Here is a 72,089-nt window from a genome sequence, read left to right as displayed (position 1 = left end):
CAGGATCAGCAGTTGTATCGCTGTGTGGTGTGGTGGCTGCACTGAATACAACATGAAGGCTCTGCAGCGCATAGTGAACACTGCTAGTAAGATCATTGGGGCTCCGCTCCCCTCCCTGAAGGACATTTACACCTCCCGTCTCACCCGCAAGGCGACCGCAATTGTGTGTGATGTGAGTCACCCCGCTCACTCTTTGTTTGATCTTCTGCCCTGTGGGAAGAGGTACAGACATACTGGGAAGATTGACACCACGCCCAACGGGTGAGCGAGGCACAGTTGCATGATACCCTCCAAGACCAGCGTGACTTCCTTCACCTACGAGACTGGCCACCACTCTGGTCTCGTCCGAAGGAGGCCGCCACCACAATGCCCAACCTGCGCAGCTCTGCACACAAGCAAGGCACGTCGGAGTCTCCCTTGAGCGAGAGCACGTTCCAAGCGGCCATCCGGATTGGAGGCCTTACGTTTAAACGAGGGCTTTGCGATCTGGAGTGCAACACCTCTGCACTGCCGCAACGCGACGCCGCACCCACACCAGCCTTGCTGCTCCAAGGTATGCCCCCCAATTGGGCAGCGGGGGTCCCAAAAGGTTTGCCCCGCTGCCTTCATGCGGCGCCGGGTTTTGGCGTCGGGGGTGCTCCCTCAGAGCGGGTTTGACAATGGCTTTTGTCGTGTTGTCGTGGGAAATTTAGGGTATAGGTGGGGGTGCATGCCCCACCCCCTGATGGTGGTATGGTAAAAGGTGCAACTCTCTTTCTGGTCCCGAGGAATCGCCCCTAACCTATAATCTTTTCAGCTTCATGAAAATACGCATGCAGTGTCCGGAAGTTTTGAATATCACTTTTTATAGTAAGATACACTGTAAAGAATTCCACTGTAAAATAATTGTAAATCTCTGGTGGGAACACAGCCTGATGCATAAAAATCTGCATTCGACAAATTTGTTGGCCCTCGATGTCACTAAAAGACTAGCGTTTTGCTAGTCCCGCAAATCTGTCATTGATAACGGCATATATAATTGGGTGTCATCCCGTAACATTGAAAACTAATGTTATATTTACGCATTATGTCCCCAAGCGAAGTCATATAAATATTAAAGAGAATTGGTCCTAGTACCGATCCCTGTGGGACACCAGGCGTAACTTTATAGAGCTCAGAGGACGTATATGGACGTGTATGTATAATAAGTGGATATGAAACCATCAGAATCAGCTTTATTGATCAAGTATGTGCATGCTAAACAGGGAATTTGACTCCGGTTGATCTCGGCCTCTTTACAATATTTAAGTTATTGACATTCAGGTAACTAACAACATTTAAGTAACGAGAACTGGATGTTATTGCACAGTGATGACTCTGAGTATGAGTGGTGAGAGTTCGTTCATCAGTGACAGCCTGGGGAAGAAGCTGTGTCTGTGTCTGCTGGTTTTGGCGTACAGCGCTCTGTAACGTCGTCCGGAGGGGAGTAGATCGAACAGACTGCAACCTGAGTGAGAAGGGTCTGTAGAGATGTTACTTGCACGTTTCCTGGCGAGGGATCACTGTAATAAAGAAAACGTAATCCTTTCCTTAATCCCACCCCCTTACAAAATTTTCTTCAAATTGAAAAAAACAGTTAGGAGGGTGCGGGTTCGATTCCACCTCCGGCCCTCCCTGTGTGGAGTTTGCATGTTCTCCCCGTCTCCGCGTGGGTTTTCTTCGGGCACTCCGGTTTCCTCCCACATCCCAAAAACATGCTTGAGAGGCCGATTAAGCACTCCAAATTGTCCCTAGGTGTGAGTGCAAGTGCGAATGGTTGTTCGTCTCTGTGTGCCCTGCGATTGGTTGGCAACCAGTTCTGTCCCCCGCCTACTGCCCGATGACGGCTGGGATAGGCTCCAGCACGCCCGCGACCCCCGTGGGGACTAAGCGGTTCAGAAAATGAATGAATGAATGAAAAAAATATCCAATTAAATTTGCCTCGCTGCCATAATTACTCTATAGGTGCTACACAAGACATACTATCAATAGTGAGACTCCTTGCAGTTGCAACCATATCAGCCATTAACAAAGTGTTAAAGTGTTTTAAACATACGACGTTCCCACTCTCTGCTGATAAAATGCATCGTCACACACAACAGATTCTCACTTTAATCAGAAGCAGCAACACACTTATTTTTTAAAACCTTTATAGCATTTCGTTTCTCAAATCTGTGACAGATTTCTCCTTGAAGGCGGCTCGTCGGACAGGTTATCTGAAGTCATAGGACTATGATTTAAAGTATCTTAGTCTCACAGTTGATGGCAACCCATTTGGGAGTAACAGTTATGACTGCATTAGCATCTTAGTATTTATTGTTTTATGTTAAAAAAAGGAAAAAATGACCCAACAATCTGCTTTATGCGGCAACATATTTAGCTAAAAGATTTCATTATATCTTCTATGATAAGTTATTTTATGGTCGTTTCTAATTGTATTTTGGGGGCTTTTTTTTGTAATGACATAAAATAACATAAAAACAGCAATGCCAATGTTTTTAGTGCTTCTTGTTGCTGACATTAGCATAATTCAAGATTTACATGTCTCATTCGCAAATTGATGACCTCCTTTAATGGAGTATTCCCTGAGAAATTTTAAGTTCATACTTTGAAACTAGATTTTTCAAGAAGTACCAAAGAAGTGTGTGATGAGAAAGGAGATGAGATTCAATACATTCTTTCTTTTCAGTCCATATTGGAATTTATCATTTCTTTCTTTTTTCAGGATGTGAACAGTTCTTTGTTAAAATAATTAGATATTGCTGTCTGGACATTTTTCATTTTGAAATGCCATTGCCTGAAATAAATGGAAAATTGAACCAAAATATACGTACTGTATTTTTAGATCAGCAAGATGAATAAAAGTTTGTGATGAGAAAATCATTTGTTAATCTGTTTTTATTGATTGTTGTCATTTTATGCAACACTGTTTTAGGTGCAGATGTTTCTCCATTGAGTCTCTTATCGAAGTCTGACATGCGCAGCAGCTCTTATTGACTGAGGCTGAGGGTATTGGGATCCAGAAGAAGACACAGATGTGAAAGTAGCAAATCAACTTTAATAAACAAGGGAACAAAGTAACGAACAAACGAGAGAATTGGGGGTGGCAGCAGCTGAGCTCCCAAATCATTGATGCTGAAAATAGAACAGGTATTTTTGTCATCGTTTTACGATAGTTTTGACCCACATGCAGAAACCAACTCAGAAATCCAAGATGAATGTGGAGTATTTATTGGGGTTGAATGCTGAGCGATGGAGCAGGAGGGTCCGAGCCAGGAGTACGAGGGGGAGCTGCAATGGTGGAGCGTGTGGAGTCCGGCCAGAACGGGGTGGATCCGTCGAAGGTCCGTGGAGGGAAACCAAGAGCTAAAAAGGCAACAAGAGGTGGTCAGAGAATTCGGCGAAACTGTGGCGGAGATCGAACGGCAGACCGGAGGATCAGAAGACGCGGCGTTGACAAGCAGAGTGGAACAAGATGCAAGAGGTACAGCTGTGGAGGTGATCGACATAGGGTCTAGAGCAAACTGGCCTATAATTACTGAGACAGTCCGGGTCGAGATTTGGTCGCTTAAGTAGCGGTTTAATGATAGCAGTTTTAAAGGCTCTTGGCACTATACTAGAGGAGACAGACAGATTAATTATATTTAAGACGGACGGTCCTTCTTTAAATAATTCTTTAAATAGTTTTGCTGGAAGCGGGTCGAGTAAAAACATGTTTAGCCGCACTAACCAATTGTGTAAGCCTTTCAAGAGACACGCTTTTAAAATTTGAGAGGGTAATTGCATGATCGTCAGCACCGGTAATTGGCAGTCTCGACTGAGCGATTGGAATGGTCATCTTGATCTCGTCCCTAATGGATTAAATCTTTCAAGCGAAAAATTTCATGAACTCGTCAGCTGAGTGGAAGGAGCTATTGGAGGTCGGCTGGCGTAGTGTTAGCTTTGCCACTGTATCAAATAAGTATTTAGGATTGTTTTTATTGAGATTAATAACTTGCGAGAAATAATTAGTTTTTGCTAAAATAAGTGCATCTTTATATTTCAGGAGGCTGTCACGCCATGCCAGATGGAAAACCTCAAGTTTGGTTGAACGCGCTCATGCTTTCTACATAATTGCTTAAGCGTACGTGTTTCATCTATGAACCACGGAGTAGGCTTTCTACGGCGAGTTTTCAGACGTAGTGGCGCTACAGAGTCGATGGCATTTAACAATGTCGCATTGAATTCATTTGTGAGATTATCAATAGAGCCGATATTAGAGATGCTCCGATCCAATATCTGAATCGGATATCGTCCCCGATATCAACAAAATAGATGGATCGGGTATCGGAAAATGCAGCCGATCTGTGGGCCGATTTTTTTCTTAATCTATTGGGACGCAGGCTACGTCATACGTCAGCAGCACGCGTGCCGCATGCCACGAGAGTTTTCTAAACAAACGCAAACATGGAGCGAACGAAAGAGTCAGCTGTGTGGAGGTACTTTAAACTGAACACGCCAACTACCTCGACGGCAGTTTGTAATGTCTGCAAAGCTAATGTTGCCAGGGGTGGTGGTAGTACTGCCAGTTATAGTACTACCAATTTAATTAAGCATCTCCAGAAACACCACGCAACGAAGCACCAGGAGGAGTTCCAGCAGTTGAGCAGATCAAAGAGAGCGGGAGGTGGACCTACACAGCAGTTAACGCACCTAATGTTTACATGTTTACTATTTCTTTTAATATTTGGTTACTGTGTGCTTGATCACCCTTTCTATATTTGCCCAGTGCAGTTTCAGCTGCAACATTTGTATTTTTTTTTAAGAAGTTTGTATCCTAATTTACTTGAATTTAAATGCTGATACACTTTATTGCTGCTGTTGCACAACTTTTGTTACAAATAAATAGTTCATTGCATTAATCTGCTTTATCTTGTTACATTTTGTTTTAGGAAATAACTGTGTAGTCATGCCTGATGCCATTGCCTTTAGTCTTTTCTGTTCCACATGTAGAGGTATGTAGCTTGTTAAGTCAACCATAATATCGGATCGGTATCGGGTATCGACCGATACGCAAAGCCACGGTATCGAAACTGAAAAAGTCGGATCGGTGCATCTCTAGCCGATATATGCGGGAAATATGGCAGTTGCCGGCGGCAGTAGCTCAGAAAGCGCAGTCACAGTTACAGAGTTAATATTACGGCTGCTGAAATTCTGATTGCGCTCTTGTCTTTGACAAAGAACTGAAATTTCAATTTTTATTAAGTAATGATCAGACCTAACAGTGGTGTATGGCAGTACTGTTATATATGGGGTTGCCAGTCCTCGGGATAATACCAGAACTAAGGTTTTTCCATTCTTATGCGTTGCTGCCTGAACGGCTTGCGTAAAACCAAACGTATCAATTAAAGTCTGAAACGCCGAAGTAAGTGGCTCTGACGTAAAGGAACGTAAGAGTTTGATCTTAAAGTAGTTCATTAGACATCCTGTGCATGAGAGTATGAAACTGTAAAGTGCTGAGTGTGTGACGGTGGGAACAAAACAAGATATGTGTGCAAGGATGTGCACGAATGAAATGATCCAGAACAAACGATAACCCAGGAGCAGCAAGGAGGACAAGATGACCCAGGGGCAGCTGGTGGATAACAACTGGTGACCCTGTAAGGAAAACTACAACCAGGAGGAGCGAGCAAGTGATTCTGCAGGAAAAGAAAGACCAATGAGAGCAAGCTAAAGTTAAATGCAGTATACACATAGCCAATAGAATAATGACAGAATGCCTTTGTTGATGTGCCATTTGCATATTGTGTAGTATAACTCATGGCTGGGCAACTCGGATGTAGAGTACGTCTGCTGGTGGCAACAGAGGCATACAGAGGTGTATTGAGAGGGACCCGAGACCCAGGTGATGTATTAGATTTGTGTGTTAGGAATAAATCCACTCGTGTGTGAAAATGCCGGCTTCCTGATACCTTTCTATTGCAGAACGAGCGCGCATATTGTTGGATGAGTGGCAGTTGGGTAAGGTCACAAATTGGAGTCAGATTAGTAACTTGAGTTTATGTTAAATTAGAAATAAATTCCAACAGACGGTAAATTAATGTGGATATTGAAATCGCCCATGATTATTATATTATCCGCAATTGTCACTAGATCAGCCACGAATTCTGAAAATTCATCCAGGAAGCCAGAGTAAGCCCCTGGTGGACGGTAAATAACAGCAAGATAAAATGACGGGAAAGCTGTGGATCGGACTTTAGAACTTCAAATGTCTTAAATACGTTAATCGAATCTAAATCTAAGATCGGAATTAGAGATGAGGGCGACATCCCCGCCCTTTTTTCGAGGACACGCCACATGCAAGCTCACAAAATTTGGAGGCGAGGCCTCATTAAGTGGCAGCAGTTCATTAGGTTTTAACCAGGTCTCGCAAAGACCACAAATGTTTAGATTAGGTTCTGTGATGAGGTTGGGACATGACCACTCTACCTTTTGAAAATGTTTTTTTGTAAATGAACATTGAAAATAAATAATTGACACACTTTCCCTTTAAAATGAGTGATATGACCTTTCCCAACACTGTCAATTGCATTCAATATCATGTCTCTTTGTATCTAATATATTGAATTAGAATTTTATTTGTATACATTGCCTTATATTGATATAGTATCAAGTAATTGCATCTCGCAATAATATGAAACAAATCATATAATATGTGATTGCTTTCCATGCTATCCAAAAATTACTTGACTGAACTGTGGGCTGAGTCAAAAAGTTCAGTTCCTCTGTTAGCATATAATAAAATCCCTTTTGAATATTTTATGTGTATCAGATGGCTGATAGTTGAAAGGGGTCGTGCATGAAGAGGGGCGGGGAACGAGCAATGATTTTGGTCAGGCTCATGTCACATTACACCATTTATCACAAAAACATCAAAGTCCTGTTATGTGTTACCTAAATGGAAAAAGAAAAGTTCATAGGGAGGTCAGACACTTTTAGTAAATGCAGAGTGTTTGGACAAGCTACTATTGTGTGTGTGTGTGTGTGTGTGTGTGTGTGTGTGTGTGTGTGTGTGTGTGTGTGTGTTTTTTTGTGCGTGCGTGCATCTGTGAAATGCTTGCTTTTGTAGGTCATGATGACACAAACTGAGTGAGTAGGTAAAGAATTTAACAGCAATTCCTGTCTGACTGTTTTAAGAACAACTGTAAGCCTGTCCTGTAGGCTCTACTAACAAAAGCTACTTTTCCACATGGAGAGATGACAGACAAAGAAAGGGGTGAGGGGTATGCCCTTGTAAAATAACAAATTCCGGCGCTATTAACATGACTGAAACAACTTTTGTAAACACTCGTGCACAATGTGGAATTGATGACAATCAGAACTATCCCTTGCGCCTCTAAAACTCAATGCAATTTGTATCATATAGTACAGGGGTGCCAAACTCATTTTTGTCATGGGCCGCATCATAATCATAATTTTCTTTGGCGGGCCATTATGACTGTCAACCCCATACACCAAATAACTACACAACGAACTGATGAATAACAAGTTTGAAATCAGAAACGAGTAAACTGTTCAAATGTTTTAAAAAGATGCATGGTAATAAAAATTGTGCATTATCTCTATTTTTCAAAAGTGAAAACAATTTGCAATTTTAGTATTGACATATGAAATTGATGCACAATTTGTCTCCGCGGGCCACATAAAATGATGTGGCAGGCCTTATCTGGTCCACAGGCTTTGAGTTTGACACCTATGATATAGTACTTGACCTCAAGGCACCATTCGAAGCAAGTAGGTTCAGTCTGTAAGGACCTGAATTTGAGACAGGAGCATTGAAGGTTATGCAGTAACCAAATTGCGTATGTTTGCAGAGATGACAGGAAGCTCGGATGGATGGATGGATGGATGGATGGATGGATGGATGGATGGATGGATGGATGGATGGATGGATGGATGGAGGGAGGGAGGGAGGGACAGAGACACAGAGAGAGACAGAGAGACAGAGATAGACACAGACAGAAAACCTGATCCACACCCCCATTCCAAAATCTTTGCAGACTGGTCATTACAATCTTTGTACTAGCTGTTTGGCCATTGAGGTGGCAATTGGGCTCTATCTAATCATTAATCATTCGTTATGGCCAACAGTTAAGCCGTAAACATGTGTTTTTCTTTTCTGGCTCAAACTGTAATCTTTTACTAGCTGCTTTTGTATTTGTTGTGTAAGTCTTTTTATGTTGATGGTTGCTCTTTCATTACTGTAGTGTCACGACTCGTCCATGGTTATTTTATTATATGTATGTTGTCATGGTTTCTGTTAGTGTCTCTGTGTACTCGCCCCTCCCCTCCTGTGTCTGCCCATGAGCAGTGTGATCAGCCTCACCTGCCTCTCATTACCTGTCTTGTATTTAAGTCCTGTTTGGCAGGAATTGTTAACAACACTTCTCTGTCAAGATGAGCATTTTGAGCACATAAGCTCATTTGAATGTTATTCTAATTAGCATTCAACAAAGCTATTGATTTTTTTAAATAATTAAAAATATACATTGACCTTTGAGCTCATCGTTTTGTCCTGTATCCTGCTCTTTTTCATTGCATTGTTCTATATTTATGGGTTATAATTGGGTTTTAATGCCAATATTTTACTATGACTTTACATTAGTGTAGGTCACCATTAGACCTATAATGCATTCTAACTTACAAACATGCAAATTCAGTTGCACCATAGAAGACCTTCAAGGAAGTAAAACATTTTTCTACAAAAATGTTTGTATTTATCAGATGAAAGCTTGACAGTCACAAAGGTTCATGAGTTACTTGCTTCAGTGTGGACATCTATAGAAACATATTCATGTTTACTCTGTTTGGGTTTGATTTCAAGTGCTGCAAGAAAATCAGTTTGACAGCTCCGGGCAAAGACGGCTAAGAAGAAAGAATCCCGACTAAAATGAGAAAATCTGAGCACATGAATGATTTGAGGAAGCAGAAAATATTGGGATAATTTAGAGAAACAGTGACGGTTGGAAAAAGGAGGGAATGAATTTAAAATTATCAGATGGAAGGACAGCAAGGAAGTAGAGAAATAAAGTAGAAATAAAAAACAACTTCAGCAGATGCGTTGCTGTGTGGAAGAACAGTGCATAATAACTCAGAAGGGGAAACTCTCCATGAAAACGCTAATAAGGCCTCTGCTAAGAGACACGCCACTCTGAAGAGATGGAAGCATCAGAATGACTGAGACCCGCATACTGAATAATACAAGAGTAGCATCACAGGGTCTCCTTGCAAGGATACAAAAATGTGGAAGAAATAGCTTCCTCATTTGGTTTTAATGGCACAATGTCACACTATGGTTGGACTGCAAAAATGTAAGGAGTAAAACTGGGAATGTTTTTGTACCACAGCAGCAACACTAATAACCCCACAAATCTCAAGAGATTAAAGAAGACGTTTGAATCAACATAAATGAAGATTAACACAACCCGGACATGCTATCTTGTGACACAAGCTAGGAAAAACAAGAGGGAAGTTTCCAGTGGGATTAGTGTTTAAGATGAAGAAACCAAATGGATATATGCCAGCATGTGTGGTAAATGCTTGCTTTTTGTGGCAGTATGAAGAATGAGGTCAGCATAAGCTATATGAAGATGGACTTCTTAGAAGAGCTGAGAAAGTAGTTGTTCTCAGAGCAGGGGCCACAAAATCAGTCCCTTTTTAGAGCCCATCACTGACAATCCCACCGTTGAATGAAGTACTTATAATGCAATTCATCAGATTTTCAGTTTTTGAAAGCAAAGTGTGACAACCCTTTCTTTATAACACAATTTATCTCATCTCACCTGTTATTGTATTAGGGAGCGAGGGCCGTCGGTCGGTCGGTCGGTCGGTACTTTATTGATCCCCAGGGGGAAATTCAGTTTCAGCAGTATCCACATCCAAGAGTGGGCACACAAGTGAGGTTGAAGAACAGATGTGCAGTAGTTCCATAAATTGTAGAACATGGAAAACATTATGAATTAATAATCGATAAAGATTAAATAAATAAACAAACAAATAAATAGACAATATAAACATCTGTCACGAGAAACAAAATAAGAGGTGAAGAGGTCTACAGTAGATGCAATAGATACCCTTGAATAAATAAACAATAAACAGCAGATGAAAGCGTCAATATATATAAATAAACAATAACCAACGGTATTCATTTGCCAACCCATGATCATAACCGTGAACGCACCCCAACCCCTGCATCAAGTTAAAAAGTCTCACAGCATGGAGGAAAAATGAACCGCTTATCCTTTCCGTGGAGCAAGATGGTGTTAACCCAACCCCCGCATCAAGTTAAAAAGTCTCACGGCATGCAGGAGAAACGAACCGCTTATCCTTTTCATGGAGCAAGATGGTGTCAACAGCCTGTCACTGAAGTTATTCCTCTGCCCAGTGACGGTGCTGTACAGTGGGTGGATGGGGTTGTTCTTGATGGACAGCAGCCTGGCCAACACTTGTTGTGCCACAGACGACAGATCAGGCAGCTCTGCACCCACAACCGACCCCTCACCAATTTGTCCAGACAGGAGGCCTCCCTCTTCTTGATGCTGCCCCCCAGCATGCCACCGCAAAGAAGAGGGAGCTCGCCACAACAAATTGATAAAACATCCGCAGCATCACATTGCATATGTTAAAGGATGCCAACTGCCTGAGGAAGTAGAGCGGGTATTGTCCTTTTTTGCACAAAGCTTCCACGTGAGCATACCAGTCGAGTTGGTAGTCCACCAACACTGATATTTACAGGTCCGCACTTCCTCCACACAGAATCCATTGATGGTCACTGTCTCTGGACAAGGCCTGGGCGTCCTGAAGTCCACCACCATTTCCCTTGATTTGGCGGTGTTTAGGTGTTGGGGGTTTGAGTCACACCAATTGGCGAAGCGCCAGACCAGGCTCCTCTTCCCGTCCATCTCTAATACAGCCAGCAATCGCATTGTCATCTGCAAACTTCTGCACATGGCAGGACTCGGAGTTGTACTGGAAGTCAGAGGTGTGCAAGGTGAATAGGAAAGGAGAGAGCACTGTGCCCTGCAGTCCTCCTACGCTGCTCCTCATCGTGCCTGATCTACAGCCTCCCATGTGCACATACTGAGCTCTGCCTGTCTGGCGGTCAATGATCCATGCCCTCAGGTGTGAGGTTACACCTATCATCAACATTTTGTCTCTCGGGATCATAGGCTGAATATTGTTAAAGGTGCTAGAAAAAATCCAGGAAAGTAATCCTCATAGCCCCTTTTCCCTTGTCCAGGTGAGCGAGAGCGATGCAGCATATATGCAACAGCATTCTCCACCCCCACCATCTCTCAATACGCAAATTGTAGAGGGTCGAGAGCATGCTGAACCTGACTTCTGAGGTAGTGAAGCAGCACTCGCTCCAGAGTCTTCATCACGTGTCCAGTCAGGGCGACTGGCGTGAAGTCATTCGTCTATGCAGGTCGCGTTTTATTTTTGGGGACAGAGACGATGTACGACATCTTCCACAGCTGAGGTACCACACCCTTTTCCAGACTCTTGTTGAAGATACGCTGTAGTGGGTTACCCAGCTCCTGAGCGAAAGGCCTTGAACAGACAAGGGGAAACCCCATCTGAACCCGCTGCCTTTCCGGAGCGGAGTCTCCTCAGCTGTCCACTCACTTGAGCTGCTGTCACGCTGAGTGGAAGGCTAACATCCACCGGCCTGCACCTGAGTGATGGAGCAGGGCAGATCGGGGAGCAGAATAGGCATGCAATCCCTATATTACAAGTCCCAGAATGCATGCTGATGCTCTCTCACATAATGTAGCAGCTCCTCAACCCTCTTTAATGAGATGCTATTGGCTGGAAAACAGTCCAGTGTGTATGCTGTCTCCAACACTCGAAACCCTAGTGATGACAATGGGACTTATGACAATGAGGTGGAATAAAGTAATCGTATTCCTACATTGATTGGACTTGATTGGAGAACAAAGGAGAGTGCAAAAAGAAGAGACGGCAAAGAGCAATTAGATGCTAAAACATAAGCACCTCCTCGACAAAGCTCCTCGTGCCAAATTTTCATACAACTGGGGGTGTGGGGGTGGATAAAACTCTCAATAGTGCTAAAGAAACAAATATGGTGTAGCTTAATTTACAGGAACATGACATACAACTGATGATTGAAAATTACATGGTTTCCATTTAATGGACATGATAAAACATTGGATCTTAAGTCAGCAATTGTGTAAAATGAAGCAATTATAGTCTGCCACTTAATACTGCCAGGACTCAAAGTGGAGGGAAAATTTTAAAAAGCTTTAAACATTACGCATAGTACAGTATGTGTTAGGGATGTTCTGACTCTAACTTATTTTGCAAGAACCACACGGGAGACAGTATGCCCTTTGAACACTTGCAAGTGGAGAGTTTGTTCGTTACTGCAGGTACAGCAATGTTCGAACAAAGTCTGCCGTTGGATTCATGCAAGAGAGTATTTATTGAGAGAAGAAGGGTGGGGGTGAGAGTGGCCAAGGTGGGGGTGACATCTGGCCTGTTTGGTGGTCACCTCAGCAACTGGTCAATCAGTGCAGAGGGTCCCAGTTTATTGTTTTACGAGGTCGTGGAAATAAAACCTAGTGGAGCATCTAAACAAGGATGTTTCCACACCATTTGGAAAGTCTCAACAACTGAATGGTTAAACTTTTCAGGGTCAAGGAAAGGTAAAAGGTTCAAACAAAGTTCATCATTCTAGTCTACATCTCAACATAATCATACGATCAAGATAGTTTATAAACCCTAACAGTATGTCTTCGCTATTTAATTTTGGCCCAACTAACTCTGTAGGCCACCCTAACCTTTACCAACTGTGAAAACATAAACGAGGCTGATTTCAGCATCTGGCACGACAGTAGGTCTTTTCAATCTGTGCAAGGACAATGAAATGTCAAGACTGTCAAGACAGTTTGTAGCGAATGTACTGCCCAGCATCAGGAAGCCTGGTTACTGCCAGTGGTTCACAGGATAATGACCTAAAAATAAGAATAAAAGCTTGGATTATTCAGAAGACCCCTCCGTGAGTCGTCACCTTATCGTGGTGGAGGGGTTTACGTGCCCCTATGATCCTAGGAGCCATGTTGTCTGGGGCTTCATGCCCCTGGTAGGGTCACCCATGGCAGAAGGGTCCTAGGTGAGGGGCCAGACAAAGCACGGCTCAGAAGACCCCTTATGATGAATAAAATATATGGACGTAGTTTTCCCTCGCCCGGACGCGGGTCACCGGGGCCCCTCTCTGGAGCCAGGCCTGGAGGTGGGGCTCGAAGGCGAGCGCCTGGTGGCCGGGCCTTCGCTCATGGGGTCCGGTCGGGCATAGCCCGAAAAGAAAACGTGGGTCCCCCTTCCAATGGGCTCACCACCTATAGGAGGGGCCAAAGGGGTCGGGTGCATAGTGAGCTGGGTGGCGGCCAAAGGCGGGGATCTTGGCGGTCCGATACCCGGCTGCAGAGGCTGGCTCTGGGGACATGGAATGTCACCTCTCTGGCTGGAAAGGAGCCCGAGCTGGTGTGTGAGGCAGAAAGGTTCCGACTAGACATAGTCGGACTTGCCTCCACACATAGTTTGGGCTCTGGTACAAGCCCTCTCGAAAGGGGCTGGACTCTCTTCCACTCTGGAGTTGCCCACGGTGAGAGGCGTCGAGCAGGTGTTGGCATACTTATTGCCCCCCGGCTGGGGGCCTGCACATTGGGGTTTACCCCGGTGAGCGAGAGGGTAGCCTCCCTCTGCCTTCGGGTGGGGGGGACGGGTCCTGACTGTTGTTTGTGTCTATGCACCGAGCGGCAGCTCAGAGTACCCACCCTTCTTAGAGTCCCTGGAGGAAGTGCTGGAGAGCGCTCCTTCTGGGGACTCCATCGTTCTACTGAGTGACTTCAATGCTCATGTGGGCAATGACAGTGAGACCTGGAAGGATGTGACTGGGAGGAACGGCCCCCCCCGATCTGAACCCGAGCGGTGTTCTATTATTGGACTTCTGTGCTCGAAACGAATTTTCTATAATGAACACCATGTTCAAGCATAAGGGTGTCCATGTGTGCACTTGGCACCAGGACACCCTAGGCGGAAGTTCGTTGATCGACCTTGTAGTCGTATCATCGGATTTGCGGCCGCATGTTTTGGACACTCGGGTGAAGAGAGGGTTCGGCGCTGTCAACTGATCACCACCTGGTGGTGGGTTGGCTCCGATGGTGGGGGAAGATGCCGGTCCGACCTGGCAGACCCAAACGCTCTGTTAGGGTCTGCTGGGAACGTCTGGCAGAATCCCCTGTCAGGAAGAGCTTCAACTCCCACCTCCGGCAGAGCTTTTCCCTGGTCCCGGGGGGGCGGGGGACATTGAGTCCGAGTGGACCTCCATTGTTGAGGCAGCCGACTGGAGCTGTGGCCGTAAGGTTGTTGGTGCCTGTTCTGGCGGCAATCCCCGAACCCGCTGGTGGACACCAGCGGTAAGGGATGCCGTCAAGCTGAAGAAGGAGTCCTATAGGGCCGTTTTGGCCTGCGGGACTCCGAAGGCAGCTGACAGGTACCGGATGGCCAAGCGGAACGCGGCTTCGGCGGTTGCTGAGGCGAAAATCGGACGTGGGAGCAGTTTGGCGAGGCCATGGAGAATGACTTCCGGACGGCTTCAAGGAAATTCTGGTCCACCATCCGGCGTCTCAGGAGGGGGAAGCAGTGCACGGTCAACACTGTTTACAGTGGAGATGGTGTGCTGTTGACCTTGACTCGGGATGTCGTGAGTCGGTAGGGGGAATACTTTGAAGACCTCCTCAATTCCACCGACACGCCTTCCATTGTGGAAGCAGGGCCTGAGGACTTTGAGGCGGACTCTCCAATCTCGGAGGTCGAACTCATTGAGGTAGTTAAAAAACTCCTCGGTGGCAAGGCCCCGGGGGTGGATTAGATCTGCCCGGAGTTCTTAAAGGCTCTGGATGTTGTGGGGCTGTCATGGCTGACGCGCCTCTACAGCATTGCGTGGACATCGGGGACGGTGCCTCTGGATTGGTAGACTGGGGTTGTGGTTCCCCTCTTTAAGAAGGGGGACCGGAGGGTGTGTTCCAATTACAGGGGAATCACACTCCTCAACCTCCCTGGTAAGGTCTATTCAGGGGTGCTGGAGAGGAGGATCCGTCGGGAGGTCGAGCCTCGGATTCAGGAGGAGCAGTGTGGCTTTCGTCCTGGCCGTGGAACAGTGGACCAGCTCTACACCCTCGGCAGGATCCTCGAGGGTGCATGGGAGTTCGCCCAACCAGTCCACATGTGTTTTGTGGTTCTTTGGAGGGTGCTTCGGGAGTACGGGGTGCCGAGCCAACTGATAAGGGCGGTTCGGTCCCTGTATCACCGATGCCAGAGTTTGGTCCGCATTTCCGGCAGTAAGTCGGATTCTTTCCCAGTGAGGGTTGGACTCCGCCAAGGCTGCCCTTTGTCCCGATTCTGTTCATAATTTTTATGGACAGAATTTCTAGGCGCAACCGAGGCGTTGAGGGGGTCTGGTTTGGGGACCTCAGCATCGCGTCACTGCTTTTTGCAGATGACGTGGTGCTGTTGGCTTCTTCAGTCCGTGATCTCCAGCTCTCACTGGAGCGGTTCGCAGCCGAGTGTGAAGCGGTCAGGATGAGGGTCAGCACCTCAAAATCCGAGTCCATGGTCCTCGGTCGGAAAAGGGTGGAATGCCCTCTCCGGATCGGGGATGAGATCCTGCCCCAAGTGGAGGAGTTCAAGTATCTTGGGGTCTTGTTCACGAGTGAGGGCAGGATGGAGCGCGAGATCGACAAGCGGATCGGTGCAGCGTCGGCAGTAATGCGGACTCTGTACCGGTCCGTCGTGGTGAAGAGAGAGCTGAGCCAAATGGCAAAGCTCTCGATTTACCGGTCGATGTACGCTCCTACCCTCACCTATGGTCATGAGCTATGGGTCGTGACCGAAAGAACGAGATCCAGGATACAAGCGGCTGAAATGAGTTTCCTCCGCAGGGTGTCCGGGCTCTCCTTTAGAGATAGGGTGAGAAGCTCGGTCATCCGGGAGAGACTCGGAGTAGAGCCGCTGCTCCTCCACGTTGATAGCCAGATGAGGTGGCTCGGGCATATCATCAGGATGCCTCCTGGACTTCTCCCTGGGGAGGTGTTCCGGGCATGTCCCACCGGTAGGAGACCCCGGGGACGACCCAGGACGCGCTGGAGAGATTATGTCTCTCGGCTGGCCTGGGAACGCCTTGGGATCCCCCGGGATGAGCTGGATGAAGTGGCTGGGGAGAGGGAGGTCTGGGAGTCCCTCCTAAAGCTGCTGCCCCCGCGACCCGACCCCAGATAAGCGGAAGAAGATGGATGGATGGATGGATTATTCAGAAAAGTTTTGATCTAGAGCCGAATCCTTTACGCACGCCTGGTCCTTCTCGACGGGAGCTCTCTTTCACCTTCATGGATGGAAGTCGGGGGCTGGCGCTCAGCCGGGTGCCTGTCCGGGGACGGTGGATGGGGCTAAGACATGGCTTTTACGCACGCCTGGTCCTATTTATGGAGATCTCTTCCACTTCCGTGGCTGGAAGTTCAGTAGTTGTTGGCTCATTGAACTCTTGTTTTGTTAAATAAAGAGACGTTTACCAAACCCACGTCTTTCCTGGTACTTTGTTAACGCTACAATATAGTTATATACTAGATCTCTGCAGCACACGCGCGGCGTTGTTGACATAAAGAACGAGGAATTTGATTGATGGATTTAATGATTTGGAGTGACACAGGTGGTTTGATAATATTGTTGTTATATAAACCCACATCTTTCCTGGTACTGTGTTAATGCTCCAATATAGTTATATACTAGATCTGTGTGGCGCGCATGTGCGGCGTTGTTGACATGAACGAGGAATTTGATCGATGGCTTTAATGATTTGGAGTGACACAGATGGTTTGATAATATTGTTTTAATATGATAGTTATTTGAAATATACTTTACATATCATTATATGGGTCTGTGGAATAATTAGAAATGCAACTTACAACGGGTCCGACGTCAGCATATGCGGCGCATATGCGGCATTGTTTACATAAAGCACGATTGACTCGATGGATTTAATGAATTGGAGTGACACAGATGGTTAGATAAACGTGTTATTTATGTAATAGTTACTTGAATAACTCTGAATGTTACGTCTGGCCCGTTCTCAGCTCCTTGTTTGTGTATATGTCACGTTAGCATACCGTATCGTTTAGCCTATTGTTGCTGGTTCATGTCTGTTTTTGGTGTTGCATTTTGACAAATAAATTTGCCCCAAAAGTGCGACTTATACTCCGGTGCGACTTATATATGGTTTTTTTTCACTTTATTGTGCATTTTATGGCTGGTGCGACTTGTACTCCGGAGCGACTTTTTGTCTATCATGTAGTTCAGTATCTTGTTGGCAGTTTCCACAAAATGGGAAATATGACGTGCTCAAGCAATTTCTGCTCTGGAGGTTCAGCTCGTCGGACTGGGTGTTTGGGTGGGGCGGCTGTGTGGTGGTCATTAGAACATGCCTCTCACCCAGCAGGCACACTGTGAGGACGTGTTTATACGTATGTTCTTTGAGAGACAATAATTTGTTTTTGTCTTTCATGTAGTTCAGTATCTTGTTGGGAGTCTTGGAATAAAGTGTCACGTGCCGTGCTACATGTCACCCATCCGGTAACCTTCCACCACAGTCAATCAGTCACAGCCACGCCCACTCATCACCTGCACCTGTTCCTGCTCGTCAGCCAGCTCCTATTTAAACACCACACACCAGTCATTTCCTTGTCAGTTTGTCCCCGAATAACACCTGTTCGTTTTTGTGCCTTGTACCTTGCGTGTCGTTTTGAGTCCCAGTTAGGGACCTTGTTCCGTATGCTGACTGACCACACCCAAATGCTGCATGCCCTGACAAACCGCCCGTCACCGATCAAGCCCGTACGCCGCCAGCCCCGACCAATCGCCTGTCTACCGATCAAGCCCGAACGGCGAATGTCTTCGCATCTCCCTTTGATCATACCAAGCCCAATCGCCATCATCCCTCAATAATTAGTGTGCCGCATCTGGTCATCCTGTCCCTCTTCTGATATAAATATGCGTTTGCAAAATCAGCTGCATGTGCTTTGTACTGCCACACCTGTTCATATGCCTCATTTTGGTGCGCATGACAAAACAAAATAACAACAAAAGGCACACCATCATAAAAAAAAATATTTTCAAATGTAAATTGCTACTGCCCCAATTAGCAATTTGTCCCTTGCTGAATGGGTAAACTCGCCATGACTATTAACGTCTCTGGATTTAGTAACATCTTGAATGGCCTCACCTCAAACTGGTGGCTTCTTTCGGCTTTTTCCCCGAAGAGGTCACCAAAGCGAAACACCCGTTTTTGTCCAGATGATTCACATGAGAAGTGTTTGGCACAGTTTTCACACCAGATGCCCTTCCTGACACAACCTAACCCTCGGCGGGCTTGGGACCGGCAAAGGGGAGACACTGACGTGCCACCCATGGCTGCATATGGTTGGTTCCCTGACTGGGAATCGAACCCAAGCCACAGGCAGTGAAAGCTCTGCATCCTAACCACTGGACCATCAGGGATGAATAAGTACTGCAACAAAATATTGAAGGCCTTTTTTGTGATAGAGTAACATATTTCATCTTTCGATCTTTATTCTGTATTCTGTGTTTTAGTCAGTTTTCGATACAGATCAAATGTATGACTGCCAAGTGAGTGTCCTGTGGAGGGCACAGTAATGTTCATTCTATATTTCATGTTGTAAACTGTGTTTGTTTGTGTCCTTCCTTATATGGTGAATGCCAGATGTAGCCGATGGCTTGCTCTCTGTTCACTGACATTTAACAAAATTGAAGCAGTCGTGATGACTGACAGAGGGCGGAAACATCGATCAGTATTTCTCTGAGACAAATACCACACTATGTCATAATTAAATGATAGACATTTCTCGACATGCCAAATGACTATTTGTACTGTATATTACCGACATATTGTGACTATTCATTTTTTTTTAGAGGAAAAAAAAAGGTTTTCCCATCATAAAATAGACCTGCAAAGTCTGTATGAAGTGAATATAAAGTGCTTTATTGCATGGTTGTGGACAGTACAAGCGAGCGACAGCAGCACTGAGGATCTTACTCGAGTGCATGGGTGCTACACGCAACCACACGTTCATCATCATATTAGAAAAAAACGATACGCATTTTCATTTTGGCGAAAGCACAGGAATTTTTTTATTCAACTCCTCCGTGAACCTGTATTTTCGTTTTGGCATTGCTTGTAAACACTCTGTGTAGACAGGCCAGCCTACCCTACTTTGTAGCAAAGTCACTAGATTTGAGGAGAAGGGCGGCACTTATTTGCGAACGATACAGAAAAACCTGGAATTGAGTGAAATTGAACAGAGTTAATAGAACATATTAACAATGTACTGTACATGTATTATGTTTGAGGCAGTCCAACAAAATGCTGGACAATTATGAAATTCCTCCTGGACTTTTTTTAGGGTTCAAAAGTAGGACATGTCCGGGAAAAAGACGACGTCTGGTCACCCTAAGTTGAGAAAAGAAATCCACATCTTCTTTTTGTCATACTTTTAGTGATTGTTTGACGTGCATGCAGAAACCAACTCAGAAGTCCCAGATGAATGTGGAGTCTTTATTGAAGGGAGAAAGGTAGCAATAGCGCTGGAGGGTCCGAGCCAGGAGTATGGAGTTGGAGCTGCGGTGGTGGAATGTGTGCAGCTCGGTCAGAACAGAGTGGATCTGGTTGGAAGTTCATGGAGGGGAATCCAAGAGCTGGAAGGCAACAAGAGACTCAGGAGATGCAGTGTAGACGAGTAGGGTTGAATCAATAATTGCTAGAGGAACAGCCGTAGAGGAGATCACATCGGCAGACACTGGCAGCACGCTCCTTAAGAGCTTACACCTAACGACCCTGATCAGTCACACCTCTGGGTCCTCTGCCACCCTGCTCACAGCTGCCCCCTGTGGACAAGAGAGAAAACCACCCGAACCCTGACAGTTTTGAGATAATTGCTTCCAGTGCCGACAGCTGACAGCTTCTTGAGTTTTGAGGACACTTATGTGTTTCTAATTATTCAAAACTGAGTTTAATGCTGAATTAAACAAACTATGCCATTTTGCTGAAACATTGCGCACAAAGGATTCGTCAAGACAAGTAAACAAATCTGATTTGTTGGTTCATTTTCAGCTGGGCCGAGCCGCAGTGAATGGCCCTCCTCACCAGACTCAAATCGCTGGTACAGCACTGGATCTGGCTTGCCAGTCTATTGGCAGTTAGGCGTACCTTTGCTTGACTGGAGGGGATCTTCACTTAGCTTCATTTCCAATAGGGGTGAAGGGAACCTAGTGATATGGCGGCATCATTTAGTGTAAATTGAATTCTGAAATTAAATATAAAAGTAAAATATACTTGGAAATGAACTCGGCAAGAAATGTTTAGTTTTATATAATACGTCAACTCTAAGCATTGCTCAGTACATTTTAAGAACCACTCAAGGGTGAAAAATAATTTTAGCCATTAAGACACTTGAGACACTCTTATTTACCCAACTAAAATGAAAAGGTTTTACTGAAAGCCAGGTACAGATACAGCACCCACATTTTTATATAATTTACTTTAAGTGTCACTCAACTGGAAAAAGAAGTTACCCACTAATGTAGTCTAAGATAAAACACGTTCGCATAGGATAAGAATTGACCCTGCATATCAACAAAGGCCCAACATTCGAAGTCAACTCCATAAAGTGAACTTGAGCATCTTCTCCTCAATCTCTTCTCTCACTGACTTCTCAGTTCTCAACTCACAGCGATTCTGTTCTGGCTTCATAGTGCATCGTCTCTGAGGCTGAATACTCTCTCACGATTGACACTCCAGTCGAACACATTGCTTTTAACGTCAGTCTGCTTATGTAACAGGATCACTTTTGCTTCTGGGTTGATGGCTCAACAGCGCCCCTCCCCCATTTGTCAATGGTTAGGTTGGGTTGGGTGTGACAAATCAAGTCCATCATTGCCAAATTGAGTTAACTCTTAGATCCACAAGTGACACTCTTCCATAAGTAGGTAAAAAATTACCCATATTAGAATCAATGTGTTTTTATGGCATTATTATCATTTTGGTTAAAAGTAATTTCGTACTATTATATTTAATATTATATCTGGGACAGCACAACAAAGATGTAATGTTTAAAATGTGTTCATTTTGAACTTTTTTGTAAAAGAAAATTACCTAGAACAGTCAGAAAAATGTGAACATTGAAAACACCCATTGTGTGTGTGTGTGTGTGTGTGTGTGTGTGTGTGTGTGTGTGTGTGTGTGTGTGTGTGTGTGTGCGCACGTGCCTACAAGCATGCGTGCGTTCGTGCATGTTCTCCCCGGATCGCCACCCTGTCGTGTTGGAGAACCTTCTGTTGTCCTATGAACCAGAGAGCAATGCCGTCTGGAGCTTAACCTCTTTGTAGAGTCGCCCATGGCGGTAAGGTCGAGGAGGAGGTTCCAGACAAAGCGCGATCCAAAAGAAAATACAGTGGAGCCTCGGTTTTCGAACCCGCATGCCAAGTGACTCCTTTCGTTCTTACATTCTCGTTACTCTGAGGATTGCATCAACCCTAATCAGGCCTCCAAAGGAAGCAAGTGGGAGCAGTAAAGCCATCCTAAAACACAAAGACGCTCTTAAAGCAATGTGACAGTGAGCGCCCGGCGCGCTGCGGTTGTGCGATTGGACCAAATTAATTTCCCTGCGCACCGAGGTCCACTTAAATTTTGGAAAGTACATAAGGACTTTAAAAATACTTTCTAAATTTTAGTGACGGCTCTGTCACAATAATGTGACCAGCGCGGTGCAGTTGCACAGTCGGCAACGCGTTAGTTCAATTGCGCGATTGGACAAAAATGCGCAAATGAAAAAAACGCTTAAAAAGGTGGGTTTTGGAGTGGAACGGATTTTTTTTCTTCCATTATTTGTAACGGGAAAACATGATTCGGAATTTGAACGATTCACTTCTCGAACAGTCTTCTGGAACGGATTGTGGTCGAAAACTGAGGCTCCACTGTACCTCAACGGGAGATGTGGCGGATGATGACAATGTCACAACGGCACTGAAGGCGGATGAAGGCTGCAACAGAGGGTGGCCTCCAGTCGTCATGGTCCTCCATGCCATTGGAACCAGGCCCCCTCTGCCAAGGTCCGTGTGGTGGCTGCAGGCGCATCAGTCTCCCTATGTTAAAAGATATCACGTGCAGGCGTCCTCCCGAAAAGGATCCTGTAACATCGCTCTGTTTTGACATCAGAACTTTGGCTTTGGCTCTAATGACCAAGTAACCATGCATTGTTCTTAACAAGCTTTTGTGATTCAGACAATTTATACGAGTTGAATCTCATGTGCTGTTTGCATTGAATATTGCCAGATCACTATTCTTTAAAAGCAGAATCAAACCCAGAGTACTAAGTCTCTGTGGTGCAATCGGTTAGTGCATTCGGCTGTTAACCGAAAGGTTGGTGTTTTGAGCCCACCCAGGGACGTACATACTTTCTGAAATTATTACTTCATGTTTGTTTCAAATTTCACTGCAGGCAATTCCCTTACCAATTGGTAATGATGAGCAAATGAAGCTTCAAGATGATTCATAAACCCGTTGTTGTGTTTACTTAGAACTCGAGATGGCACTCTGTTCACCAAAGAGCTGAAAATCTAATGATGGGCAAATGAAGCCTCAAGATGATTCATGAACCCGTTGATGTGTTTACTTAGACCTCCAGATGGCCCTCTCTGTTCACCGAAGAGCTGAAAGCCCACTGACTTGCCATTTCTTAAAACCCCTGACTTTAAACCAACATTGCTATCTAGAGGAGCCAAGGAATACAACAACTGGTTCATAAAACTTCATTTTCCCATCACTACCTGAGAGCATAGATCATTGACTACCTGACAGGCAGACCTCAGTATGTGCGCATGGGAGACAAATTATGAGTTGAATCTCATGTGGTAATATGTTTGCCCTCATCGGATTTTGCCAGATCACTATCCTTAAAAAGCTGAATCAAACTTACAGTACCGTAATTTTCAGACTATAAGTCGCTCCGGAGTATAAGTCGCACCAGCCATAAAATGCACAATAAAGTGAAAAAATATATACATAAGTCGCACCGGAGTATAAATCGCACTTTTGGGGCAAATTTATTTGTCAAAATCCAACACCAAAAACTGACATGAACCAGCAACAGCAGGTTAAACGATACGGTATGCTAACGTGATATACACAAACGAGGAGCTAAGAACGGGCCTGACGTAACATTCAGAGTTATTCAAGTAAGTATTATATAAATAACAAGTTTATCAAACCATCTATGTCACTCCAATTCATTAAATCCATCGATCGTGCTTTATGTAAACAATGCCGCGTATGCGCCGCATATGCTGACGTCGGACCCGTTGTAAGTTGCATTTCTAATTATTCCACAGACCCATATAACAATATATAAAGTATATTTCAAATAACTATCATATTAAAACAATATTATCAAACCATCTGTGTCACTCCAAATCATTAAAGCCATCGATCAAATTCCTCGTTCATGTCAACAACGCCGCGCGTGCGCTGCAGAGATCTAGTATATAACTATATTGTAGCGTTGACAAAGTAACAGGAAAAACGTGGGTTTATATACAACAATATTATCAAACCATCTGTGTCACTCCAAATCATTAAATCCATCGATCAAATTCCTCCTCCTTCATGTCAACAACACCAGGCATGCGCGCCGCACAGATCTAGTATATAACTATATTGGAGCGTTAACAAAGTACCAGGAAAGATTTGGGTTTATATAACAATATTATCAAACCATCTGTATCACTCCAAATCATTAAATCCATCGATCAAATTCCTCGTTCTTTAAGTCAACAACACCGCGCGTGTGCTGTAGAGATCTAGTATATAACTATATTGTAGCGTTAACAAAGTACCAGGAAAGACGTGGGTTTGGTAAACGGCTCTTTATTTAACAAAACAAGAGTTTACAACAACTACTGAACTTCCAGCCACGGAGGTGGAAGAGAGCTCCATAAATAGGACCAGGTGTGCGTAAAAGCCATGTCCAAGCCCCATCCACCGTCCCCGGACAGCCACCCGGCTGAGCGCCGGCCCCCGACTTCCATCCACGAAGGTGAAAGAGAGCTCCCGTCGAGAAGGACCAGGCGTGCGTAAAAGCTATAATAGTTTTTCAAACCTTCTGTGTCACTCCAAATCATTAAATCCTTCAAACTCTTTGTCCTCCGTGTCACTTACAAACAAAACCACTCATGATGCCGGTAGTACGTGGGGCCCTTCGTCATCTTTGTCATCCCGTGATCGAATCCTTTGCCCTTTATGTAAACAACCGCCGCGCGGCACGGGTGACGTCACTTACAGTTCAAATGACAGTAATCCCTTGCTACATAGCGTTTTTTTTATCGCGGTTTCACTCCATCGGGGAATTTTGAATTTTGAAAATTTGTGAAAAAAAATCACATATAAGTCGCTCCTGAGTATAAGTCGCCCCCCCCCCCACCCAACTATGACAAAAACCGCGACTTATAGTCCAAAAATTACGGTACTAAGTTTCTGTGGCGCAATTCGTTGGTATATTCGGCTGTTAACCGATAGAATGGTGGTTCAGCCCCACCCAGGGATGTCTATATGGCAAAACTTTCTGTTTGGATTAAAGTCACACGTTCAACTTTCAATGTGAGGGACACTTTATAAATAGGTGTGGTTGATGATGAGACTTTGTCTCACTTTTGCAATTGTCTCACAATTGCAAGATGCTGATTTCAATCCAAACAGTTTAACATCAGTTGGCCTTCTTTACCAATAGTGACAGCCTAAACTTCTCCATGACTCTGAAGCCAACTTTGTTGGTAGGTTTGGTTCTTCATCAAAGGGTTGGTAGTTGCAGCCTACCTAGTAATGTCTCTGTGTTAATGTCAAAACTTTGAATTTGCATCGAATGAGCAAGTCCCTGTGCATCGTTCTTTACAGGCCGCCGTACAGTACTGCGTCAGACAATTTATGCAGACTTGAATCCCATGTCAAGTCTGTTCCAACTCTAAGTACAATTGGACAATATCAGATCAGAAGCCTTTAAGGAGCGTTGTTCTTACCTTTATTGGTGGTAAAGCAACTCACCAGCTGTATATGAATTAAACAACCTAAGGAATACAGAAATGATGTGACTTCTTAGCATGACATCCCTCCTCTCATGAGAAAGACACAACAGATTAAGTGCATTCATGAATATAAACCCACAAACAAATCCTGCTCATTGAATTCCAATTATTTTGTTAGTCCCTCTGTCCTTGAAATATTAAGCCACAAAGGAAGCAAATGCCTGCCCAGAGATATGCATGATTTATTTTATTTATTCATTTGATTTATTTTGAATGTAAAACTGTGCAATGTCCATTAACACTGGCCATTTGTATTAAAAACATTCTAAACATTTGCCTGGGCTGAACTGTAATTTGCCCTTCTCAGCAGAATAAACCATCAACAGGGAAAAAAAATCCGACTATTTTCTCTGCATGGTCTCCAAAACACTGCAGCAATAAACACATTTATTTATGAGATCCTAGCATGAGCTCCGACTTACAAACCATAAAATGGTTAATGTAATTGTATCAAGTGAAAGTTGGTCAAATATGCATTGCTTAAACCCTGCAACACACACAAGTAAAACATCCATAAATTGATCGTTTAACTGCACCAATGTGAATAAAAAAGGCTAGAACTTTCCAGTTTCGACATGACTTGAATTACAATTACAGTTGGGTCTGTTTATATGGAACTGGGAACATATATATTCACAACAGGTTAAAAAAGTTTGACAACAAAATGAATAAATAAATTATACATGAATAATATGCACTCACAACCTAGCCAATAATAATGTTTCTGCCTATAAAGCACATTACCATATCCCTTGTTCAAAATATCACTCTCTAAATAATCTCATTATTAAAGACATCATAGAAAATGCATTTATTAATGAATATGTTAGCAACATCGCAGTGATTATAAAATTATGTTGTATTAACTCTGTTACACCGTAACAGAATCCTTGCAAAGACGATGGTGGACTATCTAAAGCAGGCGTGTCCGAACTTTTTGCAAAGGGGGCCAGATTTGGTTAGATGAAATTGTATAGGGCCCGACCATTCGAACCTACATTCCTCGACCCATTACTATTGTAAATTAACTTGTAAATGTGAAACTATACCCATTGCTGTCTGCAGATAGGTTGATATTGCAAATTAGAATCTATTGTCAATCGCACTACCAGAGAAGTTAAAGATTAAAATAATAATTCATTAAATACCCGCGTGGGTTTTCTCCGGGCACTCCGGTTTCCTCCCACATCCCAAAAACATGCTTGGTAGGCCGATTGAAGACTCTAAATTGTCCCTAGGTATGAGTGCGAGTGCGGATGGTTGTTCGTCTCTGTGTGCCCTGCACACAATTGCCCGGCTGGCAACTGGTTCAGGGTGTCCCCCGCCTACTGCCCGATGACAGCTGGGATAGGCTCCAGCACGCCCGCGACCCCCGTGGGGACAAAGCGGTTCAGAAAATGAATGAATGAATGAATAAATACAAATAAACACTTTTATGAAAGTTGAATGATTTTGATTCAGGTTGCATCCTGTCAGATTTTTAATCCAAATTAAATCATTCTCCATTTTATCTCTCTTAGTTGAACTTCATGCGCAACAAATTACTTCATAATCACAAAATAATAATCCATACTCTTTTTGTTGTTTGTGATCACTGTGAGTGGGCGGCGGGGACGCGTAGTAGTGTGTAGAGTTTGTACGTAGTAGACTGCTCTCACCAGTTTTGCCTTTCCCTGTGCAGCGTCACTTGCAGCGTCTCTGATTTTAGCGTCGCCTTAGTCCTTGGTGTGCGGACATTTGAATGAGGAAGTGTCTGTCACTGATTATCTTGCAAACGGACAACTGTGTGCGCGTGAACTGGGAAGGGACGGGGGAGACAGGCTCTCAACCGATCATGAGCGCTGGCTCGTGCGCGTTTCCGTTTGGACGAATTTCATTTCTGTGGCTTGCTCTGGGGCTCGCAGGTCCCCCCGACAGTGCCAGCGAGCCACTTATTTAGTAACAAATGATTTTATGACACAATGCTTCGGGCCGGTCTAAATTTAGACTTGCCGGACTTTGGACATGCTGATCTAAAAGATCAATACCAAAAACGAAATAGATAGTGGAAATAGTACACTGATTACAGTGATATTTTTTTCCATGGTCTAGCTATTGAATTTGTTAATATTTAGTGAAAATAGCATTGGATTAACTCGAGTCACATAATTTGATTCGAAACAGACGGGTTGCCAATTTTAGGAATTGCAACTTGCATCGGTAAAATTTATGAATGACTCGAGTCAGATCTGTGTGAAATTTGAATTTGTATTCATGAAATTCAAAATTAACTGTATGACTTGATAAATCATTCTGTTTTTATTTGAACATCTACAGTAGATAGTCAAGAAAGTGTCGCTTTTGTTTTTGACAGCAATGATTTTTGGGGCGATAGCGTCATTACACGGAAACCTGGCAGTCTCCTTCTATGCTATGTAACGGAGTGTACAAAGTAGATGAAACGACATGAACTCTATTGTTGCTTTTAATAAAGTACATTTTGTTGCATGATGTTGCAAAGATATCTAATGTTTGTGTAATTCTATAGTAATTTAGCATTTTTTTGCGGGAGATGCGTTCGAGAATCACCCGCTGTCACGTCCCGTGCCACCTGTCACCAGCCGTACCCTCTGTCAACATGGATACTATTCACAGCCACGCCCCTTCCATTAAGGCAATCACACACACCTGTTCCAGTTTGTTAACCAGTTCCTATTTAAACACCACACAGCAGTCACATCCTTGTCAGTTTGTCCCAGTATGCTATCTGCCCGTGCACTTGTGCTGTGTCCTGGTGTTCTCAGTTGCTCTCAGTTGCCGAACTGCTTCTATGTCCTGACCGACCAAACGCCCGACCAACGACCAAGCCCAAACGCCGCCAGCCCTGACCAAACGCCCGATCACTGACCACGACTTTGTCTCGCTCCTTGAACTCTATGCCCGATCCCCTCATTCCTCCAATAGTGTGTCGCATTTGGTCGTTCTGCCCGTCTGTTCCTGTCACACTCGTGTAAAAGCAATCATGGGAACGAAGTGAACTTTGCATCCATCATTATTTTACGGAAGAGGATTAGGGCCAGTGAAGAAAAAAAAAACGAGGGGTGACAGGATTGACTTTTTTTCTCAGAATTCTGACTTTATTCTCAGAATTCTGACTTTAAAGTCGGAATTCTGACTTTATTCTAAAGGGAAATGTGCTTTCAGCGGTTAGCAAACATATTTTTTAAGGTTGTGTGAAACATATAATCATATCAATATAATATCTAGTATTGGAGTGCTTGTGTGGATTGGTGGGGGGTGAGGAATGTGCAGGCACACTGCATGAACTTGTTTCTTCTAAGAGTTATGGAACAGGCCCAGGAAGGGAGTACGGGACGGTACGGAACGAAGGGAGTACCAGACGATAACACCTCAAGGTCGGTGAGGAACGAGAACAAAGAACAATACCACGTCCAGGTGGTTGGGCTTCGAGAGGAAAACAACCAACCCCCTGACCACAGTGATGACACCTCGACGGGGAGGAGATGACCATCGACCAATCATCACACAATATTTTGCATGCTTTAATATTCATATTGTGTTTCTTTAAAACTGGGCAACCCGGAAGAATGTGTCGTCTTTTGGTGGTCACAAAAACGCACGAGTTTTAGTGTGAGGGACCCGGGACCCAGGCCTGTATTAGTGCGCTTTGTTAGGAATAAACATTTGGTAAATTTGGTCTGATTGATCTACTGGTCTTCTCTTTGACAGAACGAACTCGCAAAATTGTTAGGTGCGCCAGTGTGTGGATTTGGACATAGAAACTTGTGTTAAGTGTTGGTCGCAATTTGGAGTCAGATCAATAGCTAAAATCCGTATCCTAACAATTTCTTGGTGACCCCGACGTGATGTCAAGAGAAGGGTAATTGACAACTCGTGGTCTGTATCCAGGACACCGGACAGCGTCTGGGACGCTGTCTCTCGGTTGGCGAACCGTTTGGAATAAAGTGCACAACGTTGAGCTGGTACAACGTCTCCTCAACCCTGAGCTCATCACTGATAAGGTAAGCAGAATGCCTGTTACTAAAAGTCGAAATTCTGCAAATTGAAAGAGGAAATTTAAGAGGAGACTGTTGTTCAGATCAAATAAAGTGTGTAAAAGATACATACGGCGAATAAGTTTGGAACTTACGTGTGTGACGTGTACGGTAAAGTCAGGGACTTACGCGTATTACGAATAGCTCCGGGACCTAGCTTCGTCGTGGTGGACAAGGGTACGTTGACGAGCGTATTCAAATAACTAGGTTTTTTTTTAGATCCTGGGGGAAGTGAGGCCTCCCAAAAACATCCGGTGGTAACAGTTCCTTCTGTGAGAGATCAGACCGCTAAAACATCCAAAATGCCCCAAATTGATAGAAGTGTGTGTGCTGAGAGGAATGAATGGAGTGAGATTGAAAGGATGTATGTTGATGTGGAAGCGCAAATTGTGAGTGGCATTGACAGAAAGAAAGTGGCAAAGGAGCGTGTGAGACACCGAAAAGTCTTTGCGAAATTGGAAGCTGACAAATTGTTTCAGGGTTTTTCAACAACTTGGGACAATGGAACGTCTCTCACGGCAATTGCAGCAAAAAGAGAGTCAGGTGCTGAAAGGAAAGCTCTCCTTAGAAGACGAGCAGAAAGGGGCCAGCTGGCGTAAGCGCAAGGTGCTCGAGAAGCACCTTAGGGAGAGAGAGGAAGAGCGACGCTCTTTGCACAATATGGCAACAGCTGCAACAGCTTTGTTTGCCACTCAGAAGAAACTGCCCGTAGAAAGTGTTGTTAATGTGAGAAAAGCGGAGGAGGTAGAGAAAGCGGTGAAAATAGATAAGAAAGGAGTTGAATACAAGGGCATTTATCCATCTTTGCATGATGTAACACCCCCGAGTGCCCCCACACTCGGGGTGACTGCTGTTGGACCGCCGCCATACGGCGACCCCGGAGTGATGGCTCCAGTGGTGACGTTGGGTGGCCGACTGGTAGTGGATGTCGAAGGCGAAGGCGAAAGGGCGGATCAAAGTATTGTACAACTGATTGAACAAGCAGTAAATAGAGAGAGGCGACGGAACAGGGAGGAGGAAACGTCCCGCGTGGACACTTCCACCCCCGCTCCGAGCCCTCAAACGTCCAACATAACGAAAGGAGTAGGTGGGCATAGACTAAGTGCCGAGAACGAGGAGCTAAAGAAGAAAGTTGATCAAGTTGATGAGCAGCGTAGACCGGAAGCGCAGATGTTAAAATGGGTAACGGAGAAAATAAGACAAGACGCGAAGAGCGAGTGGAGACAGAAAGAGCATTCACAGCGGGACGGCAGCGGAGGTGAGGAGGAAGATGATGTTGTGATGCAACAGAGGAAAATGTTGGAGTACGCGAATCTGAATGGTAGAAAAAAGGGTGGGCAGGGAGAGAGACAGACACGGAGAGAATATAATTTGCGGAGTGGTCATGGACAGATGATACAAGCAGAGGTGCAGAAAAATGAGTTGATGTGTCCGCTGGTGGCCCCAGCGGACGATCAGCGTTACGAGCCCATGGTGCTCCGTGATGTGACTGCGATGATGGAAAAGATGCCCCCACTACACAGAGGAGGCAAGGTGTGGCTGAACAAGTTTTTGGCTCTAATGAGTGGACAGAGTTGTACACTTGGTGACATGCGACAGATGTTGGCAGGAGCATGCTCCCTAGTGCAATTGCAGGCGATTGAGGAAGGAGCAGGCACAGCGAGACTGGGGAGGGAGGTGCCCTTGCCACAAGTAGCAGCGCCCCTGTTTGAAAACATTAAAATGACTTTCCCACAACCCACCGATTTGGCCCCCACTATGTTTCCTTATGATGTGAAAATGTCACCTGCCCAACATTATGTAACATGTGTGGAGAGTTGGATTGAAACCACAGGTCGCCATCCGGCTCTCACGCACGAGGCAGAGGTGCTCTTCCGGACGGCGCTGGTGGATGGACTTCCGCCAGATGTGAAGAAGCAGCTAATGTCAGACCCTGACATTCTGGTTTGTGCCGAGGAACGATTTAAACGTCATCTTTTGCATCACTGCAGAATGTTTACTGAGTCACAAGCTAAAGTTGAAAATGAGACAGACGCATTATCCAAACAGTTGTTGAAATTACAGTTGGCAAAAATGCATGGTGAAGCTAAACAGTCTAAATCACAGAAAAAGGAAATGCAAATGTCACAGGCTCCTCAGGTGGTGGGACGCGGAAGGGGCCAGTTCCGGGGCGGATACAGAGGCCGGGGAGGGAGTGCACCTGCTTACCCGGGGAGGGCGACATACAAAAACCATTCGCCCAACGCATGCTTCATCTGCGGCGAAACCGATCACTGGGCAAGAGAATGCCCGCAGTATCGACCGCACGGAGCCGCCCGCCCAGCCGGAGGCCCGCCACATCAACCCGAGGCGCCGATACAACAAGCAGGAACAGCTCCCTCGGGTGGACGACCCTGGCAACAGCCACAAGCACACAGAGGTCAGTACTATCAACATGATGATCTCTGGTGTGGACAATTCGAATAGGGATGCCCGGGGAGCCAGAGAAGCAGCGGCCCGGCGGAGCCAATGCTTCATGTGACAGTGGAGGGAAAACCTGTGCAGATGCTGGTGGACACAGGCGCAACATATTCATCAATAAACACTGCCCTTCCTGTATCCTCACTGTCAAAGAAAACAACAACTTTGGTCGGCTTCTTGGGAAAACCACAAACTCTGCCTTTTACCAAACCACTTGAGACTGTGATCACCCGGACGGGGTGTAGACTCTGGCACAAATACATCCATTCCACAGACACTCCGATCAATTTGATGGGGAGGGACTTGTTGTCAGCCGTTGAAGCCAGAATTCTGTGTGGGCCAGAGGGAGTGATTATTCAATTTACAGATGGCATCAGCATCCAGTGCTCACAACAAATACAACAACATGGTCAGTGGCTGATGGCGCCCCTACCGACAGAAGCAGAAACTGCAACCATCTACTGGGCCAGGCTGGAGCCAGAGACCCCTGCTGGTGGTGGTGTGTTCTCGACCTACCAACTGTGGAAACCCTGGATCTGCTCACTGACGCCATACCACCCACCTGTTGATCCTTTGCATTGCACTCTATATTATGACCGAAAAAGTGATGATGTATATCGGGATTTGTTTGAAGAAATTGAAGGGCACATGTGGGATTTAATTTCATCATGCATTTTGATTGGTAAAGAGGGAGTTGCAGCGGCAACTGAACTGACACATGAACAAATGCAGTGGTTCAAAATGCGAGAAAAAGGGGTGCCACACATTTCCCTAGCTCTTGCCCCAGGACATGAGGCTAGACAATTGGGTCCAATGGTCAAGCGGTTGTTGCAACAGACTGATTGGCGGGAAACTCACATTCCTAATTTGTACTGGTCTAAGTCTCAGAATGCATACCAAATTAAACAACCCATGTCAGATACAGGATTGCTGGAGATGACGATAGTGTCCCGCACACACGGTAGGGAATTAACTGACCATGAGGACGCTGAAGTAATGCTGGCGGCCTTGCCCGACACACTTTGGTCCCAGGGTCCATTTGATGTCGGATTTTGTCACTCGGTGGCCCCTATTGATCTCCAAATGGATGAGACGCAGCTTATCAAACGGCCTCAATATCGTTGGCCGGAAGAAGCGGACCAAGGCATGGAAAACACTCTGTGTGGCCTCTGGGACGCAGGGGTGTTGGAAGTGTCGTGTTCCGAATGGAACACCCCGCTGAGGCCAGTGCGGAAAGCAGATGGAAGAACATGGCGCATGGCACATGATCTGAGAGCAGTAAATGATGTCACTATCACTCCTGTTCTTCCTGTGCCGGACCCGCACCGGATCCTGGCATCATTGAATCCTGCCTACCAGTGGTTCACAGTGATTGATTTGGCCAATGCTTTCTTTTGTCTTCCGCTTTCCCCCTCAGTGCGGCACGTGTTCGCATTCACCTACAATGGGATAAAATTGCAATACACTCGCATGCCGCAGGGATTCAAAAACTCGCCAGGTTTGTTCAATCAGGTTCTCAAGGGACTCCTCGAACCATGCCAAATGCCGGATGAAACTTTGTTGTTGCAGTATGTTGATGATTTGTTGATTGCAGCGAAGGATGAGCAGGCGTGTCTTGCAGGAACAAAGAAAGTGTTGTTGTGGTTAGGAGAGAAAGGATTCAAGGTGTCAAGGAAGAAACTGCAATGCTGTCGCCAACAGGTCACTTTTCTGGGTCGAGTGCTGACCCCTAGTGGCCTCGCCATGTCGCCTGAGCATAGAAACTCCATCCTCCGCCATCCACGGCCCGCCACTGTGCAGGAGATGCTATCATTCCTGGGGTTGTGCGGCTATAGCAGACACTACATACCCTGCTTTGCCGACAAAACCGGTGTCCTCCGAACCCTGATCCGTGAACAGGGAGCCAGGAATCTCAAGGCTTGCCTGGTCTGGACACCGGAGGCTGCTGAGGTCTTTGTATCACTGGTGCAGGAGCTGGCCTCTGCTGCAGCTTTGGCCACTCCTGATTACACTCTGCCCTTCCATTTAGATGTCTCCATTTCAGGAAAAGTTGTGAATGGAGCTCTGTACCAGAAAATGCAGCATGGACGTGCAGTGCTGATGTATTGCAGCGTCCCCTTGGACAACATTGAGCAACGACAACCCGACTGTTCCAGATATGCTGCTGGCCTGGCAAAGATCTTACTCAAAACAGCCCACACAGTAATGGGCCATCCCATTTATGTGTTGACTGATCATGCAGTATCCTCATTTGTCGCGTCAGCAGCGTTCACGTTGACTCCGCTGCGTCAAACACGGTTGTTGAAAATATTGACTGCTCCAAATGTCAACTATGTCCATTCCGGAGTGAACATGGCCGATCAATTGTTGGTGGGTCCACATGAGTGTGCGTTAAAGGTCCAGACAGTGGCGAAAGTCCGACCTGACCTCTATTCCACTCCGCTCGGGCACGGTCGGGTGGTGTTCACAGATGGCTGCTGTTGGAGAGACAAAGAAGGCTCCCTCCATGCGGCCGCGGCTGCGGTCGAGTGGAGGGATGGTTCCCTCCAGCCCCTTAAAGTGATGAAGCTCACCACCCGCCCATCGGCCCAGGCAGCGGAAGTTTTTGCATTGGTATTAGCCTTAGAGCAGTGTAAGGGGGAGGCTGTGACCATCTACTCTGACTCCGCCTATGCGGTGTCGGCGGCCTTAATCGATCTGGTAGGGTGGCTACAGAATGGGTTCACAACGGCCAGAGGCTCAGAGATTGCACACAAGGACTTGATGTTGCAGCTGTTCGAGACGTTGAAATACCCGAGCGAGGTAGCCGTTGTCAAAGTGCCTGGTCACTCTAAAGCTGACACCTTAGTGGCCAGGGGAAACCAAGCAGCTGATGAATTGGCCAAACAGACGGCCGGGTATGGCGGGGCAGCGGACATGATGGTGTCCCGCGGTCCAGTAATCCTGGACGGGGAACACCCCGACTCCTGTTTGCCTCTGTCGCTCTCACATGCCGATCTGTGTGCCGCCCAGGATGCCACGTCCCCGGAACAAAAATCAGTCTGGCTGGCAGCAAAGGCTGTCAAACGATCGGATGGCTTGTGGGTAGGACCCAAAGGCCAGCCCGCTCTTCCGGAAGGAAGGCTAATGGCAGAGGTCCTATCACAGGCACACACACCGTCCCATGTGGGTCCCCATGCCATGATGGTCCATCTCCGAAGTTGGTGGCATCCCAGACTTTTGGACGTGGTCTGGAGATTCGTTGCGGATTGCGAGTCCTGCCAGAAATTTAATGCACGTCCTACGTTGAAGCCTAGGCCCGGCCTGTTTCAGCCGGCCCCGTGGCCGGGGGCCGAGGTAATCATTGATTTCACCGACATGAATACAAGAGTGAATGGTAAACGCTTTTTGCTTGTGTTGGTTGACGCTTACTCAGGCTGGCCTGAGGCATATCCGTGCTCGAAGGAAGATTCTACTGCTGTGATCAAGGCTTTGATCACCCATTACATCCCCACGCATGGTTTTCCCGCCCTGATCCGCTCTGACAATGGTACACACTTTAACAACAAAGCCTTGGCCAAGGTGGAATCAATTTTGGGTTTGAAGCATCGATTCGGCTGTGTCTACCATCCTCAGAGCCAGGGCAAAGTTGAACGAATGAACCGGACGTTGAAGGAAAAACTGGCCAAAATTATGGCTCAAACGAAAATGAATTGGCTCCAAGCTCTTCCGCTTGCCTTGTTGTCTGTGCGCCAATCCGTTAACAGGCACACTGGATTCGCACCGTTTGAATTGATGACAGGTCGTCTAATGCCGGGACCAGCAACGACACTCGTCCCACCGGAGGATGTTACGGTACCAAATTTGTCTCATGCAGCATACTGGTCCTATTTGTCTGCTTTGGTGTCCAGTGTTTCTGCACAGATTGGAGAGAAAACCGCTGCGGCGGAGGAAGGCGTGTCGGTGGAGAAACAGCTCACATGTACACGTCTACGTCAGAGTCATCTCCAGAAAGTGGACGGAGCCCAGGTGGAAGGGCCCATTTTGTGTCTTGGCCAGGACGTCTCACGCGGCCCAGCTCGACTTCAAAGGACGCCGGTGGTATCACTACTCACACCTACGTCCGGCCCCAGAGTTTGTTCCGTCAGGATGAAGGTATTCTTGTTTGTCCGTGTCCCGGACACGGCCAAAAGGGGGGTGACAGAAGGAGAAGGAGCAGCAATACGGAAAAGTAAAGGGGAGGGCTCGAAAGGTTTTTCGGATTTTTCAGAATTAATTTTAGTAGTGCTATTTTTAGTAAGTTGTCTTTTTGTGTGGACATTAATGACAATTGATGAGACTATCCAGCAGAAAACGTCCCAGATTCAAATTTTACCCACTTATAAACAATACCGATGCAAAGGAGAAGTAGTTTTTGAAGCTGAGGTGAACACAACAGAAGAGCTCTCACGAGAAGAACAGGGAGGTTTGAGACAGAGATGTGACAGCGGAAATTGGCAAATGCATGTCACGTTGTCTAATTGGACAGAGACAAACCAAACGTTACAGGACAAATTGGAAAAGTACCAGAGAAGGGTGTGGAGGAAGCAAATTGAACAGATAAGGGAAATATTGGATTTAGCCCCACCAGACAGAGAAGGGACATGTATTCACCAATGTAAAGAGGATGGACGGTTTGTAGTTGCTTCATGTCATGGACAAGGTAAATTAACATACGGAGAAATGTGGTTGTTTTATTCTCAATGCTTAGGGGGTGAGTTTAGTTTGTCTTCGGTTGAGAGGGCATTGGGGAGTCACGGCATACAATTATTCACTCAGATGACGCAGATGGCGAGGAACGTAAGTCAAGGCAGGTTAAACGATAAATTGAAAAACCCAACCCCAATCATGGAACCGTTGTGGTACTGTAATGGAACGAGGTGCCACAAAACAAACAGTAACGTGTCTGAGTACCATTTAAAATTCCGGTCCAAAAGGCAAGTGGTGGCTGGGGTAACTCAGACACACCGGGGACTCTGCGAACCGGTTCAATCATTTAAATGGGGAATCCAGGTTTGCATCCCTAAAAACGTGACAGTACAAATTACCATACCGTTTGATAGTTTGGTAAACGGGCAGATTAGAGGACAGGATTATCGGGATTATGATTGGTATTTGACCAACGAGCTAGTTAACAGAGGTTGGAAAAACTTGGTATGGGACACCAAAGATTGGTATAAATCATGGGGAACTAGTGTTCAAGCGAAACAACATCAGCAAATGATAAAAGGGGAAAAAACGCAGACAGGCATCACTTTGTGGGTTAATACTTCGCACGATTTACATTTAGGAAGACACACAGTGGGATGCTGGGGTTTCCAGTTAAACATATATGTGCATGGATACCCATATTGGCAGGTGTTCCTATGTCAAGGTGAGGATGACAAACAAGAAGTATCCGTGAGTCCCTCGACAAACCCTCGAATCCTCGCGAAAGCAGTCAGAAGCATAGATGATTGGTTTAGGGTCACTACGGGAGTCACCGCTATAAATAATAATTGGCTTTTAATGGCAGAACAAGCTGCTAATACTACTGGTGAAGATTGTGTGGTCTGTCTCAAAGCAAGAGTAGTGTTAAAAGTCGTTCCAGCTGCAATAGAATTATCCTGTATTTTACAGGTGTTGACCCAGTCTAGTACCAATGGTGACTGTTTGATTTATGATGATATTTACCCAGTTGTAGGCGTGGAAAAAAGAAAGCCCATTTTTGACAACCATGTGACTCAACAAAATATGACATGTTTAAAGTTAAAGGGGACCGGCATAAGTATTGGGACAATAGATTTCACATGGTGCAAATTCAATTTGTCACTGACTGTAACCTCTCATCTCTCTCGTGCAGACATCTGGTTGTGGTGTGGTGATGACAAATTATATGATCGCTTGCCGAAGAATGCATCAGGTATCTGTGCCCTCGTGTCTTTGATAATGCCTGTGGTGGTTGTCCCCATTGAAATACAGAATCTCAATTGGGACCTGGAGTCCCCATTGGCGGAGCTCCTGAAGCGAGCCAAAAGAGACGTTTTGCCCCCGTGGTTGAGTGACGACGATCCAACATATATTGACGCTATAGGAGTGCCCCGAGGTGTACCAGATGAGTATAAACTCGTTAATCAAGTGGCCTCGGGATTCGAAAGTATCTTCCTATGGATCACCCCCAATAAAAATGTATGTTAGGGTTGAATAGATTAGGTTGATCATATTATGTTGGAATGTAATCAGTGGTGATTGACCTAAGCTTGTCCTGTCTTAACAAAGGAGCAGAACAAAGTCCTAAGATCCTTTGCACTGATTGACCAATTGTAGAAGACGCAATCAAAGTTGTTTTGTCTACTCAACATTGTAAAACATCCCCCGCTATGATGTGATCAGAGGCCAGGTGTTTCAACCCCCACCTTGGCCACCACACATGTAAATTGTCACCCCCACCCTTCTTTTCTCAATAAATACTCTCTTGCATGGGTGCAGCGGCAGACTTTGTTCGAACAGTGCTGTGTCAACAGCATCGAACAATTTCTCCACTTGCAGAATTTGTTCGGACATTGTTGTAACTACAATGACGAACAGATTCTCCACGTGCAAGTGTTCAAAGGGCATACTGTCTCCTGTGTTGTTCTTGCACAGTAAGTTAGAGTCGGAATATCTCTAACATTTTGGTGCCGTGACCCGGATCCAACATACCCACTGCTGATCGACGGAGGACGACGTGCTGCATTGTCGACAAGCCAGCGTCCATTAGGAGGACCTGGTAAAGAAAAGACCTGGCAAGTAAATTCTTCGCTGGGCCAGCATCTAAGGTCTGCCTTCGTCGAACAGCAGTGGATTGACGGAATCCGAACGTGCAACGAACCAGGGGACAAGTAAGTTAAAGCCCTAAGTGTAAACGCGTAAAGGTGCACAAGATATACGGCTTTGGTTTGTCCGAGCTATGAGACACGCGTAAAAAATTAGAGGTGCACAAGATATACGGCTTTTGGTTTGTCCGAGCTATGAAGTTTACGGCTTTTGGTTTGTCCGAGCTATGAAGTTTACGGCTTTGATTTGTCCGAGCTATGAAGTTTACGGTTTGGTTTGTCCGAGCTATGAAATGTACGGCTTTTGGTTTGTCCGAGCTATGAAGTATACGGCTTTTGGTTTGTCCGAGCTATGAAGTTTACGGTTTGGTTTGTCCGAGCTATGAAGTGTACGGCTTTGATTTGTCCGAGCTATGAAGTTTACGGTTTGGTTTGTCCGAGCTAAGAAACAGCTGAGGTTCTAGCTGTTTGCATGAAAGTTGTGTGGTTGAGAGTGTGAATGGTAGGATAATTTGACTAAGAGGCAATTGTTGTTGAACGGTCAATTTAATCCTGCATTGAGGATCCTCAAAAAAGTAAAACAAAAAATTGAATAAAAATTGGAAAAATCGAAAAATACCAAGTTAAGATAGGAAACAAAAAACGGTAAATCTCTAACTCTTGAAGGTGATGAGAAGTACATGGCAAGTATGCGATACATGCCAAAGTGGAAGAAAAAGTATGGAGTAGAAGGGAAGTTGAAATGTGGAAAATAGTGGTTGATGTTTTGGAGGAGAGTGTGGCTGGGAAGACAAAAGGACTGAGAAAGGAAAGATAAGAGGGAGAATTGCAATGTGCTAGAGTGTGGTTGAAAACTTCACGAGCGATGTGAACAAATTCAAAAGAAAAAAAAAAAAAATGGAAAGATAAAAAGTGATGAGGCTGCCATTCCATTAACATTTGAAAAAGAATTTAGGGTGCATAATGGCATCCCATTCAATGATGCAGCTGAGAGTGCTTATCAGCAACAGCTAAAATATGCGCTCCCCAATGGTTCCCCACCTGAATTAGACAACAGGGTGCGGAAACACTTGGTGGATACAGATAATATCCACCGCATCAATGACAAACCTGTTTTACCAAAATCACTTTTTAAGGCAGCAGCAATTGCAACACATGGGCCTTGCCATGTGTCGACAGGAGGGATGAGGTCAATTCACTACCTTTGGTTCAGATGCTTACTTAATTTTTTTTTGTAAAGCATGTCCTGTTTGTGTAAAACATAATCCACAGGGAAACATGAGACCTAAGAGAGGCTCGTTTCCAAAACCATCTTACCCATTCCAAATCATGCAGTTGGATTTTGTTGGACTCACAGAGAAGAACCTGTGATCAAACTCTTTTGGATTGATGTCAACGCAACTCTTCTGCACGTCCAACTCTTCTGCACGTCGACGCAGGACCGTTGTGACCTTTGACTCTCATGATCCTGTCTGGGGATGGTTCTGGACTTGATGACTGCAACACGACGGTTCCAGCAAGGAAGCATATCCACCATCACCAGCGTCCCCGCCCCCAATTCAAATAGAGGCAGAATAATCCTCTTCCCCCTTGGTGGCCAGGTAGTCTACCCTGGCCACTGAAGACGACAACCACACGGCAGACACTTCCAGGTTCTCCCCCGACGAAGCAGTGCTGCAGAGGGGGTGAGAATTGTGCTCACCCTCCAACAGTGGGCGTGCCAAGCCCCCGACGGCTGAACAATCACGAGCAATTTTTGTCTTGACTGTTGTTATTGGTAACATTCTGGTCGCCTAAGGCAGAGGGACCGTGTGAGACTTTTCCTGCATTATAACATCTTGCCGCAGGTTTTTCACTCACACACTAAAATTGATCTACGTAGATTGCAATGATACGCTGTTTCTGTGTTTTTGTTGTTTTGTTTTTTTGTTTTTTAAATTGTTTTTCCTGACAACATCATATGATAAACAGGAGGGATATGTTAGGGTTGAATAGATTAGGTTGATCATATTATGTTGGAATGTAATCAGTGGTGATTGACCTAAGCTTGTCCTGTCTTAACAAAGGAGCAGAACAAAGTCCTAAGATCCTTTGCACTGATTGACCAATTGTAGAAGACGCAATCAAAGTTGTTTTGTCTACTCAACATTGTAAAACATCCCCCGCTATGATGTGATCAGAGGCCAGGTGTTTCAACCCCCACCTTGGCCACCACACATATAAATTGTCACCCCCACCCTTCTTTTCTCAATAAATACTCTCTTGCATGGGTGCAGCGGCAGACTTTGTTCGAACAGTGCTGTGTCAACAGCATCGAACAATTTCTCCACTTGCAGAATTTGTTCGGACATTGTTGTAACTACAATGACGAACAGATTCTCCACGTGCAAGTGTTCAAAGGGCATACTGTCTCCTGTGTTGTTCTTGCACAGTAAGTTAGAGTCGGAACATCTCTAACAATGTAGACCGTATTAATTACGTTCATTACAATGTCCAACGACTGGGTAATTATACAGCTGAATCATTTGCCGCAGTTCATGAACAATTGGCCGCAACCTCATTAATGGCGTTCCAAAATAGAATTGCGTTGGACATGCTATTGGCTAAGGAACATGGTGTGTGTGGAATGTTTGGTGATGCATGTTGTACTTTCATCCCAAACAACACGGCACCAGGGGGACGACTGTCCAAGGCGTTGGAAGAACTAAGGACACTGAATAAAAACATGAAAGATCATTCAGGTGTACACACCGATATTTGATTGGATGAAAACGTTTGGAAACTGGAAAGGGCTCATCATGTCTGTGCTTGTTGCTGTGGCTATTTTTACTACAATTATGATGTTATGCGGTTGTTGTGTTCCATGTATTAGATCACTCACTGCCCGGTTGATCGAGAAAACCGTTGGCCCGTTGCCACCGATGGGCCAATATACCCTGGTGGCTCAACATGAGGAAGGACCGATAGCGCGCTGGTAGCTATTTGCTAGAGTAGCGGGTGATGACCTCATAAATGAGGTCATGAGAGGGAATAAAGGGAAATGTGCTTTCAGCGGTTAGCAAACATATTTTTTAAGGTTGTGTGAAACATATAATCATATCAATATAATATCTAGTATTGGAGTGCTTGTGTGGATTGGTGGGGGGTGAGGAATGTGCAGGCACACTGCATGAACTTGTTTCTTCTAAGAGTTATGGAACAGGCCCAGGAAGGGAGTACGGGACGGTACGGAACGAAGGGAGTACCAGACGATAACACCTCAAGGTCGGTGAGGAACGAGAACAAAGAACAATACCACGTCCAGGTGGTTGGGCTTCGAGAGGAAAACAACCAACCCCCTGACCACAGTGATGACACCTCGACGGGGAGGAGATGACCATCGACCAATCATCACACAATATTTTGCATGCTTTAATATTCATATTGTGTTTCTTTAAAACTGGGCAACCCGGAAGAATGTGTCGTCTTTTGGTGGTCACAAAAACGCACGAGTTTTAGTGTGAGGGACCCGGGACCCAGGCCTGTATTAGTGCGCTTTGTTAGGAATAAACATTTGGTAAATTTGGTCTGATTGATCTACTGGTCTTCTCTTTGACAGAACGAACTCGCAAAATTGTTAGGTGCGCCAGTGTGTGGATTTGGACATAGAAACTTGTGTTAAGTGTTGGTCGCAATTTGGAGTCAGATCAATAGCTAAAATCCGTATCCTAACAATTCTCAGAATTCCGACTTTAAAGTCAGAAGTCCCCATTTCTGACTTTAAAGTCAGAATTCTGACTTTATTCTCAGAATTCTGACTTTAAAGTTAGAATTTTGAGGATAAAGTCAGAATTCTGACTTTATGGCGTGGGGTGGCGGAGGGAAAGTCAGTGTGATTTGGTTTTGACCAGAGTCGTCAACGAGTGACTTTTTGCGTGCCAGAGGATTGCCGGAAGAAATCAATTCACTCTTGGAGGAGCAGGGGGTGAGTAAATAAAGCATTGTGTTCATTTTGGTGACTGTTGCGTATATAACTGGCTCCGTGTAGCATGTATCTCCGTTGCTAATTGATAGCTCTTGACGGGATGCGCCGCATTTACACGTAAAGAAGCATTATGCGTATTTTGGTTCATTCAGTAGTCAGTTTCATTCAACCGATGACGTAATGTACGATTCTAAATGTGTGTGTGTGTGTGTGTGTATATATATATATATATATATATATATATATATATATATATATATATATATATATAGTTTCATTAAACCGATGACGTCATGTACGATTATATATATATATATATATATATATATATATATATATACGTCACGGCAACGTCACAAAGCGTCAGTAAAACACCGCGACTCGCGGCATAAACTATGCCTTGCTGATTGTGGCCGGCTGCAATTTCATTGAACCTTAAATTTAACTCAATACACTGATCACAGTATTGTTTAAGAGTAGTGATTCTACGTGCCACAATTCAAGGTTACATAATTTCAAGTATAATCATGCACACCTTTATTTACTCACTGGATGAGACTTGTTTAGTGATGTTACACCTGACATCGTATCAGGAGTGAGAACATTATTATTTAAATAAAACAACTTTGTACAATAAGTATACTGTCATAAAGTCATGTTTTCAAAATGCCCACTGTTGTGTTTGACAAATTGTAATTGTTTTTACTTTGTTGTGCAGATAAAGTGACTGATGGAGGGTGCAACTCAACCAGTGCCTGAAAAGCCGGATTTGGATGACTTAATCAAACTATGCTTTAGACTTGCATTCAGCAACAAGGAAATACTTGCAGTTTTAGCACATAATGCTCAGACTATTATAAGTATTCGGACTCTGAAGAGAACTTGTAAAAGACTTGGTCTGTTCCGAAGAAAGACTCAGTCGGACCTGGAAGATGTGTTGGCTTTTGTCCAGCATGAAATCCTGACTTGTGGCCAGATGCAAGGTTATCGTTGGCTTCATCTACGTGCGATTCAAAAAGGATTTGTTGTCTCACAAGATACAATAAGACAAATTATAAAATTGGTTGACCCAATCGGCGTGGAATTAAGAAGAGCACGACGCCTTAGAAGACGCCAGTACAGCTGCCGAGGCCCAAATGCTCTTTGGCACATGGATGGCTATGATAAATTAAAACCCTATGGGATTTGCATCAATGGTTGTATTGATGGGTTTAGCCGGTATGTGTTATGGGCAGAGGCCTATACCACAAACAATGATCCCAAGGTGATTGCAAGTTATTTTATCAAAACAGTTTCGCGCATTGGTGGATGTCCAGAGAGGATCCGTGCAGACAGGGGCACAGAAAATGGTTGTGTTGAACAGATGCAAGTGTTTTTGCGACAAAACCACTGTGACAATTTTGCTGGGGAGAAAAGTTTTCTTTACGGGAGAAGTACTGCCAATCAGCGCATTGAAGGGTGGTGGTCCCTTCTTCGCAAACAGAGCGCACAGTTCTGGATTAATTTATTTCAAACTCTTCAGGAGGATGGTCACTACACAGGAGATTTTCTGGATAAAAGTCTTATCCAGTTCTGCTTTCTTAATCTTGTGCAGGTAAAATATTTTGTCTCCCCGTCATGTTTTTGAAGTTGAAATTAATAAATAAGTAGTAAAAAATAACAATGTACCTAAATACTTAACTATGCTGCTCTTGTGCAGGATGAGCTGGATAAAGTTGTGAACACATGGAACTCACACAAAATAAGACCAAGGTCGAATGGTGATACAGCTTCAGGCCGGCCAGTCGTCATGTATTCATTCCCTGCCATGCACAGTGCCGAGGATCGACTGAAACCCACTGGAATGCAAGATATCACTGCATGTATGGAAGAGTGCACTCCAAAATGCCAGTTTCCTTGCGATGAAACTGTATTTGAACTGTGTTGTCTGCTAATGGAGGAAAATGAATGGCACGCTCCATCAGATCCATTGCATGCAAGTGACTTGTATCTTATGTTGAGAGAGGCATTACTGAAGATTGTTTGACAAGCGTATTGATGTAATGAACATATAAACTCCTCAGAAAATATTTTTTTCAGAATTGTTTTAATCAATACTCTGTATACTTAGTTACTATGTTTCTTTAGTCTTAGAATGCCTTCTTGACCTTAAAATATTCTTAATGACCCAAATTTTCCAGAATAATTCATTGCAAAATGGAATTCCTTTTTAACTATGCTTACCTGATCTATGGTTATTCTTTTCCATTTGTGACTAACAAAAACAAAGATGTTACATTTTGCTTGAAATGTCCTGAAATTGACTGCTTAAATATGTATTAATGTATTACTTGTATATTAAAGATTGTGTCTTTCCATAGAAGGCATCTGTACAACATTACAATACTTTATTTTTATATACCAACATTCAGGTACAGTCAGGAAATACATAGTGGATGAAGAGTGAGTTTATTGAATGCAATAAAATATTACGACTGTTTATTACAGAAGCATTCACTTAATACAATGTAGCTGCTGAAAACAACCATACAATGGTTATGCATAACATCTTGGGTCATTTTAATAAAGCCCTAGAATTTTTATATAACTGGAACATAATACCAAATGCAAGCTGTTTCTATAAAATTCTAAAAACAGTGAAGGAATGAATACAAAGTTTGTTTCTATTTGACCAATAAGAACAGTGAACAAAATATGTTGTGTTGATGCAACTTACAACGGATAATTAACGGAGTTATGGTTATTGACAGAATTAAACAATATCCATGACCCAGATATTGCTTTCGAGAACGGCATTGAATTCTGATCGGAAGTCTGGGAAATTTTCATAGTTGTCAGCAATGTACAAAACCTTTCTACACGTGTGCCCCACTGGTCTTCTACTAAACTCTGTCATTAGTTGAAACTCCACAAGGATGGTGTCGGTGACAATAAGATCAGATCCAGTGCAAAACTGGAGAAATTTCTGAAGCTTGAGTTCATCCAACTCTCTGATGAACCTTTTCAGATTATTTACCACTTCCTTCTGCGTTGAGGTTAAATCATTTGGAAATGTCAGCAGTTGGCAGACCTTTTTGGAAGTAGGTTGCAAGTCAGAGCACAACTTGTTAAGTGCGTCAGGACTTATGAAGTCATGGTGAAAAGTAACCTCCCTCCAGCAGTCAATAACAAACATGGGCTTTTGGACAAGCTCTTTGTGCGCTATTTCCTGCAGTATTGTGGGAAAGGTTTCAGGTGTGATTCTCTTTCTACACCCGTAGCTATCAAGAACTTCCACAAGATCATCTTGGTCCACTTCTGAAAAGTCCTTCATTGCGTCCATCAAAACGTCACGCTCCTGGCTGCTCACAAACTGCAGAAAGTGGGCCCTTGGATCACTGTAGACACGGTTGAAAAGCACTTGCTCGAGGAAAGGAAACACAAGTTTGTTTGGGAAATAGCAACAATCTTGGTAACCTTTTATAAGTATTCTCCCAACTGCTTTCCACTTTGCTGCAGAAAAAACATGACGGATAAATGGCACTTTAATTGATGTACCAAGGGTGCATCGGTCATAGAATTCCTGCCAGAAACAGGTGAGAACATCTCTCAATACTCCAGACCCAACACCTGTTTCTTCTCTATCATCTGGGAGTATGCGTTTCACACTGAGTGGTTTGTTCAATATTTCTTCTTTACAGAATGCTCTTATCATATCATTCAATGTGTCAGTGGACAGTTACAGTCAATGTTAGGGTTGAATAGATTAGGTTGATCATATTATGTTGGAATGTAATCAGTGGTGATTGACCTAAGCTTGTCCTGTCTTAACAAAGGAGTAGAACAAAGTGCTAAGATCCTTTGCACTGATTGACCAATTGTAGAAGACGCAATCAAAGTTGTTTTGTCTACTCAACATCTTAAAACATCCCCCGCTATGATGTGATCAGAGGCCAGGTGTTTCAACCCCCACCTTGGCCACCACACATGTAAATTGTCACCCCCACCCTTCTTTTCTCAATAAATACTCTCTTGCATGGGTGCAGCGGCAGACTTTGTTCGGACAGTGCTGTGTCAACAGCAACGAACAAGTTCTCCACTTGCAGAATTTGTTCGGACATTGTTGTATCTACAATGACGAACAAATTCTCCACGTGCAAGTGTTCAAAGGGCATACTGTCTCCTGTGTTGTTCTTGCACAGTAAGTTAGAGTCGGAACATCTCTAACATTTTGGTGCCGTGACCCGGATCCAACATACCCACTGCTGATCGACGGAGGACGACGTGCTGCATTGTCGACAAGCCAGCGTCCATTAGGAGGACCTGGTAAAGAAAAGACCTGGCAAGTAAATTCTTCGCTGGGCCAGCATCTAAGGTCTGCCTTCGTCGAACAGCAGTGGATTGACGGAATCCGAACGTGCAACGAACCAGGGGACAAGTAAGTTAAAGCCCTAAGTGTAAACGCGTAAAGGTGCACAAGATATACGGCTTTGGTTTGTCCGAGCTGTGAAATTTACGGTTTGGTTTGTCCGAGCTGTGAAGTTTACAGTTTGGCTTGTCCGAGCTATGAGATACGCGTAAAAAATTAAAGGTGCACAAGATATACGGCTTTGGTTTGTCCGAGCTATGAAGTTTACGGTTTGGTTTGTCCAGGCAAAGAACAGCTTGGGTTAAAGTCCCAGTGGAAGGAACAGACTAAGGAAAACAGAGCTTCCTTTTCATTCATTGAAGAGGTGCGTAGATTCTTCTTTGTCTGTTCTTCCAAGCTGCGGGATCTGGCTTGGGTTAGAGTCCCAGTGGAAGGAACGTGCTAAGGAACACAGAGCTTCTTTTTTGTGATTCAAAGAAGAGCGTAGATTTTTCTTTGTACGTTTTTCCGAGCCAAAGAACAGCTTGGGTTGGAGTCCCAGTGGAAGGAACAGGTTGAAAAAAAAAAAAAAAAAAAAGACAGAGCTTCTTTTTCTTAATTGAAGAAGGGCGTAGATTCTTTTTTTTTTGCCTGTTTTTCCGAGCTGTTTGCATGAAAGTTGTGTGGTTGAGAGTGTGAATGATAGGATAATTTGACTAAGAGGCAATTGTTGTTGAACGGTCAATTTAATCCTGCATTGAGGATCCTCAAAAAAGTAAAACAAAAAATTGAATAAAAATTGGAAAAATCGAAAAATACCAAGTTAAGATAGGAAACAAAAAACGGTAAATCTCTAACTCTTGAAGGTGATGAGAAGTACATGGCAAGTATGCGATACATGCCAAAGTGGAAGAAAAAGTATGGAGTAGAAGGGAAGTTGAAATGTGGAAAATAGTGGTTGATGTTTTGGAGGAGAGTGTGGCTGGGAAGACAAAAGGACTGAGAAAGGAAAGATAAGAGGGAGAATTGCAATGTGCTAGAGTGTGGTTGAAAACTTCACGAGCGATGTGAACAAATTCAAAAGACCAAAAATGGAAAGATAAAAAGTGATGAGGCTGCCATTCCATTAACATTTGAAAAATAATTTAGGGTGCATAATGGCATCCCATTCAATGATGCAGCTGAGAGTGCTTATCAGCAACAGCTAAAATATGCGCTCCCCAATGGTTCCCCACCTGAATTAGACAACAGGGTGCGGAAACAATTGGTGGATACAGATAATATTCACCGCATCAATGACAAACCTGTTTTACCAAAATCACTTTTTAAGGCAGCAGCAATTGCGACACATGGGCCTTGCCATGTGTCGACAGGAGGGATGAGGTCAATTCACTACCTTTGGTTCAGATGCTTACTTAATTTTTTTTGTAAAGCATGTCCTGTTTGTGTAAAACATAATCCACAAGGAAACATGAGACCTAAGAGAGGCTCGTTTCCAAAACCATCTTACCCATTCCAAATCATGCACATGGATTTTATTGGACTCACAGAAAAGAACCTGTGATCAAACTCTTTTGGATTAATGTCAACGCAACTGTTAAAGGACGAACGTTGCCGCAAGTGGCCTACACAGAGAGACCAGCTGAAGTGAACTATACATGTTACATCCAAGGAAACAAGACCCACAAATGCATCAACGACGACTGCTCTCCAGGAGGACACTGGATGGGAGCTTTGGATGTCACTGCTAAGTGTCAGGATGAGAGAGCCATTTCAAGTGGTTGTCCAATGCTGGCCGCCAACTGGACAAGTGTCTGCACCAGTGTGGGTGACAGACCACACCTACAGGATACAACATCATCAGCTGACGACAGCACGCAACTCTTCTGCACGTCCAACTCTTCAGCACGTCGACGCAGGACCGTTGTGACCTTTGACTCTCATGATCCTGTCTGGGGATGGTTCTGGACTTGATGACTGCAACACGACGGTTCCAGCAAGGAAGCAGATCCACCATCACCAGCGTCCCCGCCCCCAATTCAAATAGAGGCAGAATAATCCTCTTCCCCCTTGGTGGCCAGGTAGTCTACCCTGGCCACTGAAGACGACAACCACACGGCAGAAACTTCCAGGTTCTCCCCCGATGAAGCAGTGCTGCAGAGGGGGTGAGAATTGTGCTCACCCTCCAACAGTGGGCGTGCCAAGCCCCCGACGGCTGAACAATCACGAGCAATTTTTGTCTTGACTGTTGTTATTGGTAACATTCTGGTCGCCTAAGGCAGAGGGACCGTGTGAGACTTTTCCTGCATTATAACATCTTGCCGCAGGTTTTTCACTCACACACTAAAATTGATCTACGTAGATTGCAATGATACGCTGTTTCTGTGTTTTTGTTGTTTTGTTTTTTTTGTTTTTTAAATTGTTTTTCCTGACAACATCATATGATAAACAGGAGGGATATGTTAGGGTTGAATAGATTAGGTTGATCATATTATGTTGGAATGTAATCAGTGGTGATTGACCTAAGCTTGTCCTGTCTTAACAAAGGAGTAGAACAAAGTGTTAAGATCCTTTGCACTGATTGACCAATTGTAGAAGACACAATCAAAGTTGTTTTGTCTACTCAACATCTTAAAACATCCCCCGCTATGATGTGATCAGAGGCCAGGTGTTTCAACCCCCACCTTGGCCACCACACATGTAAATTGTCACCCCCACCCTTCTTTTCTCAATAAATACTCTCTTGCATGGGTGCAGCGGCAGACTTTGTTCGGACAGTGCTGTGTCAACAGCAACGAACAAGTTCTCCACTTGCAGAATTTGTTCGGACATTGTTGTATCTACAATGACGAACAAATTCTCCACGTGCAAGTGTTCAAAGGGCATACTGTCTCCTGTGTTGTTCTTGCACAGTAAGTTAGAGTCGGAACATCTCTAACAGTCAACACATCCTGTGGATCAGGTGGATAGCAAGACCACCGTAGATCATTGTGACTTCTGTATCTTCTATTGTGTCATATGTGGGACCAAAAGTAATTTCTGAATCAACAGAAATGTTGAATGGCTGGTAGACTTCATTTGAATAAACAGAGACCTCGTCACTTTCTGCGGCATTGTATTCACTGCCACTGACTGACGTAACTTCCTCGTGTGTGTGGACATCATCTTGGTTGTCTTTTGGTCTTGTTGCAATGTAAAAACGCAACAATGTTAGCTTTGCAGCCTCGTACATATAGCCGATGGAATGGCAGGTGTCATCACTGAGGCAGTTTTGTTTGAAATCCCAAACCTCAAAGTCCAATTGTGATCCTTTGGGAGAAATTCCATCTGGGAAAAATAGTTTTTTTCCTTCCTTGAGAATGTCTTTCAACCCAGCTTCTGTGGACATTTGAAGTTTTCTGGTACCCCCTCCGTGCTTCTCCCTTACCCTTTTTGGTTATCTTTCCATCACTGTGTATCCATCCGATTGCAATATTTCTTGTTGTTTTCTGCTTCTTTGTCTCTTGTGGTTGTGTCTTTGAGGTGGTGTCCTCTTTGTCACTATCTTTCCTGAGTTTCATTTTTTCACGTAGTTTTTCTAAAAGTCCGTTTTTCTTTTGGATGTAGGCTGTTTCGTCTTGCAAAAATTAAAGAGTGCAATCCGGTCTCCATAGTGAGGGATGTAATTGGCAAGAGTGGCATCGTCCATCAGTGACATCACTGTCAATCTGCACGATGATAGAAAAAAAAATCCATCACACAGAATCACTTAATTTGAAAGAATGAAGCACAAATATAATACTTATTGTAAATCAAATCCACACTCGACAAACATGTTGCAACTGTTTAATCTTTGGGAATTTATTAAGCCACATTTATACCTGAAGTCTGTGTTTTTTATTTCATTTTATACACTACTTCAATCATCAGTTCACTTAATGTGAGTGTGTACATACTTAAAATGAGCTAGAGTTGGATTGTGGTATGGAGTCAGCAAAGCATAAGGGGTTTGATGCCGCGAGTCGCGGTGTTGTACCGACGCTTTGTGACGTTGCCGTGACGTGTATGTATATATATATATGTATATTTATAATCGTACATGACGTCATCGGTTTAAGGAAACTATATATATATATATATATATATATATATATATATATATACATTTATAATCGTGCATTACGTCATCGGTTGAATGAAACTGACTCCTGAATGAACAAAAATAGCATAATGCTTCTTTACGTGTAAATGCGGCGCATCCCGTCAAGAGCTATCAATTAGCAACGGAGATACATGCTACACGGAGCCAGTTATATACGCAACAGTCACCAAAATGAACACAATGCTTTATTTACTCACCCCCTGCTCCTCCAAGAGTGAATTGATTTCTTCCGGCAATCCTCTGGCACGCAAAAAGTCACTCGTTGACGACTCTGGTCAAAACCAAATCACACTGACTTTCCCTCCGCCACCCCACGCCATAAAGTCAGAATTCTGACTTTATTCTCAAAATTCTAACTTTAAAGTCAGAATTCTGAGAATAAAGTCAGAATTCTGACTTTAAAGTCAGAAATGGGGACTTCTGACTTTAAAGTCGGAATTCTGAGAATTGTTAGGATACGGATTTTAGCTATTGATCTGACTCCAAATTGCGACCAACACTAAACACAAGTTTCTATGTCCAAATCCACACACTGGCGCACCTAACAATTTTGCGAGTTCGTTCTGTCAAAGAGAAGACCAGTAGATCAATCAGACCAAATTTACCAAATGTTTATTCCTAACAAAGCGCACTAATACAGGCCTGGGTCCCGGGTCCCTCACACTAAAACTCGTGCGTTTTTGTGACCACCAAAAGACGACACATTCTTCCGGGTTGCCCAGTTTTAAAGAAACACAATATGAATATTAAAGCATGCAAAATATTGTGTGATGATTGGTCGATGGTCATCTCCTCCCCGTCGAGGTGTCATCACTGTGGTCAGGGGGTTGGTTGTTTTCCTCTCGAAGCCCAACCACCTGGACGTGGTATTGTTCTTTGTTCTCGTTCCTCACCGACCTTGAGGTGTTATCGTCTGGTACTCCCTTCGTTCCGTACCGTCCCGTACTCCCTTCCTGGGCCTGTTCCATAACTCTTAGAAGAAACAAGTTCATGCAGTGTGCCTGCACATTCCTCACCCCCCACCAATCCACACAAGCACCAAAATGAACACAATGCTTTATTTACTCACCCCCTGCTCCTCCAAGAGTGAAATGATGTCCTCCGGCAATCCTCTGGCACGCAAAAAGTCACTCGTTGACGACAATGTCCTCTCTGGTCAAAACCACACCACACTGACTTTCCATCCGCCACCCCACGCCATAAAGTCAGAATTCTGACTTTATTCTCAGAATTCTGACTTTAAAGTCGGAATTCTGAGAATAAAGTCAGAATTCCGACTTTAAAGTCAGAATTCTGAGAGTAAAGTCAGAATTCCGACTTTAAAGTCAGAATTCTGAGAATAAAGTCAGAATTCCGACTTTAAAGTCAGAATTCTGAGAATAAAGTCAGAATTCTGACTTTAAAGTCAAAAATGGGGAATTCTGACTTTAAAGTCGGAATTCTGAGAATAAAGTCAGAATTCTGACTTTAAAGTCAGAATTCCGACTTTAAAGTCAGAATTATAAGTCAGAATTTTTAGAATAAAGTCAGAATTCTGAGAAAAAAAGGCAGAATCCTGTCACCCCTCGTTTTTTTTTTCTTCACTGGCCCTAATCCTCTTCCGTATTATTTGCTGTAAAAATGCTAAATTTTAGTTAAAATATTAAGTTCTATTGTTTTCATTATACATATTTTTGTGGCATAAATGCCACAAAAATAGGTTGAATAAAGAAAAGCCAACTTTGTCTTTTAATGATTCAAGTTTTAACCGTGGATTATGAACATTGTTTTGAACAGAAGACTGGGAATATGGCTCTGTTCTTTTTACACTTGCTTTATATTCTATCTATAATTTCAGCTCTAAGTTGCATGTGCAAACAATAGCCTTTATTTCCTTCAATATTTTTAGGTTTTGTATGTATTTGGATTTACCTGTATTCAAATTTCGATTAAATTTTTTTATTTTGATTGACACTGTATCAAAGCATAACTCACTTAAGTCACCTGTCAACATTAATATTGTACCATCACTGCTTTTTGTCCACATCTACTGTAGGGAAAGTAAACTAAAAGGGTGGTCATGCAATTATTTTTGATAAAGCTTCCCTTCTATCAGTGCAACCCCAGATGGGTTTTTTGACAAATGTAAATATGGATTATTCACCAAATCTGTCTCACTGATTTAGCTTCACTTTTTCCCTTTTATTTACAAAACAGTCATGATAACACGTCAATGTATCTTGTAGCAATTTTCTTGAACGAAGAAATTACACACAAGCTTTTAAAGTAAAGCTTACAGACTTTTACAAACCTGATATTTATTGACCGGCAGCACAATGACTACAAATTGCACATCAGCACACTGTACCTTTGCCTGCTCTTCAGGTCATGCTTCTTTTTCTCATCTGAGGTTTGCCAGTGATAACTACAATAAACTCTGGACCTGTTATTCAAATCAGTACATTAGTATTCATTAAAGTGCAGCTCTCTATACTGTATGTCTCTAAACCCAGTTGCCTTGATGGATTATGACACTGTTCGAATTAGAAGTGAAGGGAGTGCAGACATCGACCAAGGTCCATTCAATATTTCCTGAGAATTTAATGAAAATGTCTTGATCTGGCCCAGGATTTATTACCTTCCCCTTTGATTTATGTTCCACCACTGAAGTTTCAACAGAGCTGACTTGGTATTAAAAAGTGAAAAAAACAAGACAAAGAAATTAATATAACATAAGGGTTGATATTACAAAATTAGAGAAAAAAACTGCGAAAGTATGTCATCATAATAATGGAGAACATATTTAAATACTGTGTAATACATAGTATTGTATAGTTCTATAGTATTAGTATTTTATTAAACAGAGTTAGTTATTGGATTTCTGACAACAACAACAAAGTAATGGAATTCTTTCCCCCAGATAAGTGAAATAAATTGGTATAGTATATGATCAGAAATACATGTATTCTCTATCACCCTGAATGATCACTTGCGAATCGCAAGTGCGCGTGGACAACCAGCCATTCACACTCACTTCACACCTCTGAACTCTTAGGTAGGCCCACTAACTACTACAACCACTCTGTCACCCACAGAGGTGTGAAAATTTACCAAACTTTGCAGGTGGTTCATTTATCCATCGTACCTGTCCCGGGCACCCTTCTGTTATTGTCCGTTCGTCCTTATTCATAATCAAAAAGTCAAAGTCAAAGTCCGCTTTATTGTCAATTTCTTCACATGTTAAGACACACAAAGAGATCGAAATTACGTTTCCTACCGTCCCACCGTGACTAGACACAGTACACAACACACACAAGCAAACAGCACAAAGAGTAAAAACGAATAGACAAGAGCAATGAATAAGTGATAAGCAAACAACCCAAATAAATAAACAATAAATAAATAAATAAATAAATAGACAAATAAGAGCAACAAAATGGAGCAAGCGTGCATGCAGCAGACAGCCAGACTATAGCGCAAAAGAACAGGACGTTATGCAGCCGAGGGCGGAGGGAATTCAGGATCCTGACAGCTTGGAGTATGAAGCTGGGTAGAAGATCAAACAAAGAGTGGGCGGGGTGACTCACATCAGACACAATCGCGGTCGCCTTGCGGGTGAGACGGGAGGTGTAAATGTCCTTCAGGGAGGCGCTGAGCTTTCTTCGCCAGCGACGCAGCGTTGGTGGTCCAGGAGAGGTCCTCACTGATGTGCACCCCCAGGAATCTGATGCTCCTCACTCTCTCCACCACAGCACCGTCGATGGTCAGCGGCAGGTGTTGGTTGTGACCCTTCCGGAAGTCAACAACAATCTCCTTGGTCTTGTTGATGTTCAGCAGAAGGTCGTTGTCCCTGCACCACGTGGCCAGAAGGTCGACCTCCGACCTGTATTGAGTCTCGTCGCCCCCGGTGATGAGACCCACAACAGTCGTGTCGTCGGCATATTTCAGCACACGGTTGCTGTCGTAGGTTGCAGTGCAGTCATGCGTCACCAGGGTGAAGAGCAGCGGACTGAGCACGCAGCCTTGAGGGGCCCACGTGCGAAGCGTGATGCTGCCGGAGACATTGTCGCCAACAGGTACAACCTGAGGCCTCTGACAGAGGCCAGTTGCAAAGGTAGGTACTGAGGCCCAGCTTGTCGAGTTTGCAGATGAGACGCTGTGGAACAATGGTGTTGAATGCAGAACTGAAGTCCACAAACAGCAATCTCACACACAAGTCTCTGTTCTCCAGGTGGGTGAGGGCAGAGTGGAGGGCAGAGCAGATGGCATCCTCAGAGGACCGATTGGCTCGGAAGGCAAACTGGAAGGGGTCTATGGTGGGGGGAAGAACAGATCTGACGTGCGCCATGACAAGCCGCTCAAAGCACTTCATGACGATGGGCGTCAGTGCCACAGGGTGGTAGTCATTGAAGCAGGAAGGAGCAGGATTTTTCGGAGCAGGTATGATGGTGTCAGCCTTGAAACATGACGGGACGACAGCCTGCTGCAGGGAAATGTTAAAGATGTCTGTGAAGACATCCATCAGCTCCTCAGCGCAGTCCTTCAGCGCTCGTCCCGGGATGTTGTCCGGGCCCGCCGCCTTACGGGTGTTGATAGCGGCAAGCGTCGTCCTCACGCTAACGGGAGAGAGGCACAGGGGCTGCTCGGTCGGAAGGGGGGGGGGGGGGGGGGGGTCTTCAGCGGGCAAGTGGTCTGAATGCCTTGCCACAGGCCCCGAGCATCCCTGCTGTCTTTGAAGTGGGCAGTGATCTTGAAAGAGAATGCCTTTTTCGCATCCTTGATGCCCCGGGACAGGTTCGCCCTAGCTGATCTCACGCCCGCTTCATCCCCAGCCCTGTCGGCTTTGTCTCTGGCCTTCAGCAGCCCGAGGACAGCCCCTGTCAGCCATAGCTTCCAGTTAGCCCGAGTGACGATGTATTTTGTGAGGGTCACGTCATCAATGGACTTCGGGATGGAAGAGGTCACAGAGTCAGTGTACTCCTCAATGTCCGTCTGATTGTTGCAAGTGGCTGCCTGCTTAAATCATCTATAAATCATTCATCCACCAGTCAGTCCTTGTTATTTTAAAAAGGCTTCCTCATCGCTTCCTTCAGTCAGTCAATCGTCATTACATTACCCTCCTGAAAAAAATCATAGTCGAACTGATGACAAATCCAATTTGATTAAAATAGTGCAATGCATGTATTTTGTATCATGTATCCCCTCCTACCCCCATCACCACACCGCTACCCAGGAGAACAAGAACCCGCCAGTTGGACTCAACGTCACTAGCCGTGAGCCTTCTGACGACCCACCCTTTTACTATGGTTACACACTGCCAACTGCCCACCTTGTACATCAAAGTCAAAAGTCAAAGTCCGCTTTATTGTCAATTTCTTCACACGTCAACCTTAGTGGTGCAATGTATGAAAATTGAACGGGTTGGTGGTGATATGGGCTACTGATTAGCTCCAACCTGCCCACTCAGCTCCCCAAAGATGTATTACCACCATTGCTTGCTGTATTTTCAATTGGGGAGTGTATTTTTTGAACTCAAAGTTAATGAAAAATAAAGAGAATCGTGACAATGAAATTTGTTTTATAACAGTTGTAGTTAAAAAATGTCCCAAAAAACTAATGGCACCCAGGCCCCTTCACTTTATCAAATATGGCCCTCCTTGCAAAAAGTTTGGACACCCTTGGCCTAAGGATTGGGATGGAGACAAACACTGTCTTAGGATAAATTCAAAGTCTTTGTGAATCATAAAGGTGAGATAAATGAGTAGCTTTGATGGTTGATAGTTGATAGAGTAATTGCAGGAGCTTGGTTGTACTAGGGGAAAGTGCTCCGATATACAGTAATCCTTCGCCACTTCGCGCTTCACTTATTGCAGCCTCGGTTAATCGCAGGTTTTTATGAAAACAAATATTGCGGATATATTCGGTGCATCGCGGCTTTTATGGCATCACTTGGAGCGCGGGGCTTTGTCTGCCCATATGACTTCACAGCACATGTTGATCTGTATCCTTGCCGCTGATTGGCTTAGAACAGTTCAACCATGCTTTATCTTAGCCTCCCGCAGTCACGCAGTCCATTCTTCCACTTCGTTCCGTCAGCAGAATCGGCAGTATCTTTAATTTGCATTTCATTTTGACATGATCGAGGCAGGACAACCAAATGCTACATGGGCTCACACTAAGTTTAAAGGAGACAAGGAGGGCTGGAATGACGGCAGAGCAGGACGACGAGCCAAGCTGACAAGCCGGTCAGCGAGCGCACATCATGCGTCATCGAAGCAGACGGGGAGAGCAAGCTTTTTAAAGCTCTTAAAGAAGTGTTTATGGATACAACAAAGTGTTTATAAATTCAATAAAGTGTTGAGAAATAATTATAATAGTCTTGTGCGGATGTCCTCGCGCTGGGCCGCGGACGCACATCAGCCCGTCAGCACAGCGAGAGCGGAGCCGTGATACATTTACGCTTTAAAATGTTTAAAAAGTGTTTAAATATACAATTAAGTGTTTAAAAATAAAATGATAAAAGTCTTGTGCAGATGCCCTCGCGCTGGGCCGCGGTGGCGCCTCAACCGGCCAGCACGGCAAGAGCTGAGCGAAGCTGTGACTCCTTTACATTTTAAAAATGTTGAAAGTTTTTAAAAATACAATAAAGTGTCTAAAAATAAAATGATAAACGTCTTGTGCGTATGCCCTTGCGCTGGGCTGCAAGGGCGCATCAGCTCGTCAGCGCGCAAGAGCAGAGAGGGGCCTGACATGTTTACACTTCATGAAAGTCTTGTGTGGCTATTGTTACTCTTATTTATTTTGTTGTTGTTTGTTTCTGAAAGTCAGTTTGACTTTAACATTTTATAAAAATGTTTAAAAATTCAAAAAGTGTTGAAAACTACAATAAAGGTGCATAAAAGTATTTTGTGAATATTGTAATAATATAATCTCTCTACATCGCAGATTGTCACCAATCGCTGGTGGTCATGGAGCCAATTATCTGCAATAAACGAGGGATTACTGTAGTGCAGTAGGCGGAAGGAACAAATAGTGACTTTTTGGGTGCAGTATTCAACTGTAATGCATAAATCGATGCAAAGAGTAGGACGTGCGTTATACAAGAGTATTGTACTGTCTTCGAATATGCTGACCTGACATTTAAAGGGGTTTTGGTTTAGTTGTCATGTGTCAGGATTATCTTATTATGGAGTCGGTTGTTCTCAGACAAGGACATGATATGACAAGAGTTGAAGTGATGGTAATTTATTGACCATATATAAAAGTGCTTGAGGAGATAGGCACAATAAAAGATGTGGATTTCTGAATAATTCATAAAATTTATATAGCGCTTTTCAAGAACCCAAAGACGCTTATAGGGTGAGGACATACATACAGGAGACGAGGGCGAGACATTAGGATAACGTAGAGGTTGCATGCCAGAAGGGAAGGAGTCATGGTCGAGGAATCGATGGTGAGTGAGATTGGTCCAGTTTTATTGAGGGTGGATTTAGTTCCTATGAGGAGGAGCTCTGTTTTGTCACTGTTGAGTTTGAGGAAGTTGTGGATCAGCCATGCTTTTATTGTAGAGATGCTAAAGGCTTACACAATTAGTTAGTGCGGCTAAACAAGCAACATGTTTACTCGACCCGCTTCCAGCCAAACTATTTAAAGAATTATTTCAAATCTTAGGACCGTCCGTTTTAAATATATTTAAACTGTCTGTCTCCTCTGGGATAGTGCCAACAGCCTTTAAAACTGCTATCATTAAACCGCTACTTAAGCGACCAAATCTTGACCCGGACTGTCTCAGTAACTAGAGGCCAATTTCAAATCTCCCAGTCATAGCAAAACTTCTTGAAAAGGTAGTAGCACAGCAGCTTATTGATTACATGGTCGCTAATAATCGATATGAATCTTTTCAGTCTGGTTTTAGAGCTAATCATTCCAATGAGACAGCACTTGCTAAAGTGACTAATGATCTCCTCATAGCTATGGATTCAAACACTTCATCGGTATTGTTACTACTCAATCTTAGTGCTGCCTTCGACACTGTAGACTTCGATATTTTATTAGAGCGTCTTAAAGGTTGTGTTGGTATTTCGGGGTCAGCACTAGGCTGTTTTCATTCATATCTATCAGACAGGACGCACCGAGTGGTCCCTGGCAATGCGTCCTCTGAGCTCTATAAAGTTACGTGTGGTGTCCCACAGGGATCGGTACTAGAACCAATTCTATTTAATATTTATATGATTCCGCTTGGGGACATAATAGGTAAATATAATATTAGTTTTCAATGTTACGCGGATGACACCCAATTATATATGCCGTTATCAATGACAGATCCGCGGGACTGTTGTAATCTTGAGGCATGCCTTGCAGAGATCAAGCAATGGATGTCTCTCAACTTCCTTCGTCTAAACCCAGATAAAACTGAGATGTTGATAATTGGTCCAGCTCGTTATCAACATTTATTTAAGGAAACCACTATAACTATAGATAACCGTTCTATCACTCAGAGTGATACTGTAACTAATCTCGGGGTAATATGTGACCAAACGCTCTCCTTTAAAAAGCACATTAAGAATATAACCAGAATAGCCTTTTTTCACCTTCGTAATATTGCTAAGATTCGCCCAATCCTCTCGACCGGTGATGCGGAAATTATTATACATGCATTTATCACGTCGTGCCTGGACTACTCTAATGCATTATTCTCTGGTCTTCCCAAGTCCAATATCAAAAGTCTACAGTTAGTACATAATGCTGCTGCAAGGCTGTTCTCATGGACAAGAAAATTTGATCACATTACCCCAATATTAGCCAATTTACACTGGCTCCCGGTCCATTAAAGATGTGACTTCAAGGTTCTTCTATTAACCTATAAATCATTGCATGGCTTAGCGCCTTCATATCTCCTCGACTTAGTTGTTCCTTATGTTCCGTCTCGTAACCTTCGTTCGCAAAACGCTAGTCTTTTAGTGACACCGAGGGCCAAGAAAATGTCTGCAGGGGCTAGAGCATTTTCTATTCTGGCTCCAGAGCTCTGGAATGCCCTACCAATGGATATTAGAACTGCTACCTCAGTAGAAACATTTAAGACACGTTGGCCTTTAATTAACCTGTAGTGGCCGATTCGGCTGGAGTTTGTTTTTGCTCCCTCTCCCCGACCCCACTCCCCCTACCCGGCTGGGGAGGTGGTTAGGTGACACCCAAGCTGACAGTGGCTATCTAGATTCTCGTGGACCAATTCAGCATGAGGGAACTGCAGCGGCTTACCCTCCTAGAGGACACTGCCAGGAGAATCGGAGGCACCTCCGACAGCTCTTCGCTTTGGTCTGGACATCCACTTTTTGATTTCCATATTATGTATTTTATGTGTCCTCTTTGCATCCATTGCAGCCTGGTGATCCTGAAAGGGGGATCCTTCCATCTGTGGTCCCTTCTCAAGGTTTCTAATTTTTCCCCTGGTAGGGTTTTTTTTTAGTTTTTCCTTGCCCTTTTGGGAGCCCAAGATCAGGGGATGGTTTCAGAATAATTGTCAATTGATTGTCTATGTGAAGCCCTTTGAGACTGCTTGTGATTTAGGGCTATACAAATAAACTTGACTTGACTTGATGCAGGTTTCAAGGTAGGTGAGGGGAGGGTTTCGGGTGGGTGCGGTGCGTATGTAGACCTGGGTGTCATCAGTGTAACAGTGGAAGTTCAGCTTGAGTTTGCGGATGACATAATCAAGGGGGAAGAGGTAGCACGTGTTTCAGTTTTTCTTTCATTTTTTTCCTGCCAACTCCCTTGTTCTTTGTTTGGCCAACTGACTGCAGCCTCAACTTCAGAACCACGGCCAGCTCATCCGTCCAGGAAGATAATCACTGAGGGAAAATTACCAGGGTAGAAATTAAAATTGGGTTATGTTATGGGTTAAGATGTTTGGGTCATGATGGACCTTTTAGAACGTTAACACTATTTCATGCCAAGACTATATAGTTTTATTTAGGTTGAGGGTTTTTTATTGGTTATCTTGTTTATTTTATGAGATTCTCATTCTGTGCTATCCTTTCCACTGTAGTTAGTTTCTTTAACATTCTCCTTGCAATCTCTTACAGGAACAAGTACAATATTTTAACACAGTAGTAAAATGTCGTGTTCTAACACGCAACTGAAATGCTTTCACTCACACAAGTAAAATGCTTTCACTAATAAAATGTCGTGCTCTCACGCTCACCCTCCACCCTCGGCTGCATAACGTCCTGTACTTTTGCGCTATATTCTGGCTGTCTGCTGTATGCACGCTTGCTCCAATTTGCTCCTCTTATTTATTTATTTATTTATTTATTTATTTAGGTTATTTGCTTATTACTCATTCATCGCTCTTATCTATTCGTTATTACTCTTTGTGCTATTTGCTTGTATGTATTGTGTAATGTGTCTAGTCACCGTGGGATGGATGGTAATTACGATCTTTTTGTGTGATCCACAAAAATCCTTCAACATGTGAAGAAATTGACAATGAATCAGACTTTGACTTTTTGACAACTGAAATGTTTTCACACACACAAGTAAAAGGTTTTCACACATACAACTGAAACGCTTTCATACACACACACATACAAACACGCACACAAGTAAAACGCTCTCACACACAAGTAAAATGCTTTCATACACACAACTGAAATGCTCTCATGCAAACAAGTAAAATGCTTTCACACACTAGTAAAATGTCGTGCTCCCATACACACAACTGAAATGGTTTCACACACACAACTGAAGTGCTTTCTCATGCAAAAGTCAAATGCTTTCACACATAGTGTAGCCACCTCTCCCGGTTTTCGCTGATTGTCCCGGATTTTCACGGTCTGTCCCGAAAAAAAAAAAAAAGGTATGGAATGGTACAGGATAAAAAGTTCAGAGGAGAAGCATTATCAAAAAAAAAATCAGAAAGTCTATGATGAGAAGTGGCTGTTCAATAATTGAGTAAAATGCAACTTTAGTTGTTGGTTTGCAGTGATGGGAAAGTTCATTTTCTACATGAACTATTTCAAAGTTCAGTTCATAACTATTTGGTGCGGTCTCTTTAAATGCAAATGAGATATTTCACACCCCACTCCCTTCAAGCCGCAAGATGCGCGCTTCCCATTCCGGTCGACATTTGTAAAAAAATTTTACCCAAGGTCGCGTTTCCTAGACGTGTTCATAAATGTTGTGAGTGGATTTATTTTGTTACATGTTATGTATTGTTGTATGGACAAGTCTCCTGCCGTTGACATCTTTTAATCAATCAAAATGTTTGTGGCGCAAGTAAATGCTTCCTCAGCTAAAAAATAAATAAATAAATAAATAAAATACATGTGTCCGACCGGAAAGGGAGGAGTGAAGTATCACTTTTGAGACCGCTTACACTCAAACTGCGCCACCCTGTGGCAGCCACAGAGCCCTCGCCTATAATATGCCTGTGTCACGTGTGGTTACTTGAGTTGTATTTCCTCCATGCATGAATACTGTGTACTATACTTTGTGGCGGCTGTGGCTCAGGCAGTAGAGTGAGTCGTCTAGTAACCGGAGGTTTGGCGTTTCGATCCCAGCTCTGACATAGTCACATGTCGTTGTGTCCTTGAACAAGACACTTCACACACCTTGGCTCCAGGTCGCCATTGTAAATGAGAAAATGTTCTCAATTGGCTTACCTGGTAAAACATTGAATTGAATTGAATTGACTTGAATTGAATACACGGTATTGAGACGTAGCTGGATCCGTGTCTTCCTTATCATGCACCAGACTTTATAACATGGTGTCAGAAGTCCAAGCAGGACCCGATTATGCCCCACATTCCGTCCGTTGTTCGGACAGCGTGCGTTTATTTGTTTTGGTGAGTTTTAGCAGTTTCAGTTAGCCTGTTAGCTTTAGCACCGCGTTGGTAACATTATAACTTTAACTGCCAAATTATATGTCTCATTTAATTTGTTGATTTATTATTATTAGTTATTGTATGAATGTTCAGAGTTTATTTTACTAATCGCGATTTGCACCTGGGACAGTACTGAGTTGCTTGATTTTGTTACACTGGGGACCATTGGGCGGGTGCACTTTCTGGTTGGTTACGTACATGCTATCGCCGTTTGGAGGAGAGCGGATGTGCATTCCAGGGGTCTCTGTGCAAGTTCGGACTCATTCCCGTTTTCGGTGTTGTGCCGCCATCGAGGTACAAAATTGTTGCTTGTCGTATTTATGTATATTTATTTTATTGCTTTTTGTGAGTGTATGTTTTATATGATTTTATGTTTGTAGTTTGACGGAAACAAATAATAAACGTCTGCTGTGGCAAACCATAATGTGGTCTGTTCGGCGGGAGTCATCGTCAAACTCGTCTGTGTCGAAAGAGAAAGTCAACTCGACTGCATTGGATGAAGCCAGTCATCTGCAAGCCCAAAAAGAAGCTGCAGAACATAAGATAAAGAGAACCGTGAGGCTGCTCTCATAAAGAAACAGCAGGAGGAGCATGCTGCAAGGCAGAAGTCGGTTGATGGCTTAAAAAGAGAACTAAAACGTTCAGAAGCACTAAAACGGCTAAATGCAGCTAAGGCCAGACTTCAAGTCTATGATGCAGGGATCAGAATTTTCCGCAGATCGGCGGATTTACGTGTTTTTTTTCTGTCGAAAGTATCATTTTTGTAAAACGTGTAAATTCGTTGAGAAATGTTTTTTATATTTGGGGGATGGGTATGGAAGCGGTCGGCTAGCTGGCCGGGAAACGTTAGACTCGGCGACCCGCGAGCATTTACCCGCCTGCCGCGACGGCAATCTTTTGGCACATCTCAAGGCAAAATTAGTTCAGCTGTGAGTACGGAAATCTGTAAACCTAACACTTGGGCAGTAGTGATGTGACAACATCCGCCTTATTTTCGGCAGCATTTTGATGCTACTTTCATCACATCATTTCCACTTGTTAGCTTAACTTACGCGGAGAACTAGTGTTTTTACACCGCCACAATGTGAATTTGCGATTGGGTTTTCATCACTTGTAGACAAGTTATTTTGTTAGATAGATCTAGGGCCTACTCAGCAAAAGTTATCGCCAGCATAAGGATCGTGCCAGGGAAATAGACAAGCCGAACGGGATGAAGAACTGCTTCAGATGGGCATGGCTCGAGAGCAGCGTCATTGTACAACTCGGAACACAGTCCGTAACCACGTGCCTGACGGAACATATAAACATATAAAGTAGATGTCCCGGGGAAGGTTTTGTGTATTTTCTGTCAAGATATGATCAGCTATGGAGGTCGCGGCGCTCGGAACATTAAGGAGCACATCGAAACAAAAAAACACAAAGGTACTTTTTTACTTTTACAAGCATGTGGGTTTAGAAAGTAACATGTTACATGTAAGCTAATGTTACACTATTGTCATGATATTGTTAAGGACAAATCATCAGTTTTGAGCACAGCAAGAATTGAAGCTGGCTCCATTTAAATAATCAAATTAGAGACAAAACACCTGACCATCATCTCTGTTTATTTAACCCCCAAATGAACCATTTGAGTGGCTGCCCACCTTAGACCTTCAAGGGAAAATGCATCTTATCATTGGAGACTTTAACAGCCACAGCCCAAACTGGGGCTATGAAGATGCAAATGGGGAGAAGGTAACTTCATGGGTTCTTAACAATAACCTTGAGCTATACACAAAAGACCCTCCCACTTTGCACAGTGCAAGATGGAGAAAGAGGTACAACCTAGACCTAGGTTTTGTTACCTCAACAAATCCCAATATCCTTACAAGAACAGTCTTGCAACCGATACCAAGGTCCCAACACCCACCTGTACAAATCACATTCCACCCAGTTGTAAGACCTACACAATCAAAATATCTCCCCAGGTTCAATTTTAAAAAAGCAAAACGGACAAGTTATAAGGAATTTATTGAACAGCGTATTAATGCCATACCACACGAGCCTGATCATTGCAATAAATGTGTTCAACTAGTATGGAGGTCAGCTTACCAAAACATGCTGAGAGGCTGCAGAAAGGAGCAATGACTGACCAAATTAAAAAACTCTACGAAAATTATAACTATATACAATGAGGACCCGTTTAGCAAAGACACCATTGAAATGGGAGAGACAGTTCTTTCTCAACTGAGCCAGGAGAGCCAACAACAATGGCTTGACCTCGTAGAAAATCTAGACATGTCTCACAACAGCAAAAGGGCATGGTCAACCATTCATAGACTAAACTATGAGAATAAACCACTTCAAAGAATAGCAGCATTAAATCCAAACCAAATTGCTCACCAATTAATTGTAAATGGTCGTTCAAATAATAAAGAACACCATCAAAGGAAAAGGCAAAAAAAGGAGATGAAGGCAACCCTCTCATACGATAATGGTTACCTCACACCTTTCTCTCTAGAAAAACTGGACAAAGAAATGAACGATCCATCCATTTTCTGAACCGCTTAGTCCCCACGGGGTCGCGGGCGAGCTGGAGCCTATCCCAGCCGTCATCGGGCAGTAGGCGGGGGACACCCTGAACTGGTTGCCAACCAATTGCTGGGCACACAGAGACGAACAACCATTCGCACTCGCACTCACACCTAGGGACAATTTGGAGTGCTCAATCGGCCTATCAAGCATGTTTTTGGGATGTGGGAGGAAACCGGAGTGCCCGGAGAAAACCCACGCGGACACGGGGAGAACATGCAAACTCCACACAGGGAGGGCCGGAGGTGGAATCGAACCCGCACCCTCCTAACTGTGAGGCGGACGTGCTACCCACTGTCCCACCGAGACGCCTAAGAAGAAGAAATGAACGAGTTAAAACCAAACAAGGCTGCAGGAATAGACGGGATCCTAAATGAGTTCCTCAAACACCTGGGACCCAAGGCAAGACAATGGCTACTGTCCCTCTTTAACTCGTCTAAGAACAAAGAAGTGTTACGCTCAACTGGAGTGGTGAGCCAAAAAAGCCGAGAACCCAGGAGACAAGACACAGAGACTGAGGTTTCAGGGCAAAAATAAAATATTTATTTTTCTCACGAAAGGTGATCCAAAGGTGGATTTGAGGGAGGAGGGAGACACTGGTTTGACGTGGAGGGAGCGCTGACCACAGAAGTTTAACGTCGAAGCGTCGAGCACCGTCTCTCAGGGGGTTTTGTAGACAGCCTCTGACGAGATGATCTGGAACAGCTTGTTTGATTGAGATGAGCCACACCTGTGCTGGGCTGACTGCACCCAGCACAGGTGAGGCTGGTTTCAGGTTGAGGAGGAAGTGGATTGGCCTTTGCCCTTATTTGGCATGCAGAAGAGGAACTGGGGATGAGTGGCACAACAGTACCCCCACCCCCTCCCCTGAGGGGAGGCACTGGACGACCGTCCCGGGGCACCTGGATTGTCCCGGTAGAAGTCATCCAACAACGAAGGGTCAGCAAGGTAGGACCTGGGCACCCAGCTACGGTCTTCAGGGCCGAAGCCCTCCCAGTCTACCAAGAACTGGAAGCCTCTTCCCCGCCGACGGACGGCCAGTAGTTTACGAACTGACCAAACAGGATCACCATCAGCCAGTACTCGAGGTGGCGGGGGAGCAGAAACCGCTGGTGCCAGGGGACTGATGGCGACTGGCTTCAGCTGGGACACATGGAAAACTGGGTGCACTTTGAGAGCAGGAGGGAGATTCAGACGCACTGCGGAAGGGCCGATGATGCGGTCCACGGTGTAGGGACCGACAAACCGAGGGTTCAACTTGCGGGTAGACGTCTGAGAGGTTTGGAGGGGCAAGTCCCGGGCCAATAACCAAACTTTCTGGCCAGGCTGTTAACCGGGGCATGTCTCCTCCGCCGGTTAGCACCACGCTGAGATCGTACTGAGGCACGGAGTAGCGCAGCCCGGGCAGTCCTCCAGATGTGTCGACACCGGCGGAGGTGGGCCTTGGTGGATGGAACTGCCACCTCCAGTTCCTGCTGTGGAAACAAGGGAGGCTGGTAACCCAGAGAGCATTGAAATGGTGACATTTGGTGGCAGAGCTCTCCAATGTGTTGAGGGAATACTCAACCCAGGCTAGGTACTTAGCCCAGGAAGAGGGGTTGCTGGAGGCAACGCAGCGAAGGGTCTCTTCAACTGCCTGGTTGGCACGTTCAGTCTGCCCATTGGACTGAGGATAGTACCCGGAGGAAAGGCTGACCGTGGCTCCAATTCCCTTGCAAAAGGCCTGCCACACCTTGGAGATGAATTGGGGACCACGATCCGACACAATGTCTGAGGGAATACCATGGGGGCGTACGACATGGAGGGTGAGGAGGTCAGCCGTTTCAGCAGCAGAAGGAAGCTTGGGGAGGGAAATGATGTGGACGGCCTTAGAGAACCAGTCGACCACAGTCAGGATGGTGTCATAACCCTGGGACATGGGAAGTCCAGTGACAAAGTCCATGCCAATGTGAGACCACGGCCGACTCGGAATTGGAAGGGGTTGTAGGAGGCCTGCTGGAGGGCGATGGGAAGCCTTACTACGGGCACACACGGTGCAGGCAGCGACATACTCCTTGACATCCTTCTTAAGGGTGGGCCACCAGAATCTCCGGCCGACGAACTCCGCTGTCCGGCGCTCTACGGGGTGACATGAAACACGGCTGGAGTGACCCCACTTGAGGATGGGCAGCATCTGGAACAAACTGCCTGTTCGGGGGTCCATTTCCAGGGTCAGGTTGGGCTTGCAGGGCTTCCATTACAACAGAATCTATGGGCCAAGAGATTACCCCAACCACACGGGCAGGAAGAAGGATGGTGTCGGATATCTCCGGAACAGCAGGGCCCTCATCAGGGAACTGACGGGAAAGGGCGTCAGCTCTGACGTTCTTTGACCCTGGGCGGTATGTGAGAGTGAAATCAAACCGGCTTAAGAACAGAGCCCAGCGGGCCTGCCTGGAGTTGAGCCTCTTTGCTGTTCTTAAGTAGGTCAGGTTCTTGTGATCTGACCACACGACAAAAGGCAGCTTTGCTCCCTCCAACCAGTGTCTCCACTCCCTCAGGGCATCATGGACCGCCAGCAGCTCCTTGTTTCCCACATCATAGTTCCTCTCCGCTGGGTCGTAACTTCTAGAGAAATAAGCGCACGGATGCACCTTCTGATCCTCCTCCGACCGCTGGGAGAGGACTGCCCCAACGCCCGTATCAGAAGCATCCACTTCCACAATGAATTGCCTCTCAGGGTCAGGGTAGACGAGCACTGGAGCTGTAGAGAACAGACCCTTGAGTCTGGTGAAGGCTGTCTCGGCTTCGGGTGTCCGGGAAAAAGGGCGTGTGATGGAGGTCAGGGCATTGAGAGGGGCAGCGATCTGACTATATCCCTTGATGAAGCGGCGTATGAAGCCTGCGAAACCCAGGAAGCGTCTGAGCTGAGTCCGGTTGGTAGGACGCGGCCACTCCTCCACAGCCTTGACTTTGGAGGGATCGACACTCATCCGTCCAGCCTCCACTATGTTTCCCAGGTACGTTACAGAGTCAGAGTGAAAGACACACTTCTCGGCTTTAATGAACAGGCGGTTCTCCAACAGCCGCTGGAGAACCAAACGCACATGCTGGTGGTGTTCCTTCAATGACCTGGAGAAGATGAGGATGTCGTCCAGGTACACCACCACAAAGATGTTCAACATGTCTCTTAACACATCATTTACCAGGCATTGGAAAACCGCTGGTGCGTTGGACAAGCCAAAAGGCATCACAAGGTACTCAAAATGGCCGAGATGGGTGTTGAAAGCTGTCTTCCATTCGTCACCCTCTCTGATCCGGACTAAGTGGTAGGCGTTGCGGAGATCCAGCTTGGTGAACACCCGGGCATGAGTAAGAGGCTCAAAAGTGGAACTAATAAGGGGCAAAGGGTACTTATTTTTCACTGTGATGTCATTAAGACCACGGTAGTTGATGCAAGGTCTCAGGCCGCCAACCTTCCTGGCCACAAAAAAAAAACCTGCCCCTAAGGGAGATGATGATGGTCTTATGAAACCTGAGAGCAGGGACTCTGCAACATAATTGCGCATCGCCTCCTTCTCTGGAAGGGAGATGTTGTAGAGCCGCCCGTTAGGATAGGGCGCCCCGGGAAGGAGGTCGATCGCACAGTCGTATGGCCGGTGAGGGGGAAGTAAAAGGGCTTTATCCTTACTAAATACTGAGGCAAGGTCATGGTAAATACTTGGAACTCCAGAGATATCAGGGGTTACGGGCATGGGTCTGGGACTACTTGGAGGTGAAAGGGCAGAGCGTAGACAGGTCACATGACTGGCTGTGCTCCATCCCAAAATCCAACCAGAGGCCCAGGAGATGTGAGGTTCATGCCTCTCCTAGGTCTCCCCAATACCAAGGGAGCAGTAGGGGCATGAAGGACAAAAAAACTGATGGGCTCAGTATGATTCCCTGAGAGCGTGAGCATAAGAGGTTCAGTGGAGAAGGAAATGGCTCCTAATGAGTGACCATCGATGGCTCCGGGACACAGGGAGTGATCTAAGGGAACCAAAGGAATCCCCGCCTGGCGTGCTAAGGAAATGTCCATAAGGCTCTCGTCCGCACCAGAATCGATAAGTGCACTAACAGACAATGTTTCTTTGCCCCAGGCCAGGGTTGCGGGTAAAAGACGGTTGGAACAAACCTTGGGCTGGGGAATGGTAGTGTTGCTCACCGGTATAGCCCCTACTGGCGAGCTGGGTCTTTTGGGCGGGTTGGGCAGGACCGGATGAAATGTCCTGATTCTCCACAGTAGAGACATTGATCATTGCTCAGCCTCTGCTGCCTTTCTGCTGGCGAGATCCGTGATCGGCCAACCTCCATGGGCTCCCCAGACCCTGAAGTAGATAGGAACGGGGGAAGCATAGGGTACTGAGAATGAGGAGTTGGCCTGGAAGGTGAGGTGGGGAACACAGAAGCAAAACGACGGGGAACAGACTGTAGGGGGCTACGGTGGGCTCGGTCTGCACGGCGCTCCTGAAGTCGTGCGTCCATCTTGAGAGCCAGGGATATTAGCTCGTTAAGGGTCTCCGGGCTGTCATGGACAATGAGGTCCTTAATAGAATCACTCAGCCCCTTGCGAAAGACACTGAGGAGGGCTTGGTCATTCCAACGGCTCTCTGCAGCAAGGATCCAAAATTCCAGCGTATATTGAGCCACTGAACGTGACCCCTGGCGGATAACCAGCAGGCGGCTAGAAGCATCTTGACCATCTGCAGGGTGATCAAACAATGCCCGAAAATCACTCTTGAACTGTGAGTAGTCGGTGGAAAAAAATGGGTTGTTCTCAACTGCCGCGATAGCCCAGCGGAGGACGTCCTTGACGAGAAGGGACATGACAAAAGCAATTTTAGACCCGTCAGAGGAATATTTAGAGGGCTGATGGGTAAAAAGTAACTCACATTGTGCCAAAAAACCTCTGCTCAGATTGAAGTCACCGTTGAAAGGCCTAGGGCTGACTAAGCCAGGCTCGGACTGAGACTGCTGTGGGTTGGGAAGGACAGGGCTTGGTTGTTGGTTGGAAGCAGAGGCTGGGCCATGAATGGGAGCGGGATTTCCTTCGGCCGAGGCACAGGCTGTAAGTGCATCCAGGGACCGTTGAATGCCCGATAGAGCTCCTGCAATAGACTGCACTTGGTTGGAAAGTGTTGCCACAGAACCGACTGTGGTTTGACACGTCCTCTCCAGAGCAGTGATTTGAGACAGGACGGTCGGGAAAGCCTTATTTAATTCTTGCTGCAGTGAGGAGATCTCTTTAGCTTGACCAAAAACCAACTCACGTAAATCGGATGATTTTGGCTGCCCGGCCCCCGGGGTCCCGGCTTGGCTCATGATGGCTTCGACGTTCTGTTACGCTCAACTGGAGTGGTGAGCCAAAAGTGCCGAGGACCCAGGAGACAAGACACAGAGACTGAGGTTTCAGGGCAAAACTAAAATATTTATTTTTCTCACGAAAGGTGGATTTGAGGGAGGAGGGAGGAGACACTGGTTTGACGTGGAGGGACCACAGAAGTTTAACGTCGAAGCGTCGAGCACTGTCTCTCGGGGGGTTTTGTAGACAGCCTCTGACGAGATGATCTGGAACAGCTTGTTTGATTGAGATGAGCCACACCTGTGCTGGGCTGACTGCAGCCAGCACAGGTGAGGCTGGTTTCAGGCTGAGGAGGAAGTGGATTGGCCTTTGCCCTTATTTGGCATGCAGAAGAGGAACTGGGGATGAGTGGCACAACAAGAAGATCCCAAAGAAGTGGAGAAAAGCTGCTCTTCTAAAGCCTAATAAAGACCCAAACAACCCAAAGAGCTATAGGCCAATATCACTGCTATTTACCTTGTACAAACTTTATGAGAGATTTATACTAAATGGAATATCCGACACAGTTGACAACTTACTCACACCAGACCAAGCTGGGTTCAGAACAAGACGATCTTGAACTTCGTTCGGTTCTGAACTTAACCCAGTACATAGAGGATGGGTTTGAACAACAAGTCACTGGAGCAGTGTTTGTAGACAACAGCATATGATACCGTCAGTCACAGAGGTCTACTTCTGATAGTGTCCAAAATGCTGAAAAATAGAACTATAGTAGAAATAATTATAAGTCTCATAGAAAACTGCAAATTCTATTTAGAGATGAATGGCTTTAAAAGCAGATGGCGGATGCAGAAGAATGGGCCTACCACAGGGTTCAGTCCTGGCATCCTTGCTATTCAGCATATACACCAATGACCAACCTTAGCCAACAAATGTGTACAGATTCATCTATGTCGATGACCTATGTCTGGCCATACAAGCTCGTACCTTCCAAGAGGTTGAGACGCAATTAACAGCAGCCCTTGAGGAGGTGACATATTATTATGACAAATGGTCAAATGGTCTCCCCGTGTCCGCGTGGGTTTTCTCCGGGCACTCCGGTTTCCTCCCACATCCCCAAAACATGCTTGGTCGGCCGATTGAAGACTCTAAATTGTCCCTAGGCATGAGTGCGAGTGCGGATGGTTGTTCGGACTAAGCGGTTCAGAAAATGGATGGATGGATATATACATCCATTTTCCGAACCGCTTTGTACCCACGGGGTTTGCGGGCGTGCTGGAGCCTATCCCAGCCGTCATCG

The 72,089-nt window shown here is 44.9% G+C and overlaps 1 protein-coding gene, 2 long non-coding RNA genes and 1 pseudogene across 4 annotated transcripts; 1 reads left to right on the top strand and 3 right to left on the bottom strand.

The window, feature by feature from the left end:
• Positions 1 to 19,228: 19,228 nt before the first annotated feature.
• Positions 19,229 to 27,915, bottom strand: LOC147061277 (uncharacterized). 2 transcript variants are annotated; one of them, XR_015068914.1, is made up of 3 exons: positions 26,937 to 27,915; positions 25,213 to 25,260; positions 19,229 to 20,412 (listed from the first exon to the last, which is right to left on the bottom strand). It is a non-coding gene; the product is annotated as an uncharacterized LOC147061277 (long non-coding RNA). The 2 variants fall into 2 exon arrangements; XR_015068912.1 differs by lacking the exon at positions 26,937 to 27,915 and adding an exon at positions 26,427 to 26,919.
• Positions 27,916 to 28,451: 536 nt separating this feature from the next.
• Positions 28,452 to 43,512, top strand: LOC147061276 (uncharacterized). Its single transcript, XR_015068915.1, has 3 exons — positions 28,452 to 37,983; positions 41,071 to 42,569; positions 43,288 to 43,512. It is a non-coding gene; the product is annotated as an uncharacterized LOC147061276 (long non-coding RNA).
• Positions 43,513 to 44,952: 1,440 nt separating this feature from the next.
• On the bottom strand, positions 44,953 to 46,275 carry LOC147061275 (uncharacterized; the record flags this gene model as incomplete). The annotated part of the gene is made up of 1 exon (XM_085906430.1): positions 44,953 to 46,275. A coding segment is annotated over one exon (954 nt), but the record flags the coding sequence as incomplete, so codon positions are not given.
• A 3,562-nt stretch (positions 46,276 to 49,837) lies between these two features.
• On the bottom strand, positions 49,838 to 55,080 carry LOC147061274 (uncharacterized; annotated as a pseudogene).
• Positions 55,081 to 72,089: the final 17,009 nt, after the last annotated feature.

The sequence above is a fragment of the Syngnathus leptorhynchus genome, chromosome 2, assembly GCF_054491065.1.
Source record: "Syngnathus leptorhynchus isolate UIUO chromosome 2, UIUO_Slep, whole genome shotgun sequence".
NCBI classification, from domain to species: Eukaryota; Metazoa; Chordata; class Actinopteri; order Syngnathiformes; family Syngnathidae; genus Syngnathus; species Syngnathus leptorhynchus.
The sequence above is the reverse complement of the archived record's forward strand: the minus strand, read 5'-3'. Positions and strand labels throughout refer to the sequence as shown.